The sequence below is a fragment of the Aquarana catesbeiana genome, linkage group LG05 (assembly GCF_042186555.1).
Source record: "Aquarana catesbeiana isolate 2022-GZ linkage group LG05, ASM4218655v1, whole genome shotgun sequence".
NCBI lineage: Eukaryota > Metazoa > Chordata > Amphibia > Anura > Ranidae > Aquarana > Aquarana catesbeiana.
In genome coordinates, this window is record NC_133328.1 from 178,343,601 (window position 1) to 178,415,689 (window position 72,089).

A 72,089-nucleotide genomic window follows, 5' to 3' on the forward strand; every position below is an offset into this window, starting at 1 on the left:
GTCTGCAGGATTCAAATTTTTTAGTTTAGCGGTCCATGCGGTCCAGAAGGTGGCGACCACTGTTCTAATCCATCTCCAGTCTATCCAAAAACTTTAAAAAAGTTTTCCTTTTAGTTATACTTTCAGCTCTGAAATGGAAATACAGTACATTATGAGAAATGTAAGGATCAAGGTGGACTGGTATTCATACTATTAAAGCCATAGGAATGTGTTCACTGTACTTTTCTAATTATTGGGGTTAATTTACTAAAACCGGAGAGTGCAAAATCTGGTGCAGCTCTGCATGGAAACCAATCAGCTTCTAGATATTTTTGTTAAAGCTTAATCAAACATGCTGAAGTTAGAAGCTGATTGGCTACTATGCATAACTGCACCAGACTTTGTGCTTTTTTAGTAAGTTTTAGTAAATCAGCCCCATTGCGTATTCTATACCAAGTATAAATTTATCACTAAGCACTAGACAAGAACAACTGTAAATGCATTCCACAGAATGCCAAATGCAAAAAGCAGTGTAGAATGTGAAATCTTAAAGAGTTAAAAATACACCCAAAAAAGTTATGTCTAGTTAGTCCTGTTTTTGTTGGGGATTCTATTAGTTACATTTCTGGTTCTGTTCCCACCCACCTTAGAATTTTGGGCATTTCAACTCCCTTGGTTTCTACCACTCCTCTAAACTCCTACTCCATAATTCAAATACATTAAAATCCAGCAGGGAGTGGAATGTGTGAACAATTAGGAACTTAATCACATATATTCATCATCTGAGTCCTGGAGTGATGGAAGATACCACTGGCTGGAATAAGTCTCCAGCATCTACCAAGATATGAAAGAAATGCTTTTGGAGGAATCGACCTTTTTAGGAAAAAGAGGTTGAAATAGGCAGAGATGGCAATGGGGATAGTTTAGAAAGACATAGTGAAGAAGAGAAAGAGACAAAAAAAAGAGAGGGATGAGAATGGGACAGGAAAGAAAAGCAAGAAATCATGAAAAAAAGGAGAGTGAAAAAGAGGTTGGGGAAAAAAAGAGAGATTGGCATGAGTGAGAAGGAGAAAGATAGAGGGGTTAATTTTTTCAACATATTTTAACAGGCAAACATTAAACCCTAATTCAAACAATGCATATAGATAAAGGTGACACACTTGAACAAATGACACATACATCTGTCATGGTGTATTCATTCTAATAAATTAACATAAATGCAGATGTATCACAGGGAAAATGTGCGTACACTCTACATTTACCATCACTCCAAATGCATGAAATGAAAATCTGGGGGGCAGTTATGTAAAACACCTAAAATAGATCACGTCAGCTAAAGAGGTCAATATCGGCTTCTAAGGCCAAGAAAGTAGTTTACTTTCTCACAGTACACCATTACATCTATTGATATTTTTCTAAATAAATGTTTGAAAGATATGTATTTTTCTTGTGATTTATTCAAGTATATCTTTGAATGAAAAACTGTTTGCCTATTCAAATATGTTAAAAGGTTCAATAAAAAACATATACTTGCTTTCTCATATGACTGTCATGTGTTTGGACAAGTCTTCTTTTAATTTGTCTTTAAACTACATAATAGAAGTCAGTAAAAGAGTGTGTAGGAATAGAAAGGGTTATACATTATTAAGCAAGGAGGTTACAGCATTTTATTTATCCTGGGTAGCTTTAAGCTTCACTTAAACAGTCCACCTCTCTAAACCTGTCCAACATATCAACTTCAAATCACCAGGAGAAAGATATTGGCCACTGTTGCTAATTATTTCCATTGGGACTGGGCTGAAGACTGTTGCTGAAAGGAAATAGTCAGAAGTATATTTTTGATGATAATTTAATATTTTCTACTATACAACAGTTGACTTTGACAAGCATTCATTCCTTTATTCGGTTTATCTAGTGTTAACGTCTATAATGAATAATTCTCTCGCACTATATAGCTCCTACCTTGAATAATCACATTTGAACACTACATATTTTATCACATTACGCAGTTGTAATATGCTCTTGGATACTTATCATTGCATAATAATGTAAAAGACATACCATCATAGGATGCTCAAGGAGCAGACAAACTGGGCAGCTGGCAAACTTTTGTTGTGATTATCTTTGTCCCAGTATTTGTAAAGCACCCTGACTTTTTGCATCAGTGAAAAAAACTTAGACAAACATATATGCACAAACTTTTGACAGACAGGCATACACTTTTGGAGGGTACATACTGAAGGCAGATTTAGTGGATGGAAAAAACAACACTGAAAACAGGTACTGCAAAAGGGAAGACAGATACCAAGGAAGGTACTGTAGACAGGACAAACACTGAGGACAGGTATTGTAGATAGGATGCCAGATGCTGGGAATGGGTTCTGTGAACAGAGGGAGAGACAAAGAAGACAGGTTCTGTAGAAAGAAAAACAGACATTGAAGGCAGGGTCTATGGACAGAAGGACAGACATTGAAGGCAGGTACTGTAACTGTTTTTTCTTTATCCACCGGGATCACGTATATTTATACGTAGTCAGCACCCAGCCGATATACTAATTCCCTCTATCTCTGTTTTTGTATTTGTGGTACTATAAAAACAAGGATAGATACCAAAGAAAGGTATTGTAGATAGCATAAATACTGAGGATAGGTACTGTAGACAGCACAAATACTGATGACAGGTACTGTAGAAAGAAGGATAGGTACCAAAGAAAGGTGCTGTAGATAGCACAACTACTGAGGACAGGTACTGTAGATAGAACAAATACTGAGGACTGATACTGTGGATAGGAGAGAAAATACTGAGAACAGGTTCTGTATACAAAAGGATAGACAGAAAAGAGAGGATTTGTGGGAAAAAAAACGACTGCAGACAGGGCCTGGGGACAGATGTATAGAAAATGACGACATGGTCTATTGACAAAAGGACAGACAATAATGACAAGATCTTTGGACACAAGAATAGACACTTATGACAGGTTCTGTGGAAAGAAAAACAGACACTAAAACAGGGTCTGTGGACTGAAGAACAGACACTGATGAAAAGTCTTTGGACAGAAGGATAGACACTGAAAATAGAAAACAGATTCTGTGGACAAAAGGATGAACACTGGGGACAGGTTCTTTGGACAGAAGGACAGACAGTGAGGACACGTTCTATGGACAAAAGAACAGACACGGGTTCTGTGGACAGAAGGACAGACATTAAAAACAGGTTCCGTGGAAAAAAAGGATGGACACCAAAAATGGGTTTTGGGGACTGACACTGAAGAGAAGTTTGAGAAACAGATGTACATACAGAGAAGACAGGTACTCTAGAGAGGAAGACATGTTGAAGAGGGGTGCTGGAGATAGAGTGTCAGATACAGTACTAAGGACATGTACTGAGGAAAGGTAATGTAGATAGGAGGACAATAATAAAGACAGTTACTGTAGATAGGACAGATACTGATATCAGGTGGTGTAGATAATAGGATAGTATTAAAGACAGGCACTGTATATAAGAGGACAGATACTGAAGACAAGTACTGTAGATAGGAGGACAGGTACTGAAAACAGGTAGTGTAGATAGGAGGACAGATACTTAAGACAGGTACTATGGATAGCAGGACAGACACTGAGGACAGGTACTGTAGATAGGACAGGTATTTTAGAGAGAACAGACACAGAAGACAGGTGCTGTAGATAGAAGGACATATTCTGAGAACAGGTGCTGTAGACAGGACAAATACTGAGGACAGGTACTGTAGACAGGATAGATACTGAGAACAGGTACTGTAGATAAGACAGATACTGAGGACAGGTACCATAGAAATGACTGATTATGAGGACAAGTACTGTAGTGAGGACAGATATTTTAGATAAGACAGATACATAGGACAGGTACTGCAGATAGGAGGACATGTATTTTAAATAGGATAGATACTGATGACAGGTACTGTAGATAGGGGGACAGATACTGAGAACAGGTACTGTAAATTGGAGGATAGATACTGAGGACAGGTAGTGTAAATTGTAGGACAGATACAGAGGATAGGTATTTTAAATAGGACAGGTACTGTAGATAGGAGGACATATGTAGAGGGCAGTTATTTTAGATAAGGGGACATATACTGAGGACAGGTACTGTAAATAGGAGGAAAGATGCTGAGGACAGGTATTGTAGATAGAAGGAAAGAACGGATACTGAGGATGGGAATTTTAGATAAGACATGTACTGAGGACAGGTATTTTGGATAGGAGCACTGTACTGTAGATAGAAGGACAGGTGCTAAAGACAGGTATTTGAGATAGAAGGGCATATACCGAGGATGGGCATTTTAGATAAGACATGTACTGTGGACAGGTCTTTTAAATAGGAGTACTATACTGTAGATAGGAGGAGAGATGCTGAGGACAGGTATTGTAGATAGGACAGATACTGAGGGTGGATATTAGACAGGACAGGTACTCTACATAGGAGGACAAGTACTGAGGACAGGCACTTTAGAAAGGACATATACTGAGGAGAGATATTTTAGATAAGACATGTACTGAGGACAGGTATTTTAGATAAGATATGTACTGAGGACAGGTATTTTAGATAAGACGTGTACTGAGGACAGGTATTTTAGATAAGACGTGTACTGAGGACAGGTATTTTAGATAAGACGTGTACTGAGGACAGGTATTTTAGATAAGACGTGTACTGAGGACAGGTATTTTAGATAAGAGATGTACTGAGGACAGGTATTTTAGATAAGACGTGTACTGAGTGAGGACAGGTATTTTAGATAAGACATGTACTGAGGACAGGTATTTTAGATAAGACATGTACTGAGGACAGGTATTTTAGATAAGACATGTACTGAGGACAGGTATTTTAGATAAGAGATGTACTGAGGACAGGTATTTTAGATAAGACGTGTACTGAGTGAGGACAGGTATTTTAGATAAGACATGTACTGAGGACAGGTATTTTAGATAGGATGTTTACTTAGGACAGGTATTTTAGATAGGACGTGTACTGAGGACAGGTATTTTAGATAAGACGTGTACTGAGGACAGGTATTTTAGATAGGACGTTTACTTAGGACAGGTATTTTAGATAGGACGTGTACTGAGGACAGGTATTTTAGATAGGACGTGTACTGAGGACAGGTATTTTAGATAGGATGTGTACTGAGGACTGGTATTTTAGATAGGATGTGTACTGAGGACAGGTATTTTAGATAGGACGTGTACTGAGGACAGGTATTTTAGATAAGAGATGTACTGAGGACAGGTATTTTAGATAAGACGTGTACTGAGTGAGGACAGGTATTTTAGATAAGACATGTACTGAGGACAGGTATTTTAGATAGGACGTGTACTGAGGACAGGTATTTTAGATAGGACGTGTACTGAGGACTGGTATTTTAGATAGGACGTGTACTGAGGACTGGTATTTTAGATAGGACGTGTACTGAGGACAGGTATTTTAGATAGGACGTGTACTGAGGACAGGTATTTTAGATAGGACGTGTACTGAGGACAGGTATTTTAGATAGGACGTGTACTGAGGACAGGTATTTTAGATAGGACGTGTACTGAGGACAGGTATTTTAGATAGGACGTGTACTGAGGATAGGTATTTTAGATAGGACGTGTACTGAGGATAGGTATTTTAGATAGGAGCACTGTATTGTAGACAGGAGGACAGATGCTGATAGAAGGACAGATACTGAGGATGGGTGTTATAGACAGAACAGGTACTCTACATAGAAGGACAGATACTGAGGACAGGCATTTTAGATATGACATGTACTAAGGACATGTTTTAGATAGGGGCACTGTACTATAGATAGGAGGACAGATACTGGGGACACACATTGTCGATAAGTTTAGGTAGTTGCCTTTTGTGAAATGGCAGGAAGACAGGAATGACAGAGAGAGACAGGTGAGCTGGTATTGTTGGTCGACACATACTGTACAGACACTAAAGACACCCGGACTGATAGATATACTGTATAATGCATGCAATTCAGACAGGGTAGCTGTAGGTACACATTTAAATAAGTGATGTGTATGTGTATATATAGTACTTTGATGATAGTAGTATACATATTTATATATTACATCTAATTCCCAGACAGGTAATCATATGTTAGAAAAAGGTATGTGAATTCATTAGATCTGTAGAGCTGATATTAAACAATGTCAGGTCTGGGATGATAATAATAAGGGGATAATTATATAGAATATAGAATATAGTCTTCTAGCACTGGTCTGACCATCGGAGAGGATTCGGTAATGAATGAATGGCCGTGCAGTACAGGGTATGGAGCGATGTGGTCTCTGAGCTGTCATTGAGGAGGAGGATGAAGATGATGAGAAGTGTCATCTCAGGCTGGCTGCCCACTGCAGGTAAATAGGACATAATGTGTGTTTACCGGAGAGAGGAAAGTGAAATAAACAGATAATAAAAGAGAGAGCCCAGCACAGTGAAGGGCGATCTGTGGACTCCGATTTGCTCGAAGTGAAATGAATTTCTTATGACCTGATGCCATCCAGTTGAACATGTGGTGATCCCTGGTTTGCGTCAGCTTGTGCAAACAGATGACAGTCAGGGCGACTATAAAAGCGACAGTTTGGGCATTAGGCGCACAGTACCTCCTGAGCACTGCCCTCTCCTGCCTGCCTCTAGGAAAGCACCTCCTGCCTGAAAGGTAAGCAGCATCTCCTCTGATCACTCCACATGTGCTTTCATCCTAACTTCTCACACCGATCCAGACAGACAGACTAATCTTGGGAAAGGTAAAGTGTGGACTGATCGCCCTACTCTGACTCTGGGCTCATCCTTTGCAGGAAAGTACTTTACAAAGCACAAATCTGATCGCGCTGACACTGACACAGGACAGGGATGACAGATCCGGACTGCACATGGTCCTTGCTTCCTCTTGGTGATGCTGAGGACAGACACTCTCAAGCTCATTAACACTTTTTATATCCTACTGTAATAGATTCTCAAGGATCTGATCGTGCTGAGACTGACAGGACGGGGATGACAGATCAGGACTGCTTTTGGTCCTTGCTTCCCCTTGGTAATGTTGAGATAAGACGTCTTGCAGCTCCTTGATTCTTTTTAACCTGCTATAATGAATTATCAGAGATCCGCTGGTTCAGAGTGACAAAGGACAGAGATGACAGATCAGGACTGCATTTGATATTTGCTTCCCCTTGATGATGCTGAGGACAGATAACTTGCAGCTCCTTAATACTTTCCAACATCTGCTATAACAGACTATCAGAGATCTGATCCTGTACACTGACACAGGACAGGGATGACAGATCAGGGGTGCCTCTGGTACTTGCTTCCCCTTGGTGATGATGCAGGGAGACACCTTGGAGCTCCTTAATACCTGCTAACATTTGCTATAACAGACTATCAGAGATCTACTAGTGCAGAGTGACACAGGACAGGGATGAAAAATTAGGAGTGCATTAGGTTCTTACTTCCCCTTAGTGACACTAAGGACAGACACCTTGTGGCTCCCTAATACTTTTTTAATATCTTCTCTATAATAAACTATTGGAGATCTGCTCATGCAAAGTGACATAGGACAGGGATGACAGATCAGGGCTGCATTTGATATTTGCTTCCCCTTGATGATGCTGAGGACAGACAACTTGCAGCTACTTAATACTTTCTAACATCTACTATAATAGTTTATGAGAGATCTGCTGGTTTAGGGAGACAAAGGACAGGGATGACAGATCAGTACTGGCTTTGGATCCTTGCTTCCTCTTTGTGATGCGGAGGACAGACATTTTGCAGCTCCTTAAAACATTCTAAAACCCTCTGAAAATCCTTTATGGTCATGCATTTTGGCTGTGTATGTTGTGTTTGCTTGTTAAAGTTTAAAAAAACTTTATTCTTGATTGAAAAAAAATAAAAATCTACTATCTGTTATAACAGACTGTCAGAGATCTGCACCTGCAGAGAGAAACAGGATAGGGATGGCAGATCAGGACTGCTTTTGGTTCTTGCTTTCCCTTGGTGATGCTGAGTAGACACACCTTGCAGCTCCCTATTACTCTAACATATGCTATAATAGGCCAGTGTTTCTCAATTCCAGTCCTCAAGGCACCCCAACAGGTAATGATTTCAGGATTTCCCTCAGATGAAATGGCTGTGGTAAATACTAAGGCAGTGAAACTGATCAAATCACATGTGCTAAATAATGGTAAGCCTGAAAACATGACCTGTTGGGGCGCCTTGATGACTGGAGTTGAGAAGCACTGTAATAGGCTATCAGAGATCTGCTCATGCAAAGACTGACACAGGACAGGAATGCCAGATCAGGGCTTCATTTGGTCATTGTTTCCCCTTAGTGATACTGAGGACAGACTCCTTTCAGCTCCTTAATAATTTCTAACATCTGCTTTAATAGACTCCTTCTATAAGCAAGAAACAAATCAGAAGTACTTTATAAGCAGATGATTCTCCATTCACACCCTGGCATTGTGAACTATTTAAATGAGCATTTAATGTGGTATATCATCCTGATTGTGGCTGACTTGCCTTTCTTACTTGGTACTGTATAAAGATGTGACTCGTACTTTGAAGTTAGTGATCTCTGCCACACATTACAGAATCTCTAAACTACCTAAAAGACAAAACAAATGGACACATCAAAAACAGAGAGACTGTACTAAAACCACTGTACCTTCTAATAGGAATTTTCATCCTCCTCTACAGCTGTAAAATGTTGCTGCATGTTAGCAAGCGGGTTGCATTGACAGCTCCATGTACAGCAAAAGAAGAAAAAAAATGACAGCACAGGGGCTGATTTAATAAAACAAGTGTAAAGGAAATGATAGTAAAAGTGGAGTTGTTGCCAAGAGTAAGCAATCACCTATCGTTTTATGTAAAATTTCAGCAAGAATTCTAACTCTTTCTATCCTCTTTTCTCCAGTTCAAATGAATTAGCCTCTGCTGGATTTCAATTACTGTCATTAAACACGTGTTTAGTTTACATAATACATAATAAATGTACATTTTAACATTTTTTTTAGTTTATATAATATATAATAAATATATATTTGTTTAGTGTACATAATAAATATAATTTTTTTTCCTGTTTATAATATACAGTTGTTTAGTTTACATTAAACATAATAAATATACATTTTTAGTTTTTCTTTTCAGTTGAAATAATAAATATACATTTATTTACATTATACATACTTTCTTATATACTGTATATATATATATATATATATACACACACACATATATATATATATATATACATATATATACAATTTTGCATATATATATATATATATATATATATATACTATTTTTTTAGTTGCATAAAACATAATACATATACATTTGTTTAGTTTACATGAAACATAATATGAATACATTTACTTTGTTCAAATTTTTTGACAATAATGCTAACTTTAGGTCATCAAATTATAGAGAAATATATATTCAGTTTAATGTCAAGTGACTACATTTTTTGTTAGCTGGGATGCACTATAGAACTACAAGCATGTTTTGACAGCAAAACATTGTTACCTGAATTAATTCAGCTGGAAGCTATTCTTATGCAGTCAGTAATATGATTTCAGAAAGCAGCTAATATTTTTCATGATATGATGGAAGGAGCTCAAAGTTAACATATTGAGGTCACTGGGAAGTATACCATGACAGTGGTCATCCACATTCTCAATTTCTTTGTACATATCACAAACTTGGTGCTTGCCATGTATCTTCCCTGTGGCAATGTAAAATTACGGTTTCAGATATTCAGGAGAATTGTATTTATTCACGTATTTATTTATTACAGGTATTTATAATGAGCTGACAGTTTACACGACTCTTTACATATTGTACATTCACATCAGTCCCTGCCTTTAAGTCACTTTCCATTTAAGGTCCATATCTCACATCATGCATACATACATATAGTAGAGCCAATTTAAACAGGAGCCAATTAACCTACTAGCCAGTCTAATCTCTAGAATTTGTTTCCATTTCCACCAGACTATTTCTTTACTTTTCAGTTATTATGTGAACTGATTTAAAGATGTTGGAAATGATGAATACTTTTTATCACTTGAGAATAAACACTTTTGGCACTTGTCATGAATATTGATGCAACAATCCTTTTATTAAATATGCATTAACCAACTAGATTATTTGTTTAGTTCATTTAATAATAATAATTTTCTATCTATATGACTAGCAATCTAACCATCCATCCATTTAGACAGTTATACATTCATTTACATTTATTCATCCATTTATCTATCTAACCGTTCAGTACATCTATTATTGTGTACAACATATTACTTTTTAAGCTGTGAAAAAGAAACATATACAAACAGACTTCTTAGCCATACTATTATTTGTAACTAATAAATACAAATATCTGTTGTCAGCTGTATATTACTGTAGATTTGTACTTCTGTGCCATAATGATATATAACCCCCTTACCATATTGTGTGTTAACGCTTTTGTTCCAGAATTGTATTGTCATAATTTACTTACCATTAGTTATCCTCTTAACACAATGTTTTTTGATCTAGTGTATGCTTACAGTGTTTTGTAGAGTGCAAATTTAATGTGACTTTTTGAGAGTTTTTCTGAACAGTGCAAATCTTTAAAGTTTGGGTTACTGATTCTCAAGAAACAAATACTGATGTGAAAGTTAAATCATGTAGATACGTTGGTAAATATATTATGTAATTATGTTGATAATTAAACCAAGTAACAAGGAATGTATTTCAACTCTCCTTTAGCAATGTACATTGGAATATGCATCTGTGTACTACTTGCTGCGCTGTCTGCAAGTTCCACGGGACAGCAAACAGTGGGCTCTATGAATGAAGACCCTGGGGCTCGTGAAATAGAACAGCAGAACATATTACAGCACCCACGACATATCCGTGCCTCCTCTTCAGCCCAGTTAAAGCCCTTCCAGCGCATTGACGGAACTAGTGACCAAAAAGCTGTTATTGGAGCAATGTTGGCTAAATATCTGCAGACCAGGAAAGGTAAGATGGGACTTTTTGTGTCATATTCCACAGATTTACCTAACTCACGCTATATTTTCATGTCAAAAGAGGTTTTTCTTCAGTGGCCCAAATGAGGATAAAATCACCAAATCAAGCACAAAGATGTAGCGCTATTTTTAGTCCTATTCAGTATAAGTCATCTTTAATTAAAAAGGTTAGCTATCTGGTTTCATAGCTAGAACCCTTCAGAAAAGGAGGAAATACAAATACATATCACATACCATGAAACCTAACCTTTTTGATCTACAACAGTTATGCATTGGTCTAAAGCAGTCTTTCTCAAACTTTTCAACTCAGAGGGACCATTTTAATAACTTTCTGGTTTTAGGGAACCCCTGCTAAAATTACTATATCTACTCATGATACATTAGTGTGATAGTGGGAAGAATGCTCCCTACACTTGTGAACATTGGGAAGAATTACCCCCTTACAGATAGCTAAAAAGCTCAGTGGTGTCAGTGGGCACTTATCTGAGAGGTATAAAATTGGCCATTGCTCAAGGAACCCCTAACAACCTCTGGAGGAATCCTAGTTGAGAAAGCCTGGTCTAAAGGCTCCAGTAGAAGCTTATTTCAGTAAGGGGTGTTTGTTTTTTTCTTTTGGTATGCCAGTCAGTAAAACTCTATTTTGCACCATGGCTATTTCCATGACTATATCCGAGATAATGCAGGATAACTGTATCATAAATAAGCCATACTAATACCAGCTAGAGAGCTACTTACAAATTACAGTTGGTTGGTGCACATGTGCAGTGTTCAAACACAGTCTTCTTGACAAAAGTTGTTAATTCAAAGACCAAACATAATTTTGGGTTATTTACACTTTTAACCTTAACTATTAAGGTACGTACAATAATACATACAAACATGTAGCACATAAGAAGGATGAACTATTTAAACATTAATATAGAGTAGCTCGGTGAAAACTCTGTCCATTATAACCAGTGGACAGAGCAACCAATTAGCCAGACTAAAGAAGCTCATTTATTTGGTCTATAGGGCTGTACAACAGACTAACAGACTACAACAGACTAAGCGATTGTTATTATAGCAGAATATATATACAAACTTACAGCAGAAAAACTCTTTCAGTGGCCCCATTCAATGTATTGATCCTTGTAGTTGTCTCCCATGTCATTTGTTCATTCTCGGAACGTGAAGGTCATTAGACGATTTTTGCATTGACAGCATTCTCTTAAAAAATACCGTACAACTACATTTTTCCATGGTAAAAAAGAGGCAAAATGTGTTATATGTTTATTTATATGGCAGTCACATAATTTAGGCATTTTTATGAGCATGTATTGAGGAGAAATGTGTGACTGTATGACACACAAGGAACCCATCAAAACTTACCTTCAGGCTATCCCTTCAGATAAAATGAATGTCAAAACATACAAGTAAATGTGGACAAAGCTCCATCACTTTCTGCAAATTTTTAACTGCTGTTTGGTTGTGTAGCTGGACTGCAGTGACGAAAAAAATATTTGCTACGGACTATCACATTAACAGCTTCCCTCAATACCATCTAACCCTATTTTCATGTTGTTTAATTTTTTAGTCTTTGTTTTTACGAGTTTTATTCACTGCGATTCAACTGACCCCTGCCCTAATGTAAGTTTACACCTTTACCCATGTACCTTAAAATTATATTTTAGTTCTAAATCAGTCCCCAACCTCATTTATGTCTTGGATACTGCACCAGTAAGATCCCCCTGCCATAGTTCTTGGCATTGTGTGCATTTCTGTGATGCCACCCACCATGTTTCAGCAACTCCTGTTGCATTCTTCATAAAATAAAAAATATAAAAAAAAATCCAGCAGGGAGCATGAGACCCCCCCCCCCCCTTCCCTTATAATGGCCACAAATGGTGGGCAGACTAGAGAAGTCAAGCGTTAAAATCTCACCAATAGAGTCCCTGAAAGATAAAATAAATAGATTTTACAAATGTTTACATTTTCAGCATTTTTAAAAACGGAAATATTTTTTTTGGATGAACTTATATTTTGAGTCATTGTCCTAGGACCTAGAGGTCATTTATGTACGGTAGATTTTTTAAGGATTCTGACATTAAAAGTATGAACCTGTAGATGCAGATATGCAGAAATCTAACACTTTCTCATTAAGAAGAGCCCCGTCTCCATCTTTCTAAACACATACAAGCACAGGTTTGCTTTGTGCATCTATCCTCTTGAATTCTATATAATCCTGAACTTTCTAGTATCGAAAATTTCCTTTGCCATTAAGTAGACAGAACTATTTTTGCACTTTGTCTTTTGTGAAGCAAAAAAAAAAAATCCAACCCATCTTGGAACATCCTCCCTTATTAACAATACAGCTAATTCATTTCTTGAATATTTGTTCAGGTGTATTAACTAGCTGTCTTTATTCAGGTTTACTGCTAGATCTAGACTTGTATACAGAATTTCTTAATTTCACCTAATCATTTCCATTTTAAGCCCACTAATCTTAGTGGCAGTGATAGAAGGAAGTCAACTGTGTTGTCCCTTTAACCTAGAGCTGGACGCAACTGTTCCTGGGAATTTACAAAGATATGCCAGATGACCAAAGTTTGTCAATTAGTCTTTTCTGTTTGGATGTGTCTTTACAGGCATATGCATCCATATATAATGCTGAAATACTTCAGTTTTTTCCTTTTTTTCACCTATCACCTTCTAATAAGCAGCAGCTCTACTTTAGGCTTTTCTTGAATGGCTAAATTTCTAACCTTATCACAAGCATTATGCCTGGAAACCGTGCAAATATTTCCATTACTTGCACTAGCAACCTTCTTCTGTTAGTCTATGTTGCAAACATCATCTAAAACCTTTTTTAGTTTTTTCTTCCCTGCCACAGACCAAAATAACCAATTCACTCACCAGTTTCTTGTTTACATTTTTCAATAACCCAAGAACTTTATCCCAAGGTATCACAATGGATACAGCACTAAACTGATTTTGAGACATTGGAGTTGATATACTAAGGGCAAATAGGCTGTTTACTTTACAAGGGAGTTTACCTACTGCCATGCTTATTTAGGCTTGAGAAAGGGGTAGAGCCCCAAAACGCGTCACCTAACAACATTTCCAGAAGCACTTCTCTTCCCAAGGCCACCCAGGAAACCAAGGACGTTGCATTCTTGGCAACTCTTAGCAGTTCCTGCAGTGCAGATGCAATTGCTGGCTGACACTTTCATTGCTGAGCCTAACCACTAGCCATGGATTGTTATGCTTAATGCTGCTTCTGAATCCCCTAATTGTCTCTTGTAAGTGTTTTAGGAAATATACTATTAAAATTGATTATTGCACAAGTTTTGTGCCCTCTGTTTTCTCTTTTTTTTCTCAACTGTTGGATCTTTCTGATCACCAGGATCTAAAGGACCAAATGCATTTCCCAATCCCTTCTCCAGCTTTGGATTTATCTGTGGACTTTTGCAAACTGATCATTCCCTTGATCTGCTTATATACTGCTATGCCCTGCTAATTTTGTATTTTTAACTATGTCAGGCTAAAGATAAAAAAGGGGTATAATAAAAAAAACAGTGACATTTCTTCCACTTTTCTAAATAGACCCTTTGTCGAGGTCTAGGACCAGGCTAGGGTGCCAGTGGTCGTAGCAGTAGAGAGGCTTACGAATAATCAGCTGGAAATATACAAGCAGATCACCCTAGCGGATGACACAGGCTCACCTGAGGCAAGGGGTCTAAGCACTAGCTAGTCTTCAACAGAGCTCTGGGTGGTTGAGATGCATTTCGCTGCATGCTAATGACAGGTCGTGGCCCTCTGGAATGACTAGCAGGGAAAGAGCAAACAGGAGTCAGGTGACGAAAAAAGATAGGGAAAAAGCAGAAGCTTAGTCAATGAACAAGCTGAAAGGTCAGTAACAAGTAGAAGCTAGACGGCATCAGATGGAAGTGTAGTCAATGAACAAACCAAGGGTCGATAACAAGTGATAGCGAAGTAAAGGACAGCAGCCAGCAGCAGGTATGCAAGGAGCAAGATATCAGCTGGAAAGAGCACAATAATCTGGCAAACAGAAAGTACAGAGACATGGCTTAAATCAGGTAGTTCATGTGAGGAGCAAAGAGTTCAAGGTTCACCAGAAACAAGATACAAGGCAAGACAGGGGATCCAAATGATCTGGTAGGGAGCTGCCCAGCATCTGGCACAGTAAGCAAAGCTACAGCCAGTCACCGCGGAGGTCCCAGGTTCAGATCTGAACCTGACACGCTTATTTGTATGTTATGTCCTATCTTTAGCAGTTGATATCCTTTCCTTCAATACTGCCTATCATTGCACTCCTATGCCACTTTTTACACTCCTAAAACTCATGCTTACGGTGGTAGTGATCTCAGAAAACTATTTAACAATGCGCATAAAGCTCCCAGGGCAAATGACATCCTAAAGCCAATTACCCCCCCCAACACACACACACACACACTCACTCACTCCGGCTAACTGATTGCTGCCTGTAAAAAATTTAAATGTAATTTCTACTTATTTAAAGCCATGGTCACATGATGCTCCAGGCCCTATTGTTCTCTCCATCTTTGGGTGTCCATGTCACTGCATGGGTGATGTGGACACTTCCTATTGGCAGTTTAGTGGTGGGGATCTCTCAGGATCCAGAAGAAAATTGATATCAGCACAAAGAGAGTGTTGGGGACTGGCCAGACTGAGCGTATCTACAGCATTGTCTTAGCAGTCTCCTGCACCTGGAAATGGCAACAATGAGGGACCCAGACAGCAGACTTAACTGAGTTTGCTTCTGAAGGTAAGAAAAAAAAACATGCTGTAGGTGTTAGAGGGGAGTGGGAGAGAGGAGAAGATGGCGGTTTATATTTTTCCCCAAAATGGACTTTATCTTAACCGAAAACTAAAAAGTCATATAAGCTTTAGTTAATGTCATTTCAAAACTTGTTTCAAACATTTTAAATAGCCAGTTTTTATTAAAAGAATAGCTACTGATCCTACTGTGAAGATCTGTATTCTTGCACTTCCTGTTATAGAGTGACCACCATCTCCTAATTGTGCTGCTGTGCTGTGATCCTGTCACATGCACACTGATGGAGAGTCAAAACAGCCTTGCCAAAACACATTGCACTACTAAAACTGGTCCTGAGCAATGATGAGCAACTGATGCTTGAGCAAGTGCATGTAGGCAGGAAGTGAAAGACTAAAGGACCAAAGGAAGCTGGAGGGGAGCAGTAGCACCAAGATGCAAAAAAAGCATAAACAAAATGTGGAAATAGTATTTACCATCTAAATGCCATCCAATTAAGGTTTTGATCAACTTATAAGTGGACCTTTGAGTGCAGAATATGGAAGCTACTACTGTTGACTTGTTTTACAGGAGCGGGTCCTAGGCCTCTCATCCTGGCCATAACCTAGACAGACATGGGGCCAGTCAATACGTTATGTCATAGTGAAACTAGGATCAGAAAGATAGGCATGAAGTGTTCACTTTTAAAAGCAAGTCAGTGATGCCAAATCCTAAATTTCATTTTAACACTAAATGTCACATAATGACATTGTTTCTAAATATGTCCCTTAGTGTACCCCTCCATTTGGTAACTTCTTTTTGAATTTTGGTATGCAGCCATAAAATGTGATGAACATACAAGGATGTACGAGTAGACTGATTATTCATTTATTGTGAATGTGCTTCGGTAAAGCATGTCATTAAAATAAGATGAGGTTTAGTAGAAGTTACAGCATTCATTGTTAATTCATGCTCAATTCCTTAGTGGTCAAAGTCATCAGAGGAGAAATGGTGAGGATGGAGATATTGTGCATACTGATACTGTGTTTTTGATTCAAAGATTGTTTCATTGTGAAAATGTGTTAATTATCAGAAATGAGTAGATGTGCTTTGCTTAAGGAGACAAGTGAAGAAATGCCATTCTCACTGCCTAACTAGTGTTTGTTTAAAGGTACTGCTTTTTACGAAAGTCAAATATTTTTCATAGGAAACTATGAGGGCTTTTAGCAAGAAATATTAATTACATTAATTTTTTCACCCCTACTCAACTAATTTTTTCATAGAAGGCAGCATCAGATTAATTCCCTTTTAAGTGCATCCTTGCAAAATGAAGACATATGTTCAGCAAATTTAAACATTCAGTAAAGTATATGTGATAAAGTGGATATAATAACTCACCATAGTGCGGTACAAACTTCTATAGAAGATTTTCCGTAATGTATGTTTTCCATTTATGCAGCAATCCGACTTCAAATGAAAGGACAATGTATTAAAGGTTGACTTTGTTTATTTAAATATATAATCTAAATATCAGCTTAACAGCATTTCAACAAATCTACATATTATTCAGACACAGTGCAAAACACATTCCAGCCAAAACTATTTTGTGTGTTTTGAAAAGAGGAGCAAAGGTTTAAAACCCCTGTCACACTTTAATTTATGTGTCAGGGAGATTAGCACCTATTTCCTGTCCACTTGTCACCAAACAAGAAAGTGAGGGAACATCCAAAATTAATTAGTTTGCCAGATGATTTTTAAGCTTATTCTAGCTGCAACTGGAGCCATTGTGGAAATCCTGCATATACATGCACATATTGTTTATTTATAAAACATTCATTGCACAAATGCCAGAAGCTTTCATGCAAGCTGAATGAAATGTCACCGTAATTTTTCTAAGAGAATTGCCAATTGCCTGTATTGCCAATGCCATCTAGTGGCCAAAATGGGGTATAGTTTTCTAAAATACCTCAATGAGAAAACTATACTGATTTTTGGCCACTGGGTGGAGCTGATGATACAGGAATTAATGTCAGAAAATTAAAGTAATAGTTCATTCAGCTTGCACAAATGCTTCTGATATTCGTGCAGCTAATGTTTTATAATCCCCCAAAAAGTTTTAATATTGATGCCTTCCATATTCCCAGAGTAACCTGCAATTCATATGGACTTCATTAACCTTTCATGACTAGAAGGGATTTAAAGCGGTATTAAACCCAAAACCAAAAAAGTACTATATTGCAGCTTACCAATCATTAGATGTGGCTGCATTGGTTTTCTCTTTTAGGTTTTTTTCCTCATTTTCACCTGGTGATATGGCCAGCAATACACCACCTGTATTAGAGTGCCCCCACTTTAGATGAAGGGGAACCTATGAACAGCAGTATTGTCAGTCAGGGAAGGGGCGTTTAGATGTGCTAGCAGATTTAGATACACTAGCAAATTGAAGCTGAACTCCAGGTAACACATTATGAGCAGGTATCCTTTTGGGATAATTGTTTTACATAAATAATTAAAAGATGATCATTCTAAGCCCCCCTGACAGTGGTAAATGGTTTGTCTCATCCCCCTAACTGCTATATCTGTAGGACAGCGTATTCTTTTAAAAAGCAATTGACTTACTGGCCTTAAAAAGAAAACAAATGCAGTCATCACATCTAATAATTGGTAAGCTGCAATATAATAAATGTTTACTTTTGAGTTTATTATCACCTAGATGCCCAGACCAAATTTATCAGTATTAGTTGGTTTACTTGATAATAGCGCTAAGATACATTTGACTACATAAATATTTTTTACACTACTGTTTCTCTTAAAAGATTGAAATCCTGTTTCTACTTTTTATTACTATTTTAATTTACTGAATTGCACAGTTGCACCTGCAGCATGCCTGCCTCAGCAAGGCACATAGACAATTGAAGCCGGAAGGTTTGTTTGTAAACAAACATATGTAATCACGATGATTGGCTGTCATGATGATCAGTGTGGTTTCCAATCATTGGTGTAGACCAGCAGCTGTTTGTGATAGCACAGCCTTCTAACTAGACATGTGCGATTAGTTTCGTACGAATTTCCGTAAATTCGTACATTCAGGAGGATCCAAAATACAAATTGCTATGCTTCCAAGTTTTGTACGAAATTTCATTTACGAATTTCGGATACAAATTCCTAATGAACATTCGTAATTGTTATGAAAAGTTAACGAACCTAAAAGTTAAAAACCCAGGAAGTCAGCACAGCACAGGGTTGGTGGGAGCCCCTCATAATGATAAATTCATCATAATGAACATTCGGAATTGTTACGAAAAGTTAACGAACCATACGAAATTTCGGACATGAATTATGAAATACGAATTAATTCTAATACGAAACGGAACAGAACGAAACAAAAAGAATTTATTGACGTTGCACATGTCTACTTCTAACTAGGAGTACACACACCTACACATTTCTTGTTCTAAACCAGAAGGAAGGTTAATGTTCTCTTTGCACAGAGAAAAGTGCTGAGGAATGTTCAACAGATTGTGGGTATCTAAGTATTGATCTATATAGAAAAGTGATCAGTACTCAGCTTTTGAGTTAACCATTGGAAAAACCCAGATGTTGTGTCTAGTTGCCTTCCTCTATTCACTACAAATATTAATATATGTTCTTTAACAGCGATTAACCAACCTTTAATGCAGTTGAGCAATCTCCAGCCTGTAGTGTGTGGAATGTAGATTAAACAATAGACCCAACCTGTTGCTGTTGCCTTGTATTCATGTGTCTTCTGGCATTTACTAACTTTGGTACACAAACAGTACTTTTTTCTAGTGTTTAGGAAACCTAGTTCAATCAAATGATTGTGTTCTATTCACCTGCAAGGATTGAAAATCCTGCATTGCTACAAGGAGCGTAAGGCTGGGTTCACACTGCCGCACAGAGCGGCTCACAGCAGGGGTCCGGTGCGTCCCTGTTCACCGTTTCAGGTCAATTTCGGTCCAATTTTTTTGCTGAATTCGGACCTGAAACAGACCAGAAGACTCGCACCGGAGTCGCTCCGGAGATGTGTGAACTGGCTTCATAGAGAGCCAGTCACAATCTCCTAACATCCAATTTGCAATAATCTGAACCCAGCCTTAAGCTGGGTACACACTACAGTTTTTTAGGAGTGCACGAAAAAAAGAATGTCAGCTCCGGTTGGAGCTGCTGTACTAACCATGCGAGGTTAGTTCAGCAATCTCCCCCCTGAGCTGTTGTATTCTGACAGGGGGGGCCTCCAGAACACTCCGATCAGCACTGCCATTGGCTGAGAGCGCTGATCGGGAGTCGGTCGGCTGCTGGTTTTCCAGCATGCACCTCCGACAGAAGCCGGACAAACAACCACTTTCTGATGATGTTGCAAGACGAAACGTAAGTCGAGGCGTACTTCCAGTCACGTCTGGGTCCCTGGCTTCTGGTTCTGATACTCGGCAAGTGTAACGCATGCTGGTCCTTGAGTGTGAGTTGGGCGGCAGTGGTTCTCTTCTACTTTGAATGTGGGCTATCCCGAGTGCCAGGGAGGCACATACAAATATAAGCAGGCATTTTTATACTTTTTACTAAGTTTTAATAAACGGTATCACGCTATTGGTCTCCTTTCTTCTCTCATTTCAATGCGATTTTATGGTGGACAGGAGGTGTTATTCTTGATCCATTTCAGAGGGAAAATACACAGGATCCATGACCCAACTACTAAGCGCAAATTGACCCACTTTTTAGTTAAAGGGGATCATGGTTTTCTGGTCAGTAGCATTTCCTACTGCACACTTCGGGTTGTTTATGGATGTACTGACGCTGATGGTCTCCCACCTCTTGTCTTATTGAAGATTTAATACTTAAAGACTATAAGAACTGTTTTAGGGGAGATGCAGCTGATGCGGACGTGAGACATAGGAGCGGGGGGAGGGGCCTGTCGGCAGCACAGGTGTGAGGGAGAGGAGGCAGGCTGGACGCCCGAGAAACTGAGGAGCCGCGCGGCATGAATCTGATGCCGCCTCAGAGTTAGAGGCCTGAACGACGCGCTGGTCCCCCCCTGGAGTTCCCGGCCTCAACGGTGTGGAAGCCCCCCTCCCCGCCCGGCTTAAAGCGGTGACGCGAGCCCGCTGTTCACTCAGCAGCCTGGGAGGACGTAAAGAAGGAGAGGAACCCCCGCTGCTCACTGACACACCGACATCTGGTCAGCGGCACGGAGCGACAATCCAGAGCCCTCAGGACCATCTACTATACCCCCCTCCACGCCGGAGTTCGGCGCCTTCCCACAAGTGACCCCCTCTAAAGCAGCATCAGATTGCAGCAGGAGTGCAGAGCACAGGAAAACAGGAGAGCAACGTCTCAGGACTGCAGGTGATCTGGTGAGCTCATTATAGAACAATAAGAAGACGCTTCTAAAAAGGTATGAATCAGCTATTATTATTATCACCTGTTATTCTTTTTCGGTTTGCATGAGAAGATTGCTTAAAGAAGGTGCAAAGACTGTAAGTATTTCAACATTAAGAGAGTATACAGGAGGGGAAGGAAGGAGGGGACGGGGGAAGGTTGGATGAAAAAAATTAAAGGAGACTGGAAACCCAAGAAAGAGTCTGCTTGACCCCCTCTCTGGAATATAGTCTGAAGGCCCTAAAAGTATGGTCTGTAGCGTGAGCTCCAGAAATATTGATCCTCTGAGGTGGTACTAAGGAAAACAGGACTTCAACTAATTATTATACATTTAAGTAAGAAAGGGGAAGAAAAAGAAAAAGGGAAGGAAGAAAGGGGAAAAAAAAAAGAGAAAAAATACCTGGAAGTTTATAGACCTCCTTGAGTCACTTTAGAGAGCAACAGGAACCAGGGGTCCTATAAGTGGTAGGAAACAAGGGACTGATATGAGCATGAGAAGTCGCACCCAAAAATCTGCTGAACCCAAGACCCCAAGGGAGAGCTTAAATTCAAGTTCAATTCAAAAATATTTAAAGGAGACAAACGTAAAAAGCCCCAGCACAGATACAAAACAAGGGGGGACGAAGGAAAAAAAAAAAGACCAACTGAAGCAAAAGGGGGTACAGGGGGAGAGGCCAAGAGAAGATCTGGAGTGTGAAGGTGCCGCAAGTACCAGTAGGATGGAGGGGCAAAAAAATACGGACCCACTTCCCACCAAGATAGAAATGAAGGAGATGTTTTTAAATCTTGAAACCGCTATTAAGATCGAGATATCTAACGTGAGGACAGACCTGGGCCATCTGTTACAAAGAGTAGAGGAGGTGGAAGTGCTAACGGGTAAACATGCTAAAGAGATCCGGGAGCTTGAATCGCAGCTGAGTATAGCGAAAAGCGACTATCGCATGCTGGCATATAAGTTGGAAGAATTGGAGAACCAAAGCCGCTGCCAGAATTTGCGCATCAGGTCGCTTCCCGAACAACAAAACGAGGACCTGTTGGCTAAGATGAAAAAAATTTTCAACCCTATATTGGGCCTAGATGAGGAAACAACTCTAAGGATCGATAGGGTGCATAGGATTAGAAAACCTCCCAACTTAAGGGCAGATATTCCCCGAGATGTGATTGTAAAATTCCACTCATTTGAAGTAAAAGAGAAGATATGGAACAACTTGCGGGGCGCCCCCGCGGTGCGATTTGAAGATAAAAATCTTCAGATCTTCACAGATCTTTCGGCGGGTACCCTGGCACGGAGAAGGCAACTGAGACCGCTGCTTGAGCAACTTAGAGAAGCCGACATCAAATACAGTTGGGGGTTCCCAACATCCCTGTTGGTGATGAAGGAAGGCAGATCCTTGAGGATGAGGTTCCCAGAAGAGACAAAAGACTTCTGTGATAAGTTGGGTATACCCACACCGGACATGGCATTAGAGTAGAACCTTTCAAGGGGACAACGAAGGACTATGTTCATCAAATGGGATGAGGGACTAGGGAGGGGAGGCAGCTGGGTTTTTTTTTTTCCCTCTTCCCTCTTCCTGTCTCATAAGAAGGAAGAGTCCCTAGTGGATGGTTATGTGTCGACAATTAAAAGGGTACGGTGGGGTGGAGGGAGGTAAAATGTAAAGGGGTTCTTCACACCCTGGGTTCTGGGGGCTGGGGGGTGTGCCACAGGGCGGGGAGGTTTGCCTCTGGTACTCTCGTCCCTAATGCCTCAGTTTTTGGGAGGTAAGCGGGACATCTGTAGCTGCCTTCGGAGTCTCACCCCCATAAAATTAATTTAAGGTCGCAGTCGGGAATTATGTCCCCGACTGGCGGGCTTAAGGCCGTAGTATGGCCTGGGGGGTGGGTGGGGAGAGGGAAGGGGGGGATTAGGGGGGTAGTTAAACCTGCAGGGGAATTAACAGCTGTCGACTGGCTGACTGATGAACATGGCTAACTGTTAGCAGAAATATAATGCTAGATTTAAAGTTCATATCCTATAATGTGAAGAGCCTGAACTCGCCGAGTAAAAGGCACAAAATCTTGAAAGAACTACAAGACTACCAAGCAGACATAATATTTCTCCAGGAGACCCACTTGACCCAAGATTCAAATGTCAGGCTTTACTCCCCAAGTTTGCCCCTCTGGTATTATAGCGATACTCCTATTAGGAGAGCCAAGGGAGTAGCAATTGGTTTTTCCAAAATGTCTAAATTTTCCTTGGTTGACAGGGTAATGGACCCAGAAGGGCGTTTTCTTTTCCTTAAGGGCAATTTGGGGAATAAAATGTTAACGGTAGCAAATGTATACTGTCCAAATAGAAATCCAACTGTCTTTTTAGAGCAAGTTCTGGTGAAACTGATGGAGTTTAGAGAAGGGGAGGTGGTGTTGGCGGGAGACTTTAATTTTTGCCTAGAACCCACAGTAGATAGTACGTCCCGGGCACAGGGGACAAGGAAGGTTCAGTTAAGAAGGATCTGGAAAAGGCTGCACCAATATCATCTCATGGATGTATGGCGGTTACAGCATCCAAAGGTAAGAGATTACACCTTCTCCCCTGTGCACGGGACGTACACAAGACTGGATTACATTATGATTGATCACGGTTTATTAGACCAGGTAGCAGAGTCTAGAATTGAGATTACATCGATATCTGATCACTCCCCGGTCACGATGAAGATCAGAGTTCCAGAAGGGCAAAGGCAACCATTCTCTTGGAAATTAAATGAAAATCTTCTTGAAATTCCGCATGTTTGCGATAAACTTCAGGAGGAAATCGATTTTTTCTTCAAGGTTAATGACACAGGAGACATTCTCCCATCAACTTTGTGGGAAACGCATAAAGCATATGTTAGGGGACTCCTGATCTCCATCGGGGCAAGGGAGAAAAAAAAGAGAAAAGAAAAAAGGGCATAATTATTGGAGGAAATTGCAGCGTTAGAACTGATCCATAAGGAATCTAGGGGACTGGCACAGGATAGCTATCACCTTCTAGTGGGTAAAAGGGAAGAGTTAAAAGACAGTATGGAACAAGACGCCAGGAGGGTATTCACTAAAATAACAAGAGAGAGATATTATAGTGGCAATAAATCTAGTAAACACCTAGCAAGGATTTTGAGAAAGAAAAGAGACCGGAATTTTATTGAGAAAATACAAAATAAAAAAGGAGAAACAGTGGCGCCCACTAAAGAGATAGCTGAAGAGTTTAGGAAGTTCTTTGAAGCCCTGTATACCGTGGGACAAAGGGGAGGGGGCGACTCTCTAAACAGTGTAAAGACAGAGGAATTTTTGAAGGGAGCTGAGCTGAAAGGGCTTTCAGAGGAGGAAAAAACAGCCCTAGATGGCCCTATAACTGAAGAGGAAATATACCTTGCACTGAACAACTTACCACCGGGGAAAAGCCCTGGGCCCGATGGTTTTACTAATATTTACCTGAAAAAATTTAAACATATTCTGGTTCCTAGACTCTGCTATTATTGGAACACATTAGGACCTGATTGCCTAATGGGTGATGAGGCCCTATCGGCTACCATATCATTAATAGCGAAAGAAGGAAAGAATAATATGCTCTGTTCAAGTTATAGGCCTATTGCCTTGTTAAATGCTGACGTAAAACTATACGCTAAGGTATTGGCTAATAGACTTCGGGACAAGATGAGTTTCTTGGTAGACCCGGACCAAGTCGGTTTTGTTCCAGGTCGACAAGGTAGGGACAACGGAGTACGAGCCACGCTTTTATTGGAATCTATCAAAGCAGAGGGACTCCCAGCTCTATTCCTGTCAATGGACGCTGAAAAAGCGTTTGACAGGGTAGACTGGGGGTTCATGATTAAAACTATGGAAGCAATGGGGATTGGTCCCAGGTATATAGCATGGGTGAAAATCTTGTATAACCATCCTACAGCCTCTGTCAGGGTAAACGGGGTGCTCTCCAGTCCATTTAAGATGGAGAACGGTACGAGGCAGGGGTGCCCCCTATCCCCGTTATTGTTTGTTTTGTCCCTAGAACCGCTGCTGGCAACTATACGAAAGAACATAGATTGCAGAGAGGTGATGGTAGGACAGGACGAACATAAACTAGCGGCATTTGCCGACGATATAATTTTTTTTATAACGAACCCTAGGATTACGATCCCTAATTTGCTGGGAGTATTGAAGGGATATGGCGAGGTCTCTGGCTTCAAAATGAATCCGAGTAAATCGGAGGTGCTCAATATTAATGTCGGTAAAAAGGAGGCAGAGAGCTTGTCAGGTTCTTTTTCATTCCCATGGAAGAGAGAAATTAATTACTTAGGTATTAAATTGGCAAACTCATTGAAAAAATTGTATCGTATTAATTACATTCCCATGCTGGATGAAATCAGACAGGAAACAAGCAGGTTGTCGTTGCTACCCCTCTCGTGGTTTGGTCGCATAAATGCAATTAAAATGCAGTTAATTCCAAAAATAACATATAGATTTCAAATGTTACCAATTGCCCTCCCGCGTTATTTTTTTAGGGCACTACGAGGGTTGTTGTCGAGGTTAGTCTGGCGTGGCAAAAAGCCACGAATAGCCCACTCAATTTTGATAAGGGGGAAAAAAAAAGGGGGCCTGGCTTTTCCAGACCTGAATAGATATTACACTGCAGTAGTATTGTCACGGGTAGTTGAATGGGTTAAGGGGGTTTCAGGCAGGAGGTGGGTAAATATTGAACACGGTTTAAGTGGCACTAATTTGGGCCATATAATTTGGAACCCGCCAAAATTTAGGACACTGAATATTAATACAGCTTCACTCACACGTATCACGCTTAAAGCATGGGATCAGGTACACAAATGTAATAACTGGAGTTACAATTCACCTATGATTTATATCAAAGATAATAATTTTTTTGAACCAGGGATGCGGGAGGTGGGAGGGAATTGGATTAAGAAAAACGGTGCACAATTAAAGGATATTATTAAAGAGGGGAAGTTGCGCCCCTATGGGGAATTGAAAGCAGAGACGGACCTAATGGTAGTCAATGCTTGGAGGTACATGCAGTTGTCGCTCTTTATTGAGAAATTACCAAAACCAATTAGAGGAGAAGACGAATACAGGCCATTGGAGCTGTTATGTGGGAGTGCCAGAGCCGGTAATGTTATCTCTCGCCTCTATAAAATTCTCTCTGCGGGGGGAGAACTGGATGTGCCTCCATATATCAAAAAATGGGAAGGGGAGTTGAGGTCCCATTGTAGTTTACACACAGCGGAAAAGATTTTGAAAATGGTACACGGAACCTCGGCCGACGTAATGCGGTCGGAGACCAATTTTAAATGTTTAGCACGATGGTATGCCACGCCAGACCGACTTAGTAAACTATACCCAGATGCTCTGGACAGATGTTGGAGGGGATGCTCAAACTTGGGAACAATGGCACACATATGGTGGGAATGTCCGGTTATTAAAGGATACTGGAAAAAAATGTTGTTATTAATTAAGAAAATAACTAAAGAACTGGTAGTAGAAGATCCGTGGATTTGTTTATTCCACGAACAAACCAATCAAGCAATATCAATCATCATTAGTCCCAATACTATTAGATGTAGCAAAAAAACAGATAACAAGAACATGGTTGCAACCGGAGCCCCCAAGCTTAAAGGAGTGGCTATTTCGTATTAATGATATATATAATATTGAATACAAGGATTATTTAGGAGAGGAATCAGAGGGAGGTACAGACGCTAGAGATAAATGGGCAGGGTGGAGAAACTTCAAGAGATCATGGACTTATTTGGGGGAGATCACCACTTAAATCTTTGAGTTCAGGAGTCGGAAATGTATGGGATGAGATATGGAACATGGTCAGCTCAGTTATGTTCACCTGCAGGTGGGGGGGGGGGGGCAATTAAAATGTTGGGAGATCTCTTTTGTATTTAATTTACTTTTTTGGATAATGTTTTTGTAAATTATGGGGTGACAATAATTTGTGAATTATTTTTTGTATGGAAAAAATTGATAAATAAAGATTTAAAAAAAAAAAAAAAAGAACTGTTTTAAAGAAAATGTTTTACCACTTTGGATTATGTTTTTGAGTTAGCACTTTATGAATCATGTCACTATAATATCTTTTTTTTATATCACTGCTATTTATGTCATTTCATGTTGTCAATTATTTGCAAAGCTAAAGGCTAGTGAAATAGCGCCTCCTCCCACACACTTTTTTTTATCACTCGTAGTATAGCCCATCTCAACTCCTATTCTTCTGTGTAAATTTACAATGGTAATGATCCCACCTTTCTGAGATGGGAATGAGGGACACCTAAAAGTGTGTAGGCATAGGACACACACCCTGCCACGCCCCCCTTAAAGGAGAATTGTACAAAAAAATTGATTGGTTAAACCCACAAGTGCTTTTTTACCATTACTATTCCTTTATATTGGCTTTTGGAATTTACAAATGCAGCAATTTAGAACTTGGATGAAAGGTTTAGCACTGGGAAAACACTTTTTGATAAATACATAGTGAATTTTATATAAAATATAAAGATTAGACCAAAATGAGGGACAAATGAGGAGGGAAGAGAGACAGAGGGACTTTGTTTTCCAAATGAAGGACAGTCCCTCAAAATTAGGGACAGTTGTGAGGTATGGTTATGTACTGTATATACTTGACCTCTCAGTTCTCTGCATTTCATGGGCAAAACAACTAAAGCAAAAGCAGCAAATGAATTCAGTGGCCTCATTTATTAAATTTACCCCTGTGGCACATCTTAGGACCCAAAAGGAACAAGCTATTCAATGTGAGATATCACTGCTAATTAATTATGACAGATATTAAGTTGACACAGATCAGTGTCCTTGTGGCCCACCCCTGACAACTTATGGATTATATGTACACAGGCTTTTCTTCAAGTCTTATTAAGAAAGACAGGGACAAAAAAATCTAGGAGCTGGTAATGAAAAAACAGTTGAGACACAATCTTTAAGTTAAATACATGGTATATTAAAGTACGTAACAGATAATTACTCACAATGAGTATTGTTTAGACACTTAAACATAGTATCTACAATAGCCCTATAAGATGGTCAGCTAAAGAATACAAGGATTCAATCTTATGAATAACATTAGTGCATCTAAGTAGCTGGATTTAGAGGTTTGATTGGTTTCGTTTTAGGTTTTGATGTAGATTTTTTTGCTAGCATATTTTTATTCTGCAGCAAACAAATGTGTTTACTTGTACAGTAATGAAAAGCTCTCACCATGAAATTTAAGGAATTTATAGTGTTTTCCATATTTTATCTTCAGGTGTAAAGCATAATTTCTTTTAAATAATTCCTTTTTTTCCAGGTATATATGAAATATTGCATATCTCATATCTAAGTTTTTGAAGCCAGAAGGTGGCAAGTGCTTTATTGTCTCTAATAGCTGATTTACTTCTTGATTACAGACCTAATAGCAGCAACTCATTATACGTGCAGCTGGATGAGTGATAATGCCTTAAGAGCAGCCATAAAGTGCAGAGCTAGTACTGGGCTCTCCTAGCAGACAGCCCAGCATCACCTGCACACACTTCCAGATTTAAAAAAAAAAAAAAAGTACGGTATTTGCTTTGTAAGTGTTTCTGCATAGCATACTAGCTCATTTTCAAATACTTACCTTAGATTGAAGCCCCCGCAGTGGTCCCAGCACACCACTGTGTCTGGCGACATGTCTCCCAGTGTTATTTCCGGGTATTGCGGGCTCCAGCGCTATGATTGTCTGGAGCCGCGATGACATCACTCCCGTGCATGTGCGCGGGAGCTGCTGGTAACGGAACAGCAGCTAAAGAAACTGCACGAGCGAGACGTTTCTTCAGTGCACATGTGCCGATGACGTCGGCACAATGCTGATACAGTGAATATCTCCTAAATTATGCAAGTTTAGGAGATATTAACGGTACCTACACGTAAGCCTTATTATAGGCTTATCTGTAGGTAAAAGTGGTGTGTAAGCGTTTACAACCACTTTAAAAGGAAAAACCTAAGAACATTCAACCAGAAGAGCTAAAGAACATTTGAACAATAGAGACAATAGCCCAACACTATACGCTAAGAACATTTGACCAGAAGAAAAGATAACACGATGGATACTTCTGCACTGTGTACAAAGTGTATGGAGATTCCTGCACTCTGACAGTGCCACTGACAGTGTAATGAATCACCTGAATCACCTGTAAATGAAAAACCTCCTGCAAAGGGTTAACTGCTATACAGAATTGATACAATGTTGCTGAAGCAGAACTCCATTTACTGAACTCAAACCTTTTCAAAGATGAGCCGCAGATCACCTGTGATAAAGTGAGGAGTTTTGCCTCCATTGTGTGTAGCAGTTCACCTCCTGCATTAGCTGATTCATTATACTGTTGGTGGTGAGAACCGGAATGTCCATACACTTTGAACATGGTGCTAAGTTCTCCCTAATATTATTTCCCCTTCTGTTCGAAAGCTCCTAGCCCATAGTATTACGCTATTTTCTCTATTGGTTACAAATTCTTTAACTCTTCGAATTGAATGTTCTTAAGGATTTTTTTTCTCTGAGGATCAATTGTTAGGAAATTATACATTTGCCCCGTGAAAGGCAACAAATAGAAACTGCCCTTCAACATAAATTACAAATATTATGGGTATTATTTGTGACTTTTTTGCGCACATTTTTAACCACTTCAATACCAGGCACTTTTGCCCCTTCCTGCCCAGGACAATTTTGAGCTTTCAGTGCTGTCACACTTTGAATGACAATTGCGCGGTCATACAACACTGTACCCAAACTAAATTTTTATCATTCTGTTCCCACAAATAGAGCTTTCTTTTGGTGGTATTTGATCACCTCTGCGGTTTTTATTTTTTGCTAAGCAAACTAAAAAAGACCGACATTTTTGAAAAAAAATGTTTTTCTTTGTTTCTGTTTTCTCCTTCACTGATGGGCACTGATGAGTCAGCACTGATGAGTCGGCACCGATGGGCACTGATGAGTTGGCACTAAGGTGGCACTGATGGGCAATGATGAGGAGGCACTGATATGTAGAATTGATGGATACTGATAGGCGGCACTGATATGCAGCACTGATGGGCACCGATAAGTGGCACTGATATGCAGCACTGATGGGCACTGACAGGCGGCACTGATGGGCACCGGCAGGCGGCACTAATGGACACTGACAGGCGGCACTGATGGGCACTGACCGGCGGCACTGATTGGCACTGACCGGCGGCACTGATTGGCACTGATGGGCGGCACTGATTGACACTGACAGGTGGCATTGATGGACACTAATAGATGGCACTGATGGACAGCACTGATTGGGCAGGTACTGACAGGTGTTAATGATGGACACTGATTGGCACTATGGTGGGCACTGATTTGCACTGTGGTGGGCACTGGCAGGGGGTTATGATGGGGCACTGACTGGGCACCGATTGGCAGCTTATTGGTACATTTGATGGGGGCTGTGCTGATAATCAGTGTGCTGATTATCAGCACAGACCCCCCTCTAACAGGGAGAGCCGCCGATCAATGGCCAGGCTGAGCGGCGAAGAGGATGTTGGGGGCGTGCGCGGGACTTTCGAGGGGTCAGGTAAGTAAAATTGGGGGGCCGGGGGGGCGGTATTGTCAGATGTTTTTTCACCTTAATGCATAGAATGCATTAAGGTGAAAAAACCTTTACCTTTACAACCCCTTTAAATGGATTTTATGCTGTGAAGCATCTGACTACCGATTGCATCTGTTTAAAAAAAAAAAAAGAAAAACAAGTTAAAAAGTCAAAATAAGACAATATTTTGCTGCAGATTTCAGCTTGGATCCAGATTTTTCTCCCACAGTACTTTTTTTCTGCCAGTAGATGTCCTCTGTCTGATGGTCAGCATCTTTCAAACAACTTCTTCAGAGCCCAAATTATCTTGGATCCGCCCCTAGCATGTGACTGGGCAGTGGAGAAGCAGCACAGTGATGAATTAATCTCTTTGCCACTCTGCTTCTTGTAAACTCATGAACCAATTGTGTCCTTCTGCTCTTGCTTGCTCTCACACTTCAGCCCTGATAAAAAGAAATTGCAAGAACCTCATACAAGGTCAAATGCAGATATTTACACTTTATCACATCACTGCTTCACTGCTTGTACTTAAAAAATACATTTAATGATGTATTAATGACTACGGAGCTGTAGTCATTTATGTAATTTATATATGCCTGGAATTCAGATTTAATGTTTGAAAAAAAAAATACTTGTTATTATTTTTTACGTCTATTATTTTTTTATGTCAAGTAGCATTCATCCCCTAAGTAAGCTTGTAGTTGTAATGGTAATGACTAAGAGCTAACATTTGCGCAAAACGCGTCTACCTTTTTGTTCCCTGCTCCATCTGTCAACCACTTGTCATATGAAGCTTCAATAAAAGGATTTTTGAAAGTGCAGCCATCCGGAATAATTTTCTTATATAAGCTTCTAGTTGTCATGTGGTTAAACTGCTCCAGAGCCTCCAAAAATTTGGAGCTAACCGAAATGCATGTGCAAAGCTTTTTGTTGTAAAACTACAACAGTTTTACTGCTGCAGTAAATGAAAACAACAGGGTAATTGTGGTGTTGCTTATTACATTGATCGCAGCAGTGGATTACATATGGGACCAAAGTCATAAACTGTATAAAAGGCTGATGTATTTTCTTAATCCATTTAATTTCTTATTCCATTTTCCTAATCCAATTAACTGGTATAGTTTGTTACTTTGAATTTAAAATACCTAACTAAATATTGTCCAAGGTGTATAAGTAATTGGCAAATGTAATACAATAGAGGTAATGCCCACAGTGAAAATGTAAAATATAAACATAGCCATTTAGTGAATTTGAGAGGTTTACACAACAGATGCTGAATTTATTTCGTCCAGAATCTACAGCAGTTGATAATGCTGGATTAACAGCAGGCACATGCAACAAAACCATATTTTATTTATGTATGTCAAATTCATTTAAAATACAGGGAGTCCCATGTTTGACATTGCCTAAAATAGTAGAGAGGCAAGGAGGTATACAGCTGCCAGAAAAGCAACTATTTTATCTTTGGATGTCAGTACACTACAGGCTTGACTGCCATTTTGCTTTTGCTCAATATTATATTTCAAGATCTCTTTAACAGTATAGGATATAATATTCATGCAAAATGTATTAATAGTGTAGAACAAATCTCATAAAGGCAAGGCATATGGGTGGGCAAGTCACCAGGAAGACCAACTTTACTTGAGGTTTACCAATGCAAACACAGTTTGCTAGCTTGTTTATTTCCACTGTAAATTGTCTCTGATGTTCAAAATCCTTTAAAGCCTTTCAGGACACCACTTATGTCAGCAGGACCACTTAAGAAACCACAACATGGTTTTGCAGTGCTGACTGGACACTTGCATTTTCACCACTACAGTAGCAAATTGAGACCTTCAGAGAAGGGTATTCCATAGTCTACCTGCCACTTTTACTTACAGACACCCAATATACAGCAGTATGTCTGTGTAAGGTTACTTCTTCCTGTAGAATGTAATGTCCTGTAGAATCTAATGTAGGCTTCCCTTTCTTTGCATGGTTGTGTTACATAGTATCACTGACAACAACAAGACTAGTGGTACAACAGGCCTGTGGTTGACAGATGCAGGCAGTACTGTCAAAAACTGATTAAACTGGCGTTATTATGTGACACATTTCCATAATATTAGTGGTAATCATTAGCAATAGCATTACAGTATTTTTGCAAAATTATGTTCAAAACTAAAAAAAGAGCCCCTACCCTACAATATCATACTTACAATGCTGGATTAGCAGCCAAAGTTTTTGAAGGGTTATCCTGCCAGGAAAGGCTGAGTCGCTGTTTCTCATGCACCAGATATGTGGATTGGTATCCATGGAGCATATGGGCTCTTGTCTTCTTTAACCGGGTTATATGCCATTCACTGAAAACAGAGGGGACCTGAAAAAGTGTTCCACCAGTAAAATAAAATTTGTATAGTATGGGAGGGTCTTCTTTTGAGATTTCTCAGGGCTTTTCCAGAAGGCCCAATGAAGTCACCTTCACCTAGGTGCCATTGGAAGAAGCTTGTTTGATTTAGAATTTTTTTTTACATCTTTTCGTGCACTTTTACTTGGTGGATGGGGATATTTTATCAGTAAAGGCTGAGTTCCTATTCCCTTATATGTGTTTTGGGCTTTGGTTTGTGTGTATGATGCATTTGCTATTTGATTGCTTGGTATGCAATGTATTAATGAACAATACTTTTCATAAGAGCTTCTCTTGTACTCACTGTTTTATTTGCTTTTTGTCTGCTGTGTTCATATATCATGAAACTCTCCTTGCTCAGGCAGAATCTGAATGTTTCTTTATTATTATTCTTTACAGGCACATGTTAGGATGTTAGACATAGGGGACATGTCCTAAACCACCACAGGTTCACTTGTAAACAAAGCCCATGTTGTATAAAAAGAGCATCTACTTACCTTTCTATCAACATTTCCAGGCTCCCTGTGCGGCATGCTATAGTTCCATTCACTGGAGGGGGGTAGGTAGAGCAGATAATCAACAAACTAAGAAGTGTTGAATACTTGCTGCAGGTAGGGAGCAATGAAGAGTCTGATGAGTGCCTCCAGAAAGGTAAGTATACATGTTCTTCTTTTACAGTGTGGGCTTTGTTTACAAGTGACCCTGTGGTGACATGGTCATTTTAACTCACAGAATCATGCTGCATGGGAGTTTAGGTATGATAGACCAGTGGCGGCTGGTGGTATATTTTTTGTGGGGGACGGCAAACAATGCACCCACAGCTACTTCCCTTCAGTCGGCCGGTCACCACCCATCTAGGTCGCGGGCAGTGCTCCCTCCTGCGTCTCCTCCCTCCTCCTCCTAGGCCGCCAATAGGATCGCTTCTCCTCTCAGCCAATTGGGTGATGGGTCTCAGGACTCGCCTCCTGATTGGCCGGGAGGATAATCAGGAAGACAATGGCAAATATTAATTAGCTTTTTTCACACAAAAAAAGGCTCGGTGGGACCCTTTTTGGAAAACTATTAGAGCTTCTGGATCCAATCACGTGCTTCAAAAAAAAAACCCATTGGAATCCATGCACCCTTGTGCCTTGTATGGACGGGCCGCCACTGCTAAACACCAAGGAGTGAGGGCCTAATGTTCGAATTTTTCACTATTAAAGCTGGCCACATACGTTACAGTCTAATTGTACAATATACTACATTAAAAAATTAAATACATGGAAATGTAAATGTGAGTAATTAGATAAGTTATGAAAAGTTCCATTATATCTAAGCAGATTGATTACATCGACACTAAGCAATATCCTTCTTCTTAAAAAATTCTCCATACATATCCACTAGTTAATGGCCTTGTGATATATTACAAGGATTGTAATGTTTCAACTTGATTGAAGTAATTACCATTATTTAAAAATCATTTATTGTGTTCTTGTTTCTCCTATCAAAGTAGAACATCCTTGTAAAATGCATAATATAAAGTATAAATACAATAGTAAACCTAAGTGAACCTGTCAGAATACTCGTTTGAAGTACAGCAAGCAATAGAAGCTTTATTTTTTAAACAGCAATTTATATTTTGTGATCTAGGGGTGTCATATAGCAAAAGTGGACCTGTCTCCTATCACTTTCTGTTTCTTCATTGTTTAGCAGGACAAATAGAAGGATGCCAGCTGCCCAAAGTCAGTATTAGAAGGTGACTCCATCTGAATCTAAAATCAAATAAATAGCCAGCACTCCTTCAAGACTTTGTATTAAAAACAGAAGTTTTTAGTTGTACAAGTTCTAGCCGATCCTACTACAAACAAAAAAGGATTGGCTAGCTAGACATGAAATGGAAAAGGGAAAGATCCTGAAAGTCGCACATCTCTGCAAAACCCTTTAAGAAGGTGTATGATGGCCTCAGTCCGGGCTCCAAACTGGCCACGTGACATTAACTTTACTCATGAATATAGTTATAATCTTTGAGGTATAGTAATATCTATTGTAAGGTTTTTAGATTTTTTTCTTAATTGCTTAAAGGTTTTCCAGCTCTAAAGATGATGAATTAAAGTGTATCTCTAGGGAAAACCTTCTAGTGTGAATTCCCCTCACTTTGGGACATTTCCTCTAATTTCCTGTTGCATCTCTTGAACAGAAAGTAAATACAAATTTTTCCAGTGGTACTCAGAAAGCAAACACATACCCTAATAGGGGGTTTAACCCTTCCCTACTCTATCCATATGTACACTTTAATCAGTGTTTCATAGATTCATGGAAACATATGCTAATAAACAATACTTGGTTTATAACTAGAAGCATATGCTTTGCAATGCGTAAAATTCCTGGTATACGTGTAAGTTTATGCAGTAAAGCAATTAAAAGTGCAATTAGTGTCAATTAGATTGTATTTTTTTAAATATAGGTCTGTAAAATGAGCAGTTTCTCTTCACCTTATTGAATAAACATGTCAAATTACAACATACTAATTATACCAAACACGTTGTGGTTTATGTGTAAAAAAATGTGAATTTCTCGCAAAGGCCCCCCAAATGAATGCTGTATTGTTGTAATATGATTATCTCCTATAATCATGAGGTCCATCTAGTACCAATGACGCTTCATTTTTTTTTTTTTTTTGATTGAGGTATTTCAGAAAAAGACTTCATTATGGCCACTAGTTTGAGCTGATAATCACAGGAGATCATCATATTACAAACAATATGGCAATTGTTCTTGCCTGTGCATATGCTTAAAGCGATTTTAAAGCCTTGTTTTTTCTAAAATAAACATGTCATACTAACTGCTCTTTGTGGTGGTTTTGGACAGAGCAGCCCAGATCCTCCTCTTCTCGGGTCCCCTGCCAACCCTCCTGACTCCTCCTTCTAGCTGGGTGCCCCCAGAGCAAGCAGCTGGCTCTGGGAGCACCCAAGGAGGGGCACTCCCGAGCCGTGGCTCTGTGTATTCAGTCACACTCGAAGCCAAGGCTCTGCCCTGCCACCTCTGTCTCCTGATTGGCTCACTGGCTGTGATTGCCATGGAGGGGGGGGGGGGTCTGCAAAGGTTTTTTACCTTCATGCATAGAATGCATGAAGGTGAAAAGCCTTGTGCCTTTACAACCACTTTAAAACATCCACACAGCAATTTTTTTTATACACAGATCCCTTAATTTGCCACTTTAAATATACAGCTTACCAAAACCACTTTCATCCATGGATGATTGATGATAGGGTGAATCACCTGTTCTCTTCTGCTTCTATGCTATTCCTTGTTACTTTGTCGGTGGCTCATTGCATTCTTAACAATGTACAATATAGGAGCAATCCAAGACAGAAAGTGAGGACCAGTCCTAATCGCTGCAGAAGGTGAGTGGAGCTAGGAATGGAGGTGCAGATATCTCCAACATATGTATATAGTATATAGTATACTAAAAAAAAAAGACAAATTGACCTTTTAAATGCAACCAACAGCAGAGGCTTTACCAGACTTATGTTGTTTGCAAGAGATACAAATAGTGTTTGATTAGTAGTAACTTGATTGATTGATTGATTGTTATTTTGCTTTGTAGCAGGTTCTTCTACTGGACGGTATGCTGTTCTGCCAAACAGACCCGTCATTGATCCCACCCACCGGATAAATGACAGAGATTACATGGGCTGGATGGATTTTGGCCGCCGTAGTGCTGAAGAATATGAATACTCTTCTTAAAACACCCTTACCTTTAAAGCAGACTCCATTTTCTGTACATACAAAATAAATTAATTTGTTGTCTTTACAAATTAGTGTTTTAAACATATATTTATTATGTACTTGTTGTAAATTTGTTTGTAAAGCTAAACAATGAAATACACATATGCAGAATTTTCCAGAAAACATTATCTTCCTAATTTTGTCTTTTTTCAAGTGTTTCTTTCAGCTTCTTACCATGATACCAATATGCCATATTAAAAAATATTTCGTTTAAAATCTCTTGTCAATCCAAGTTGCTGGGTATTACACAATAAACTGTAGATGAAAATCTGGCCATGTTCTACTAAATAATAATATAACAGTCTTCATTTGCACATCTAATGGACTTTGTTTTATACACCTAAGGCTGGCTATACACAAGTCTTTTTTTTTTTTTTTTTCGTTCAACCAGCGGGTTGAACAAAAGAAAATGACTTAACTCCCCCATCCATGTCAAGTGTTCGGATGAGGGAATTGAGTCTTTTTTTTTTCTATCATAATATCGCTATTGTATTCTGACAGCAGGGAGATTTCCCCACCATCAGAATACACTCATCAGCACCGGCAGCTATAGCTGATCAAGAGGGAATTTTTCAACAGGTTGGATAGATCGACTTGTGTACAGCCAGCCTGCCATACATGGATCAAAATGTGGCCGGTCCCTGCTGAAGCTGAATTTTGATCCATATATGGATGGCTTAACATTGGCAGGATTACTGTATGTGTAGACGATACCTCTACCCAGGGACAAAAAAGTCCATCAAAGCTACTAATAGGGGAGTGTAGGAAGAGCCACTGGTCTGCAGTCACAATGCAATACTTGCATCATTATACCTTATGAACATGTCTGTTAATGAAGCCCAAATAACGTTCTAGAAATAGTTATTCAGTCAGATAGACAACCTTATTTTTACATTTTTCCTACAATTTCCTGTTACGGCAGAATGTATGACTGTGCAGTTAGACCCAGTGCTTTCAAAAATCAGAGCTCAGTAACAGACTTGGTCAGACATGCCCCCTCTTTTGCTTTGCAATGCGGGAATAAGTGTGCCGAGGGTGTGCTGGTTACTCAGCTATGCCAACATAAAGCACTGCAGTGTGAGGGCAGCTTTTTCATCAAGGCAAAATGGATATTTTAAGGTATTCACTAAAGTCATAATCTAGCATTAGATGGTTTAATGTGTACATATCAAATTCAAGTAGCTAATCGGTGACCTGTGCAGAAATCTTTAGTAGTTACTATCTATCTTATACGTATTGATGTACAAGGCTCAGTAACTCACTGCAAGCAATGCAATATTAGTATAATAAAGTAAATAATATTATAGACAATTTCTTGTTCATTTTTATAGGATACTGTACTTTGTACATTGCCATTTTGCCTATATATTCAAAGAACGCTGGAATGCGCACTGAAATGTATTAATGGGCTAGTACACCAAAAAGGATATTTTATCATAGTAATCAGTATCAGACTCTGGCTTCTTAAATGTTGCTGATATTTTAGGAATGCAATCTCCCTTCCATAATTCTTCACTCTTCCTGAACAACTAGGAATTTCTGGCTATTTTAGGGTACTGAAAAATGTCAACAGGGATTAGGGGCCTCTTCAGAAATGCAGACCCAAGAAATAAAACACACAAGAAACAAAATTCTAAATTTATTCTACAACACAGAGGAACAACTGACTAATCATCTTTAGTTGTCATTTAATCAACACGATACTGCCATACGTATACATAAGGCCTTGTATTGAGTTGGATATACTGGAATTATGGTTGAGGCTACAACGATCATCCTGGTACCATTTTTTTCTGCCGGTGATTCTGTTTTAACGTGGATGTAAACCCAATGTAATCCTTTCTAAACTACTGCTATAGGGGTTATCTATAAGGATATAAACGCCTCCTGCATGTATCTTTACCTGTCAAATGTCTCCCCTCTGTCTGTTATGAGAGCTGAAAAACTGCAGATTCTGTGGGTGGGTCTGTTGTCTGGAGCTCGGTGGGTGGAGTCGTGATGTCAGTAGACTCCCCGCCCACCTCTACACCCCCCTTGTCAATATGCATTTTCTCCTGTGTATTTCTAACTTAACTTCTGCTATGATCTCTAACATCCAGTGAAAAGACAGGAAAGTAACCACATGACTTCAGCATGCCAAATCATACTGAGGTGTGGAACAGCCAATCCTTGCAGAGCTGCTGAAGAAAGGAGTGAGGGTGGGAATTAAAAAATCATGCCTGTGTCTTAGGCTGTCACTCACAGCAAGGGGGAGTATTTGACAAAGTTTTTGTCAGTTTGTCAAGATTTTTCTCACTGAACAATAAAAGAGGATTGCTCAGAGATGGATTAACTCTGTGTGGCAAGACTGGGCTCAAATGATAGGAAATCTTATACTCTACAGTATGATATAAAAAAAATGTTTTTTCGAGTTTACATCCACTTTAAGTAAAAGTAATCCAAGTGGTTATACAGCCGCTGGAACACTTTTACAGGTGGGCAGAAGGGGGATGTTGTTCATCCCTTGTGATAGCAATAAAGTTGATTAAAAAAAAAGTAAATTAAGGAAAAGTGCAAAAATATATAAATAAATAAAATAAATAATAATAAAAAAAAATTAAAGTGACCCCGACCCCCTGTGCTCACGTGCAATGGCAAACGCATATGTAAATGCAAATCGCACCACATATGGAAGGTATCACCAAGAAGATCAAAGCAATGGCAAACGCATATGTAAATGCAAATCGCACCACATATGGAAGGTATCACCAAGAAGATCAAAGCATGAGCAATCATTTCTTGGGCCAGACCTCCTGTGTAACTCTCAACTAGTAAAGGCTTTAACGCGTTGCCTAGAGATCATTTATGTTAATGTATTTTATTGCCGTTCCACAGTGTGTCAATTTGAAACAAGAAATGTTTGGTATCTATTTACTTGGCATTACATATTCTAATTGGGCATTATATCGTGTTTGTGTTCACTAAAATTTATTACAGTGTATTTTTTTCCAAAAATTTGCATTTAAAAAACTGTTGCCAAAATATCATGTGACAAAAAAAACACCTACCATTTCATCATTCTCCAGGGTCTCTGCTTAAAAAAAAAAAAAATATATATATATATATATATATATATATATATATATATATATATATATATATAATGTTTGGGGGTTCTAAGTAATTTTCTAGCAAAAAAAAAAAAGAAAGAAAATTGCAGATTTTTAAATGTATGGAATTATTGGCCTGGGAGTCAAGTGGTTAAATACACTCCCACCCCACTGAGTGTAGTTGTCATGGTTAAATGCTTACCTTTTCCACTCTCAAGTTAACAGACTTTGCATCAAAACCATTCTGGCTAGGTCCTCCACCTGGTGCGTAATGTCACCACTGCCCCATTTATGACCGAGTTCTGCTGTGAGTAATGAATAGGGCCATGACAAATGTGCACACTAGGCAGATTAATCAGCCACGATGCTTTGGATACAAAGGCTGTGTGGTGCCAGGCAAGGAAGCACAGTAAAGAACTCAGGGATCTGGGGGCTAAAAAGGTTATTCTTTAACTGCATGCTGTAAGCAAAATATTACCTAACTTCTTAAATAACCTAGTACCCTTCCAAAGTATTTATGGTAGAATAAGCTAGATATTTTCTTTCTTGTGTGCTTCAGTCTCTGGGTCTACACTCTGTGGCTATTGTGAATAGGTCCCTTCACTAAGTAAAGTTGGCTTTAGCCTTCAAGCTATTTTTTAATATATTGCTTTGTAGGTGATATACTTTAAGAGCGAAATTTAATTATTTTTATTTTTTTAATTTCCTGAAAGAAATAAAGGTTATATACAAGGCTATACATTTTTATACAAATGAAATGGAAAGAGAACCTAAAGTGGAGGAAGGGAAGTGAAGGTGAAATTTGAGTATAGTAGAACCAAGATGTGAAAAATATCTAAATATTAAACCCTCACAACAAAAAAAATGAAAAACACATATCATTATAGTGTATAATGTCTGAGCAAGCCGACACCCCATTAGTGTGGCCAAAGAAAGGGTAAACCCAAATGTCATAAAGAAAATGACCACAGGAAAATGATGGGATTTGCACCAAAAGTCTGTGTCTCTGATAAAAGGTAAATATAGTATGTAGGGGATATTGATTAATTATGTCCTGAAATTCAAGTCTCCCTTTACTAAACAAAATTACTGCAAACTTGTTATTAAAAATAACCATGATCACTTTACTGGATGATTGGCGCTATAATCAATTTTCATCAGTCTGTCTTCAAAAAACCTCCCATAGAGTCGATTTCAACTCTCTAACCATTATCTAATACTAATTACCACGATTTGGGATGTGTTACAAATACAGCAAAAAGTTTCCCACCAACAACATTGGTTTCTACAGCCATTACAAGTAAGTAAAAGGCAGCAGTTGGATGAACAACAGTGTCAAAAATGCATTCTATTACTTTATACTGTATTTTTTTTTTCATTATAATTCCTCGAAAAGAATATTTAATGCGTGACCCTTATGGGCACATATCGTTTAAGCTGTACAGTCCCAATACTTTGTATACAATATTAAATATAAATTTCTTTGTCTTGTTGTATTGCATTTATAAGAAAAAATAAATAAAAAATGGTGTTTTGTCTCCCATTTGTTTGGGAGTATTGGGTCAATTTTTAAAGAGTTGTACGTTTTTAAAGCCGAACTTTGGGCAAAGCCCCTCACCCTTCTCTAATGTCTAGGTTTCTTTTAAAAGAAATATTCTAAATGCCAGATGTTCTCACTACATCTTTGGTTATATGACACGCCAGGTCCAGAGTCCTCTATTTTCCTTCTTGCAGTGAAGTATGGTCTTTACAGTAGAACATGGTCTTACCTGCGTGACATGGAAACTTTCTATTGGATATTCAGTGGTGGGTCCTCTGAAGACTAAAGCGGCTGATAGCACCAGGAAGAAACAATGGATCTACTGCAGCTCTGCATTAATTGGGCTTGACTCCATGAAGTGGCACCGGGGAGGAACATGGGCTTATGTGTGTATATATAGGTAAAGTTGATCCAGGGAATATCCGATTGCCTCGCAGGAGATCAGGAAATATTTTTTTTCCCTGCTGGAGCAAATTTAAGTAAAGGAACTTACCAAGGTATGTAGTTAAGAGTGCTAGATCGGGGATTGGGGTATGGTATAAAAATATAAAATGGGCTTGGCTTACTGGGAATCATGTAAACTGTAATAGCAAACTCTTTCAACACTGTTAATTTGACCTGTAGACAATATTCAGCAGCCAGTAATACAGCAAGTCTTAAGTATATTAGCTGTAATGTATCAATATTTGGTCTGCAAAAAAAAAATGCATCAATATAATTACATTTAGAAATGCTGTTCTGCAGTTACTGATGGCTTTGGCTACAATATTCTTTTCAAAAGAACAGTTTTCTGTTGGCTGAATATGATATGGAAACCATATGCACCTCTAATAGGACATTCAACAGGCATAACAACTGTGCTTTCATCAGAATTGTATGTGTCCATCACAATGCAGCTTTAATTCAACCAGTATGATTTATCCAGTGTCATTTCCTTGAAAACCATCTCTGCCCACATGTGCCTTTGTATCCATTGGTGAGATTCCTATACAATGATAAAAGCTTGAAGATTGTGTCAATAAAGTTGACAGACAGTGCGTGAATCTCCACGGAAATAAACTGACATGCATTTAAATGACATTAAACTCTGTGCATAAATGACTAAGGGAATAAAGCACAGAATGGCACAAAGAAATGATCGAATTGTAAGATTTATGCTACAGCAGTTTATTTTCCACTGAGAATGATATTGTTTCTCGGTGGATTAGGCTGAACCAATTAAATAATGTATAGCCATTTTCTTCTGCATATGGTGCATGCATAATAAAGCTGCATAAAGGACAAGCATGGCTTGTTAAAAATGAAGAAGTAACCAGCAGTTGTAGTTTACAGTTAATGCTGAACTCAAGGTGAAACTGAAATAAGAAATTTGCTTCTGCAACCCCAGCTACAGCAAGTGGGAACATGTAAAATATCAAAAATGTCCTCGTTGGTATCTGTTCTTTTCAGCGGCAACTGGTGCTCAAAATTTTTGGGGGGGTGCAAACAAACTGAAAAATATTGAACCTCCCCCCATCAATTGCAGCCCCACTATGCCCATCAAATGCAGCCACTGTGCCCATCAAATGCAGCCATTGTGCTCATCAAATGCAGCCACTTGTGCCTATCATATGCAGCCACTTGTGCCCATCATATGCAGCCACTGTGCCCCATCATATGCAGCCACTGTGCCCCATCATATGCAGCCACTGTGCCCCATCATATGCAGCCACTTGTGCCCATCATATGCAGTCACTTGTGCCCCATCATATGCAGCCACTTGTGCCCCATCATATGCAGCCACTTGTGCCCATCATATGCAGCCACTTGTGTCCATCATATGCAGCCACGTGTGCCAATCAAATGCAGCCACTTGTGCCCATCAAATGCAGCCACTTGTGCCCAGTATATGCAGCCACCTGTGCCAATCAAATAAAGCCACTTGTGCCCATCTTATGCAGCCATTTGTGCCCGTCATATGCAGCCACTTGTGCCAATCAAATACAGCCACTTGTGCCCATCATATGCAGCCACTTGTGCCCAATATATGCAGCCACTTGTGCCAATCAAATGCAGCCACTTGTGCCCAGTATATGCAGTCACTTGTGTCCAGATATGCAGCCACTTGTGCCCATCATATGCAGCCATTTGTACTCTTCAAATGCAGCCACTTGTGCCCATCAAATACAGCCACTTGTGCCCATCAAACGCAGCCAGCTTTGCCCATCAAATGCAGCCAGGCTCAGCTGTCACATCACTAACCCCCCGCACGGCCGGTCCGGCGGCACTTACCGCTTGTGTGGCGTGGCTCTGCTCCTCTACTGGAGTGACGCGGCTCTCCTCCTCTGCGGGAGGCGGCGGCTCTCCTTGGCAGGAAGCGACGGCTGCAGCTCCTGTGTCCGCTCGGCTCGTCTTCATGCTTCCTCCGCCGTGTCCCCTCTTCTGCCAAAGCGTTAGACATCCAATAGGATCGCCTAATGCTTTGGCCAATCAGGAGACAGGTCTTACTGACCTGCCTGCTGATTGGCAAGGAGGAACGTTGGTATGAACATAGCGAAAATTAATTCGCTATGCCACACAACAGGGTGGGATCGGGACGTAGTGCTCTGTGCCCCGAGCCCACCCTATTTTGAAGCCTATTAGAGCCTTTGGCTCTAATCATGTGCTTCAAAATACACACTCTGCCTATCCCTGCCATAGTATTTCATGTGTCCGGTGTCCTGAAAGGGGCCAGGCACATAAATAGGGAGGATGGCGGTGGTGTCGGGGGGCGGCACCCGTGCGCCCACAATGCATGGGCCGCCACTGGTTCTCTTCCTAAAAATTCTCCCTTGGTAAATATGCCACAAGTGCCTTCCTGTTCTTATAAATCCAGCCACAGGATGGAGGTATGATGCCACTACATCACACACTAGAAAATAATACATTTTAAAAAGATTACCTAAAGTGGTTATAAAGCTTGTTTTTCTTTTTTTTTAAATAAATAACAAACATGCCTAAACGTACCTGCTGTGTGCAATGATTTTGCCTCGATCCTCTTCTTCTGGGGTCCCCTGCTGGCACTCCAAGTCCCTCCTCTGCATCGGGTGCCTCTGAAAAGCCACTTTCCCTGGGGGCACCCGTGCGTGCTCACTCCTGAGTCCCACTGCTGCGTCCATTGACACAGACATCAGGACTCCCCCTTGCGATCCCGTGTCACTAAATTTGATTTACATCTCCTGCTGTCATCAATCTGTCCAATGAGGAGAAAGAAAGCTGCGCCCATGAACATAGCTGGATTGGATAGGCTCAGATATGGAAAAAGGGGGGTCTGGGGGGCAGCTGCAGCACAGAAGGTTTTTCACCTTAATGCATAGATTGCATTAAGGTGAAAAACCTTAAGGTTTTAGAACCCTTTTAAGTGTGGCTACAACCACATTTTTTAGTGTCAGTAACAAAACAAAAACATTCAGTACATCTCTGCAGCACATGCAATTTCCCACATTATTTATCACATTAAAATCTCTGCAAGTACAGAAAAATAACGGGTAATCTCCCAGAAATGTATGTTTCTAATTTTCTGCAACACAGTAAATTTGCTGCATGGAAATCCCAATCTGTGGTCTTCAGATTTAAATGGTGTAGTTTCAGTGTGTACCAGCAGGTGTCTTCAAGTGACCTTAGTGTCCAAGTTTACAATGAGTTCAACCCTTATTTCAGCTGTTTGCCGCCATAGCAACCATTATCAATCATGCACTTTTTGGTCTCTGATCTGTGGTCAGGAAGGGCTTGGAAGGACCAATTATGGGGGTTTTCCAGTGTGCCAGCCCTCTCCCTATAAAAATCAGGGTTTCCAACAAGTCTTCTTTTACATCGTGTGCTGCAACAGATATAGAGTAGTTAGGGAAAGCTCACAGAAGTGAAAGTTAGGTGTTCATGCTAGTGTTCAGAGTGATGTTCAGAGCTGGTGTTCATTGCAAAAAAAAATCTCTATGTTTACATGTAGTCATAGACAGTCCCAGGACAAGGTTATTTAGTATCCAGGGATAAGACTGCCAAACTGTGCCCCCCCCCCCCCAAGATATATGAGCATTATGCCTCATCAACCCCCCCCCCCTCAAAAAAAAAAAAATCAAGCACTACTCTGCATGCTGACGTCCTAACCATATTTTCCCTTTTCCAAGTCCAAATTATCCCTAAATGAAAATTTCCCCACCTCCCAAATTCTCTACTGCTCAAAATTTCTATCCCAGCACAAATCCCCCCCCCCCCTCCCAAAATATCCCCGTGAGCAGAAATCCTCCTGCTCAGCACAAATCCCCCCCAAACACTACCCCCACAGCATAAATCTCCCTAATCATCTCTACTAGCACAAAATCTGCCCTGCAACATGAATTCCCCCCAAATTTCCCCTCTTAGTACAGATCCCGCTCTCCGAATTTTCCCTACTAGAACAAATTCTCCCCCCCCCAAATCCCTCTTCCTAACACAAATACCCCTCCAAAAAAAATCCCCTTCCCTGCTCCCAGCACAAGTTCTCCAAACCTTCCAATCACCCCCCTGCACAAATCCTCCCCCTCCTAGCACATATTCTCTCTCCCTAAACCTTCCACCTAGCACTTATCCTTTTATCCTTCTCCCCTCCTAGCATACTCTTATCCCCAATTTCTTAATTTGTCCCCCCTCCCGTGTCCCCAGTACAAATCCCCCCCTTCCTCAAACACACAGACCTCAGATGCAGCATTGCAGTTGTTGTGTTCTGTCCTTCCTCCCAGGTTCCTCCTCATCTTGGCACACCAGAGCTAAGGTAAACTGACAGTTCTGATGCAGGAGCCATCAGCGGGTGAAGGAGCTGGAGGGAAGAGAGAGCACTTTCTCCCGGTTCTCTTCTGTCCTGGGTTGTGACTTGCTGCACTGAGCTGACAAGAGTAGTCACCTCTCCTGTTAGGTGGTAGCAGCAGGATCCCTCCATGTGGTTCCCCCTCCACCTCACATGACACCAGCGCACAGGGAAGCTGCCCCCCCCCCCTTTGTCCCGGCCCTGGTCACAGACACACAAATAATGGGTTGTCTATCAGATCAGGGAGAAATTGTAAGCTTTAAAGTATGGTCTGTAACATGTTGCCAAAAAGCATCTGCCTGTGCCTCTCTGGTCCCCCTCTGTAAAAATGGGTGGAGGACCCTCGTCCCCTGATGATGTCTGCTATGATGAAATGCATTATACAGGGCCAACGGATGTGACCTCACCACTCACACTTTTACCAGAGGTTACAATAAATGGATCATACTCATCGATTGGATGCATGCAATGTGTTACTTTTACTGCCTATGTGAGTGTGCATTTTAAATTTTAATAAATTAGATGGTTTTAATGTCATTATCCTATGTGAGTCCTTTCCTTTTCTATACTACTATCTAGGGGAGTTATGCGAATACCTTTCAGGATGGGTGTGTGTTGGGATATATGAGACTGTGAATATTTATCCCTTTCAGCACATTTTTACCATTTATAACATGATGGTCATATACAACAAATCTGGTAAGAGTTTTTTATACTCACCTGTGGGGAGCACTGGTTGGTAGATGACTTTCCATTTCAAGTCGCCATACTGAAGGAATTGGATTCTCTGATGCTATTTCTTCAACTGTCTTTTGCTTCATAGTAGGGAATTTTTATTGGATTATGGTTTGATTTATTATATTCACCTTCACTACTATGTTTGTATGAGCCTATTACTGCATATATTTGTTTTTGCAGGTGTACAGCATATATATATATATATATATATATATATATATATATATACATATATATATATATATACACAGTGGGGACAGAAAGTATTCAGACCCCCTTACATTTTTCACTCTTTGTTGTATTGCAGCCATTTGCTAAAATCATTTAAGTTCATTTTTTTTCCTCATTAATGTACACACAGCACGCCATGTTGACAGAAAAACACAGAATTGTTGACATTTTTGCAGATTTATTAAAAAAGAAAAACTGAAATATCACATGGTCCTAAATATTCAGACCCTTTGCTCAGTATTTATTAGAAGCACCCTTTCGATCTAATACAGCCATGAGTCTTTTTGGGAAAGATGCAACAAGTTTTTCACACCTGGATTTGAGGATCCTCTGCCATTCCTCCTTGCAGATCCTCTCCAGTTCTGTTAGGTTGGATGGTGAACGTCGGTGGACAGCCATTTTTAGGTCTCTCCAGAGATGCTCATTTGGGTTTAAGTCAGGGCTCTGGCTGGGCCATTCAAGAACAGTCACGGAGTTGTTGTGAAGCCACTCCTTCGTTATTTTAGCTGTGTGCTTAGGGTCATTGTCTTGTTGGAAGGTAAACCTTCGGCCCAGTCTGAGGTCCTGAGCACTCTGGAGAAGGTTTTCATCCAGGATATCCCTGTACTTGGCCGCATTCATCTTTCCCTCAATTGCAACCAGTCGTCCTGTCCCTGCAGCTGAAAAACACCCCCACAGCATGATGCTGCCACCACCATGCTTCACTGTTGAGACTGTATTGGACCGGTGATGAGCAGTGCCTGATTTTCTCCACACATACAGCTTAGAATTAAGGCCAAAAAGTTCTATCTTGGTCTCATCAGATCAAAGAATCTTATTTCTCACCATCTTGGAGTCCTTCAGGTGTTTTTTAGCAAACTCCATGCAGGCTTTCATGTGTCTTGCACTGAGGAGAGGCTTCTGTCGGGCCACTCTGCCATAAAGCCCCGACTGGTGGAGGGCTGCAGTGATGGTTGACTTTCTACAACTTTCTCCCATCTCCCAACTGCATCTCTGGAGCTCAGCCACAGTGATCTTTGGGTTCTTCTTTACCTCTCTCACCAAGGCTCTTCTCCCCGGATAGCTCAGTTTGGCCGGACGGCCAGCTCTAGGAAGGGTTCTGGTCATCCCAAAGTCTTCCATTTAAGGATTATGGAGGCCACTGTGCTCTTAGGAACCTTAAGTGCAACAGAAATTTTTTTGTAACCTTGGCTAGATCTGTGCCTTGCCACAATTCTGTCTCTGAGCTCTTCAGGCAGTTCCTTTGACCTCATGATTCTCATTTGCTCTGACATGCACTGTGAGCTGTAAGGTCTTATATAGACAGGTGTGTGGCTTTCCTAATCAAGTCCAATCAGTATAATCAAACATAGCTGGACTCAAATGAAGGTGTAGAACCATCTCAAGGGTGATCAGAAAAAATGGACAGCACCTGAGTTAAATATATGAGTGTCACAGCAAAGGGTCTGAATACTTAGGACCATGTATATATATATATATATATATATATATATATATATATATATATATATATATATTCTTTATATAGTTTGAAATTTATAGTGCTGCACTTTTTCTTTTACTGTAGATCTTCTTTTCACACCTGTCACAATTTAAAAAGAGCACGGCCATGTGAATGAATGAACTACAACTACCATCTTCCAGCACGGTAGATGGCTTGTAGTTCTCAATGAACTGCAAAGGCATTGGTGAGTGCTCTGGTAGTTCATTAATCTTCCTACTCTCCAGTAACTGTCTGCCCATATAGGAGGTACAGACAGACAGCTGAGATCCTGCAAGATTCTGGCATTGCACCTGCAATCTGCTATATTTATTTCTCTGGAGCATGCAGAGCATTGCACCTGCAAGCAGCAGATCATGGGTGCAATGCTCTGCAGACTCCAGAAAAAAAACAATACAAAAAAAATGCCTATCTGTCCTTGAGTGCAATTTAATTTATACTGAGAGCATATTTATAACAATATTTATTTTTTAAAAAAGAAATGATGCTATTATCTTGATTTCCGCTGTTACAAATGGTTGTTGGGGCACTATTGAAATTGGAGCTTGAGTACAAATAAAACTGTTGGGGGTTCTGTTGAAAATAGGGTTTACTACAAGTGATTCATTCTGTAGATACTGTGCATAAAGTAGAGAATATACACACAAAACTAGTAGGGATCGAGAATGTCCTGCATCTGCAAATGAAAAAAATGTTCCTAAACCACATAATTCACTTTTTGAAGTTAATAGCGGACCCCTTGAACTATTGACTGTCCTGTCTGGACCACAGCAAGCATGATATGCTGTAATTTGTATTTCACTATAAATCCTGCCTGGTCTCTACTTGTGAAAATGCTGCCTAGAAAAGATGCTTCCATAGCGAAATAGTTAATCTGGTTGAAAAAAGACACAAGTCCATCCAGTTCAACCAACACAAAAAACACACACACAAACAGAAAACCTCCAAATACACTATCCTATACCCAAAGTTGATCCAGTGGAAGGCAAAAAACCCCTCAATAAAGCATGATCCAATTTGCTCCAGCGGGGGGGGGGATGTCTTCCAGATCCCCCAAGAGGCAATCAGATATTCCTTGAATCAACTTTAACTATAAAATATTAGTACAGGGGGTCCCCTAGTTACAAACATCCGACTTACAAACGACTCCTACTTACAAACGGAAGGAGACAACAGGAAGTGAGAGGAAATCTACCCCTAGGAAGGGAAATTCACTCCTGTAAGAGCTATTATGGGGAAAAGGTACCTCTGCTGATGCTTTATCACCAAGGCTTGTTTCTACAACAGCCCAAAATTTTCAAAATCCAATTGTCATTGGGACAGAAAGTGAGGTGAAATCTTCTGAACAAGGGCACACACAGCAAAACAAATGTTACAGGGGTGTTAACCCTTCCCTATGTTATCCAAAAAGCTTAAAAATAGATTTTTTGGCTGGAGCTACACTTAAAAAATGTACCCGTTCCGACTTACAAACAGATTCAACTTAAGAACAAACCTATAGTCCCTAACTTGTTTGTAACCCGGGGACCCCCTGTATCAAGTTAAATTATGTGTATCTAGGAAAGAACACAAGCATTTTTTAAAGCAATCTACTGAGATGGCCAGAACCAGCTCTTGAGGAGTCTATTCCATATTTTCACAGCTCTTACTGTGAAGAAGCCCTTCCATATTTGGAGATTAAATCTCTTTTCCTCCAAATGTAAAGAGTGTCCCCTTGTCCTCTGTGATGACCTTAAGGTGAATAACTCTACACTGAGTTCATTATATGGACCACTTATGTATTTATACATGGTGATCATATCCTCCCTCAATCTCATCTTCTCACGCGAGAATAAATTCAGTTCAGCAAATCTTTCCTCATAGTGAGCTCCTCCATGCCTCTTATCAGTTTGGTTGCCCTTCTCTGCACGTTCTCCTGTTTCCCAATATACTTTTTATGAACTGGTTCTCAAAACTGAACTGCATATTCCAGATGAGGTCTTATTAATGCTTTTTACAGGGGCAAAATGATATCTCTCTCTCTTTGGAGTTCATACCTCTTTTAAAAGAAAGGATTTTGCTTGCTTTGGAAACTACTGCTTGGCATTGCATGCTATTATTAAGCTTATGATCTACCAGAACACTAAGATCTTTCTCCACCACTGATTCCTCAGTTGTGCTCCCCTAGTATGTATGATGCATGCATATTTTTTAGCCCCCAAGTGCATACCTTTACATTTTTCAACATTATACCTCATTTGCCACCTAGTTGCCCAATTAAACAGTTCATTGAGGTTGGCTTGTAAGTTGGAGACATCCTGTAAGGATATTTCACTGCATAGCTTGGTGTCATTTGCAAAGACTGAAATGGTACTTTTAATCCCAGACCATATATAATTTATAAATATATTAAAAAGCAAGTGGGTAAACCACTAATACCCTTACACCATTCAGAGTAAGAATCATTAACCACTACTCTCTGAATTAGCCAGTTTTCTATCCATTTACAAACTGATTTTTCCAAGCCTGTAGACTTTACCTTACACATTAGCCGTGTGTGGGGAACTGTGTCAAACACGTTTGAAAATACAAGTATGCCACATCCACAGCCACCCCTCTGTCCAAGGTTTTGCTCAATAAATCAGATTTGTCTGACTACTTCTGTCTTATATGAATCAATTTTGCTTAAAATGCTTTTCAAGCAAAAACTCATCTATGTGGTCTTTTATTAAACTCTCCAGTATCTTCCCAACTATAGAAGTTAAACTAACAGGTCTATAGTTACTTCTGAAAGACTTTCATCCCTTTTTAAATATAGGAACAACATTGGCCTTACGCCAATCCAGTGGTACTATGCCAGTCAGTAAAGAGTCTCTAAAAACAATGGCTTTAAAATGAGAGAGCTCAATTATTTTAGGATCCGTAGGTGTATGCCATCTGGTACAGGTGCTTTTTTCACCTTTATTCTGTCTAAATAGAGTGCAAAGTAATGTTAATTTGTTTATATTATTATGGCTTTTGTGGGTCTTGTTAAAAATGGGACATGCTTCTACTGATTAAATGCTTTGTCTGTGGGTACTACATGCTTTTGGGTGATTTTTTTTTCAATCTTTTTATTAAGTTTTTACAAATAGGCAATACAAACATACATTGGTGGTATATCTACACCAAAACAAAAAAAAAACAAAAAAAAACACAAAAAAAAACCCATCTTATAATAACATTTTGCAGACTATCATAACCATAGCATCAAACAAACAAAAGGATGGCCAGGGGGTACAACATGAAGACATCTCCTACGCATACCCCAATTTTTTTTTTTTTTTAGATTAAGGTTCCATTTGCCCCCTAATTTCCAGGCAATTCCCTAAATGTTCTTCAGGGGGCCCATATCTGACAACATTTTTCATATGTGTCCAATTCGTGTGACAGGAGGTTCTCCATCTTCTCAATTAGGTCCATTTCTGCTATCCATTCATTAACTGAAGGTGCTTGTGTAGTTCGCCAATATCGCGGAATAACCAGTCTGGCTGCTATTAACCAATGTCTCAGCAAACCTTGTTTGATATTTTTATATGAACCTGGTAAAATGGATAGCAGAGTAATTTGAGGTGTGTTGGGGATTAACTCCCCTGTAACTGTAGTATACAGGTGCACAATCATATCCCATAATTGGCGAATTTGGGGACATTCCCACCATATGTGTAGCAGCGATCCCTTGGCAGCATGACATCTCCAGCATTTATCTGATGTGCCTGGATATACTTGTTGCATGGTTGTTGGACATCGATACCAGCGGGAGACAAGCTTATAGCTTGTCTCTTGGGCTTTAATTGTCGATGACAGACAATGTGTGTAAGTAAATGATTTCTCCCACTCTTCTGTTCCAATTTGAGTATTAAGTTCACGTGCCCATTTATTTGTGAATTCTGGGGGCTCAGGGTGGTTTTTTAGGATAAGAATCTTATATATTGCTGATAAAACATGTTTTGGTCTGTTACTTTGCAATAGGATGGACTTGAACATATTTAGGTCTCTATTGAGGGATTGGTTTGGAGAAATAGAAGATAGAAATGACAATAATTGTTGATATTCCATCCATTGCATAAATGAAGGCTGATGTGTTGATATTAGGTTCAATATGGGTGGTAATTTACCCTGGAAAAGAATCTGGCTCACTCTTCGGTGAGATTCCTTATTCCATATGAGAAAATTATTCCGGTCTACTGCAGGTGGGAATTGTGGATTGTCAAATAAAGGTGTCATTGGTCCTATCTGTGAAGAAAGCCCTAACCGCAAGATCATTTTGGACCACAGGCTCAATAGGTGAGATGTAAGAGGGGGTGGAGAAAGAGTTGTATCTCGGTGGTTGCCTTGAAAGGGTAAATCTAACCAAGGAAGAGCCTGAAGGTCAAACTGATTCAGCCCCTGTTCTATTGATACCCATTGTTTGGTATCCGCGTGATGAAACCAGCTTACTAATCTGGTCAGGACTGCCGCCACATAGTAAAAATAGAGATTCGTTGCACCCGCTCCTCCTTTCATTTTAGGTAATGTTAGCATTTTCCAATTTAATCTAGACCTCTTGTTACCCCAAATAAACTTAATGAAAGCGGATTGTAGATTTTTGGGTGATTTCTTTATTTCTTTACTTCACTATAATCTTGACTTCTTTATGGAATATGTCTGGTGTGAGTTCTGTTCAAAATGGGCCCTGGTACAAGCAAATCAATTGGTTGCATGTGGGCACTATCATAGTTTATATTCTTTTTGTCCAGTGAAATAATTACATGTTTTTCCTTAAAAGCTGTGTGGTATGTGCTGTTCAAAATGTGACCTTGTGAAGGTACATATAGAGGTGTGAAGGTGTGTACAGAGTTGGAACAATAGTTTCTTGGATGTTTTTCCTTAAATAAATCTATATGTTGATTTTTGGATTGAAATCTGTCTGGTGTTTCTCCTGACAAAAAGTAGGCTTAGTAAAAGTGCTTAACCACTTGCGGATCGCCCGTCATCAATTGACGGCGGCATAATGGCACTCCTGTGCTGTACGTGGGTACCACCGGAGGCTCACACACGCGCCAAGTGACGTAGGAGTATAGAGGTGTGAAGGTGTGTATAGAGTTGGAACAATAGTTTCTTGGATGTTTTTACCTAAATAAATCTACTATATGTTGATTTTTGGATTGAAATCTGTCTGGTGTCTCTCCTGATAAAAAGTAGGCTTAGCAAAAGTGCTTAACCACTTGGCGACCACCCGCCATCGATTGACGGCGGCATAATGGCACTCCAGTGTTGTACGCAGGCACGCACGCGCCACCAGAGGCTCACACGCACGCGCCACAAGAGGCTCACACGCACGCTGAGTGACGTAGGAGCCAATGCGTGTGGCCGGCAGCTGTGATGGCCACCAGCTACCCGCTATTGCTTCTGAGAAGGACAGAACGGAGATCTGTCAATGTAAACAGACAGATCTCCGTTCTGTCAGGGGTGAGGAGACTGATTTGTTGTTCCTACTGCTTAAGAACAACAATCGGTCTCCTCCCCCAGTCAGTCCCATTCCCCCACAGTTAGAAACACTCCCTAGGACACACATTTAACCCTTTGATCGCCCCCTAGTGTTAACCCCTTCCCTGTCAGTGACATTTACACAGTATTCAGTGGCTATTTTTAGCTCTGATTGCTGTATAAATGTCAGTGGCCCCAAAATAGTGTCAAAAGTGTCTAATTTGTCTGCCGCGATTTGTCTCCCGATAAAAATTGCAGATCTCCGCCATTACTAGTAAAAAAAGAAAATTTATAATAAAAATGCCATAAATATATCCCCTATTTAGTAGACGCTATAATTTTTGTGCAAACCAATCAATATACTCTTATTGCGATTTTTTTTACCAAAAATATGTAGAAGAATACATATCGGCCTAAACTGAGGAGGAAATTTTTTTTTATATATGTTTTGGGGATATTTATTGTAGCAAAAAGTTAAAAATATTGCTTTTTTTTTCAAGATTGACAGTATTTTATTGTTTATAGCGCAAAAAATAAAAACCGCAGAGGTGATCAAATACCACCAAAAGAAAGCTCTATTTGTGGGAAAAAAAGGACATCAATTTTGTTTGGGTACAGTGTCATACGGCCGCGTAATTGTCAGTTAAAGTGACGCAGTGCCGTATCGCAAAAAATGGCCTGGTCAGGAAATAGCTAAATCCTTCCGGGGCTGAAGTGGTTAAAGTCTGTGCATGGAGTCCCTATAATATGTAACACTATAGTTTTGATTTATTGTTTAAAACCTCCCTTTCTCTCTTTCTAAACTATGCTTATTAAAGCTGATTTTAACATTGATTTTGTAATTTTAAAAACCTGTCTGGTGTCTCTCCTGATAAAAAAATAGGCTTAGTAAAAATGCTTAAAGGCTGTGCATGATATGTAACACTATAGTTTTGATTTATTGCTTACAACCTCTCTTTTTAAACATTGTTTAGTAATGCTGATTTTAACATTGATTATGTAATTAAAAACCTGTTTGCTTTCTACCTTTGAAATTATAGCCTTGTAAACAAGCTTACATTCTTTGGGGTCAGTGTATGAAATATTTTTGGTTGTTGTCGCTTAATGCACCCATTTAGTTATTTTATCTCTATAATTTTTAATATATTTTTTATTTAAAAATTAAAATAGACCCTTTAGCTTTTGACCACATCAGTCATTTGTTGGTGACACTCTGTTCCAGGGCTGCCAGCAGGGAGGTGTTGTTGTCCCATTACCGCACTGTATTTTGCACTCAAAACACAACACACTTTTATATCAAGTCATTAAAATGCAGCTTCTCAATCACAATTTTTCTCTGTTGTGGTGCAGGCTCTCTCTGACTTGACATGTGCAGCAGGACAGGCTAGTACCGAACCTGCATGCAGAGCACCTCTGCCCAGTGGTACAACTAGGGTTGCCACCTGTAGAGGTTTCTCTGGGTCAGTCCGGTTTTTGAATGATGTGTTCGGGATTCTATCTGCCTCAGACCCTGACACATCATTCAAACTGGGAATGACATGTCTGCACGACCATCTGATGCATGTCTCTCCTCCCCGCCGTCCCTGCAGCCAGTCTCACTCACACAGCAGAAAGAAAGTTCCCACCTTCTCCTCCTTCTGATTCTCAGTTCTGTATATACAAACAGGAGGAGGGGGGAGGAGGGGGGGAGCGGGAACTCACGCTTATTTCAGGTCTGTACAAAGTTTTCTATGCTTTGTAGATGGACAGGGAGGAGGGGGAGAGAGTGGCTGGGAAGGAAGCAACTAAAAGGATGTACACTTGGTGGAGTGATTGGGGGATCAGGAGGATATGTGCTGGGGGGGCACTTTGGTATGAGAAAGGACATATTCCAGAAGTGAGGGACGAATTTGAAATCTGACAGCCCCCAACCCCCCTTCCAATATTAGCCCTCTCCCTCCCAGAGTGCCCCCCAGCACATATCCATCCCCCCCTTACAGCACTAGCCCTCTCCCTCCCAGAGTGCCCCCCAGTAAATATCCAACCCCCCTTCCAGCACTAGCCCTCTCCCTCCCAGAGTGCCCCCCAGCACATATCAAACCCCCCTCCTTCCAGCACTAGCTCTCTCCCTCCCAGAGTGCTCCCCCAGCATATATTCAACCCCCCTTCCAGCACTAGCCATCTCCCTCCCAGAGTGCCCCCCAGCACATATCCACCACCCTTCCAGCACTAGCCCTCTCCCTCCTAAAATGCCCTAGCACATAACCAAAATCCCACAGAGGGGATGATCATGGCATGGCATCTGGGACTCCGGGATCCCCGAGAGATGGAGGACATTTGCCCTGGATGCCCACGCTAGCTCCCGCTTGGCAAGTTAGTGAAGCCAAACGCCAGAACTTGTTCCAGCACTGGGCTCCAGGACTCAGCCCGGATTTATGGGACGCTGGGATTTTGTTCAAATCTCAGGAAAGGCCCATTAAAACTGGGACAGTTGGGAGATTTGGATTTGTATTAGAAGGGGGGAAAGGATTTGTGTTTGTGGGGCAGGATTTGGGTTTTGTATTGGCAGGGGGGATTTAGGTGGGAACATATGTGATGGAACTAGGGAGAGGACTTGTGTAGGAGGGGCTTGGAGGAAAGAGGATTTGCGCTGGAGAGGACGAGGGGAGAGGAATTGTTCCAGGATGGGAAGCATCTTGTGTTGGAAGGGGATTTGGGGGAGAGAATTTGTACTGGGAGGGGGATTTTGGGGTGGGGTATTTGTGCTGGGATGAGGAGCTGTGCTGGGATAGGAATTTGTGGGGTGGTAGGAAAATTGGGCTGGGAAGGGATATAATTGTTTAGGGAGAGGTTTGTGCTAGAAGTGGGATTTCTTTTTTTGGGGGGTGTTCTTGCGCTCTTCTTACCCCTACACTGTGTGTTACACACCCCTGACTGCTGTACTCTTTTTGTTTTGTACTCATGACTACTACTATGCATTCCACACTCCTGTCCCCTGCATTTTGCACAGTAAATATTCCTGGCCCCTGTATTTTATGCATAACACTCACAGTTTGCCGCAACCACGTGTCCCAGGTCTTTTACAATCTTATAGCATATACTAAAAAAAAAAGAAAAAAAAAAGGTATCTTGCGTTGCTAAAGTGTTCTGGTTTAGCTTGAAGAAAAGGTGGCAACCCTAGGTACAACTAGAACACCCAATTACCGGTAATTAATCTATGTTTTCACTTGAAAGCATTTTATATGCAGCTTTGACATCCCTGCTCATGGCCTTTGCTTGACCTGTGCAGGGATGGCATTAATGAAGAAAAAATAACCCAAACATTTTTTCCTCATAACTATTGAAAAAAATAGACAGAAGCTAAATTTAAAAATATTCTTCCAAATAAATAAAAAAAACATAAAAAAATATTTTTGTTAAGAGACCAAAGGACTCTCACTCCTTATATAAGAAACAAAATGTGAACAATAAAATGCGGCATTCAAGGGCTGCTTTGTCAGGAACAAATGGCACAACCAATTCCAACTTGTGTGAGGGTGGCCAGCCTATGCCCTTTGGTTTTGCCCCTGCAACTATGCCTACAGTGCAGTGGAAGCAAGCCATCAGAACAAAGAAATGTAATGGCAGCTATGGCAAATGGGGGGGGGGTAAAATAGGGGGTTGTCTTTCAGCCAACCTATGTTGCAAAGAATTGCATGGTGATGTTCCACACTTTGCCTGTTTAAGCCACAAGTTTGAAACCAAGGCTACCATCTTTTGTCATTATGTCTTCCCCCTCACCTATGCCTACAGGGCAGTGGACACAGCCACCATCTAGAAATATAGTAAAGAGAGTCTTTGTCATGCTGCATCAGAATTGGACATTCAGTGAACCCTCTTGGATGGTGTGCATTAATTTTCCCAGGATCAGGATGGAATGAAATGTCCTCCTTGAAACTTCCCTAAAATATACTGCTTCACTTCTCTGTCAGCACCCCAACACTCCTCCTTGTATCTCTCCCATGACTCTGCTGCTGTAGCTGGATAGAGCTGGGTGGTGCACTCGTTTTTTTTAATTTTTTTTTATTTAGGGCACTATGCACCCAGGTACGAATGCTCAGAAAGGAGATTCCTTGCGTCTTGTGCCAATGGAAAGTTCTAATGGAAGATGCATGGTTCAGTTGATGCTTCCAGTAGAGTTCTCCCTCTTGCTCAGACCACACACATAGCCAAGTCTTCTCCCTTTCATCCTCAAAAGCTATCTGTTATTCTCATTTGCTGTTACATCCATGTAATTTAATTAAGCTAATGGCGATTAAAAACCTCCATTAGAATTTACTTAAAGGAAGCTGAAATATAGATTTTTCCATAATGTGCAGCAAAATTATTAACAAATATGGGTCAGGGAATAAATAATGTGTATGAATAGTATCTTAATTTATTTCAGTGACACTTATAAGTCATTTTAAGCATCTTATCGCTATCTTTGAAAAATACTCTAGATCTGTAATAGCAATCTAATGCCTACAGCCCACTCCATTACTCTCAATACTTTTCTTTATCCCACAATTATGTTGTATAATGTTTCTTAATTTTACTATCTAGGACTTCAGATTTCATATGATGTGGTGTAATGCATTTTCTTGAAATTAAATCCCACCTTTTTAGAGGCCACCAAAAATTCAGGTATAGTAAAAATGACCCTTGTCAGCTAATTTCCTAAAAATGACCCAAATGTTCAAATTGTTATATATCAGCATCATTCAACAGTTAAGTTCCTTTAATATACTTAGCTAAATTACAATCTATATTCTGCAATATTTCCTGAAAAATAAATCATTCACATAAATAAGTAACTCTTAAAGCAGAATCAGAGAAATTCCCTCTGCTGCCTCTGGTAAGGGCAGCAACCTAGTGGTGATGGATAAGGAACATTATAGTCAAATGTGCCTAAAGATTTTGAAAAATAATGTTTTGTATAAATGCATCCCAGAAACAATAGCTGCTAAGTTCAATAAATGATTCTTCAAGTTAAAACTAAATGCATATTCAGAGTGATGGAATACGTTGGTTTTTCGGGTCCAGTCGTCGGCTTTTTGCAACAAATGTACGCGTCTCTGACTGTGCACATTGTCACTCCCCACTTTATTTCCGACATGATCCCCCTGACAAAGGGAAAGAGGCAGGGATGCCCCCTTTCCCCCTTATTTTTTAATATAGCCATTGAGCCGTTGTCCAGAATGCTCATTGAAAAGTCATTGAAAAAAAACGGCATGGGATTTCCCCACAGTCCATTACCAGGCCCTTTGGGTCTGTTATGAATATTAAGAGGAACCCCGAACCAAAATTGAAAAGAAAAATTGCATGGGGGTCCCCCCAAATTCCATACGAGGCCCTTCAGGTCTGGTATGGATTTTAAGAGGAACCCTGCACCAAAATATTTTAAAAAATGGTGTGGGGGTCCCCCCCAAAATCCATACCAGACTCTTATCCGAACATGCAACCTGGCAGGCCGCAGGAAAACAAGTGGGGACGAGAGAGTGCCCCCCCTCCTGAACCGTACCAGGCCACATGCCCTCAACATGGGGAGGGTGCTTTGGGGTAGCCCCCCAAAGCACCTTAACCCCATGTTAATGGGGACAAGGGCCTCATCTCCACAACTCTTGCCTGGTGGTTGTGGTGGTCTGCGAGTGGGGGACTTATCGGAATCTGGAAGCCCCCTTTAACAAGGTGACCCCCAGATCCCGGCCTCCCCCTGTGTGAAATGGTAACGGGGTGCAAATGTACCCCTACCATTTAAAAAAAAAAGTGTGAAAATGTTAAAAATGACAAGACACGGCTTGGGACAATTCCTTTATTAAAAAAAAAAAAAAATTTAAATATCCCACGTAGTCCATTCTTCTTCTTCTCTTGCTCTGCCGACGGACCAAAAAAAAAAAGCAGTACCGACCTGCCTCCATGGGGGGCACCCGCCATATGAAGCATCCTCCTAGGTGATAGTTCTTTTATAACTGACGTTCCCGGTTGACCCCGCCCCCCTCTCATGCACGGGGACATCCCTATGGCTTCCCCATAGCGTTAGAGGGGGGCGGGGCCACCTGCTTTTGTCCCTGGGTGACCCCGTCCCCTCTGACGCATGGGGACATCCCTTTGGCTTCTCCGTAGCGTCAGAGGGAGGTGGGGCCACCCACTGATGTAACCGGGTGGGGCTCCCCCAAAGCACCTTCCCCATGTTGAGGGCATGTGGTCTGGTACGGTTCAGGAGGGGGGGGCGCTCTCTCATCCCCCCTCTTTTCCTGTGGCCTGCCAGGTTGCATGCTCGGATAAGGGTCTGGTATGGATTTTTGGGGGGACCCCCACGCCATTTTTTTTTTTATTTTGGCAAGGGGTTCCCCTTAAAATCCATACCAGACCTGAAGGGTCTGGTATGGATTTTGAGGGGGACCCCCACGCCATTTTTTTTTAAATTGTGTTGCGGTGTTCCCCTTAATATCCATACCAGACCTGAAGGGCCTCGTATGAAATTTGGGGGGACCCCCACGCAATTTTTTTTGTAAATTTTGGTTCAGGGTTCCCCTTAATATTCGTACCAGACCCGAAGGGCCTGGTAATGGACTGTGGGGGAATCCCATGCCGTCAATGACTTTTATGTGTATTGCCGAGACCCAACAATTCATTATAGCCGTGAATAGTTTTAAATGACCTTTTTCCTTTAGAAATGTCATTTTGTGCAGGGACTGTTCTAAACACGGGAAACATGCGCTACTTTACAGGCATACTACAGACACCCCCCAGGTACGAAATTTAAAGCAATATTTCACTGTTATTGTTTTACTTTAAGCATTATTAAAATCACTGCTCCCGAAAAAACAGCCATTTTTAAAACTTTTGTTTGCATTGATACATGTCCCCTGGGGCAGGACCCAGGTCCCCAAACACTTTTTTATGACAATAACGTGTATATAAGCCTTTAAAATTAGCACTTTTGATTTCTTCCATAGACTTTTAAAGGGTGATCCCCGGCTTTTGCGGCCTTTCAACTGAGCTCTGGCTTTCGTATAAACCTCAATAAAAGCAAAGTTCTACCACTACACCCATGGCTATCTACTAAATGGAACCACCTATCCCCACTAGCCTTGGCAACCCAACATATCACATACTTGAGCATTTACATAGGATAAAAACCTTGCTTGTTATATATACTTAACTACCCACCTTTAATATCCAAAATTGTGAAGGAGCTGGAAGCTTGGGCGAGCCTCCCCCTCTCGCTCTTTGGGAGATGTCACCTCCTTAAAATGGTGTTGTTTGCACGCCTACTATACCCAATGCAGACTATACCTCTTTTATTGAAACACTCAGATGTGCAAAAAATCCACAAGGCGTTATCTGCCTTTATATGGTCCTGCAAGAAACCACGCATTGCATTACAAAAATGTCTCCCGAAGTTTAAGGGTGGAGCAGGCTTGCCCAATATACGTTTCTACAACCTCCCATGCCTACTTAGACAGGGACTAGACCAGCTGTCTGGAAAGTCCAGGTACTCTAATATAGCACTCTAGGGTGCCTTAGCCTCTCCGCATGCTCTTTCTGCCATCCTCCACTCAAATCTTAATGCCCTACCTTCACACCTTAAATCTAGTGTACTCATCAAAGATACAGTGATTGCCTGGAGAGAGGTACAGAAATGACTTATGCCGCGTACACACGGTCGGACTTTTCGTCTACAAAAGTCCAACGGACGCTGACGGACTAAAGCTGGCTGGTAATCCGATCGTGTGTGGGCTTCTCCGGACTTTCAACGGACTTTTTTAGCCTAAAATCCGACGGACTTTAGATTTGAAGCATGCTTCAAATCTTTACGTCGTAAGTACGACGGACCCCGAAGTCCGCTCGTCTGTATGCTAGTCCGACGGACAAAAACCCATGCTAGGGCAGCTATTGGCTACCGGCTATGAACTTCCTTATTTTAGTCCGGTGTACGTCATCACGTACGAATCCGTCGGACTTTTGTGTGGTCGTGTGTAGGCAAGTCCGTTCGTTAGAAAGTCTGCTGCAAGTCCGCTGAAAGTCCGCCGGAAGTCTGTCGGACAGGCTGTCGGACTTTTGTAGACGAAAAGTCCGACCGTGTGTACGCGGCATTAGGCTACCATCAAGTATCTCATGCCATCTACCAATCCACGACAACCCTATGTTTCTCCCGTCCACTTTACACAAGGCCTTTGCACAATGGCATACCAAGGGTCTTACTAAGATAACCTCCATGTACCTTGGCAAGCCTGGTGAGTTCAAATCCTTCCAAACCCTATCACGGGAATTCTCCTTGCCATCATCACACATCTTCTTCTACCATCAATTAACCAACTATCTACGGTCTTGTTGTGGACCTCAGACTGATCCCCTTCAAAAGTCCTTTATTGATACAGTACTCCAGAGCAGTGTTTCTCAACTCCAGTCCTCAAGGCGCACTAACAGGTCATGTTTTCAGGATTTCCACTATTTTGCACAGGTGATTTGATCAGTTTTCACTGCCTTAGTAATTACCACAGCTGTTTCATCTGAGGCCCTCGTGACATCATTACAATCAGATATTCAGGATACACAAGATTTACTGAGGTTGCTTGATAATGTGGTGGTGTTGCCAGAAACAAATCTAGAAGCTATGGACATCAAGGCTCTTTATAGCATCATCCCACACAATTTGGGATTGCAGGTTGTGGGGAGTTTCCTAAAAGAAAGAAGCCAAGCAAGCTTGGCCATTTAGTATGTTATTTTGGCCGTACTAGAGCATATTCTTACTAGGAATGTGTGAACGTTTTATGGGTCCACTACCTCCAGGTACAATGGGTGGTGATGGGCACTTGTTGTACACCATCTTACTTACACCAACCTGTACCTGGGGGGGGGATGATGGTGTTCTCAGAGGATATGTATGCTAAATTTTTGCCAAATAGTTTGCTCTGGTACTGTTATTTAGATGACATACAGTAATCATGTTATGGAGGAAACACAATCCGAATTTATGTCAGCTCTTGACAGAAATACCTCTAACTTCAAATTCACCATGCATAGCAATTTCCATTGCATTGCCTTCCGTGATATTGAAATAATAAAAAAAAATCTAGGACAGTGGCACATTTGACACTACTCAGTACCACAAACCCATGGCAGAAAATACAATATTAGATGCAAATAGTGTGCATGAATACAGAGCATCCCATATAGCCAGTATTTGCTGCAATAATTTAGCTGTTCGTTTGATATTCATTTTCAACGGGAAGCAAGGGCATAGAGGTCTAGACTATTGCAAAAGGGCTATTCAAAGACCACACTAAAAAAGACATACAACACAGCAAATAACCATATGATATGATCTACTGTACTTAGAAAGAACAATAAGTATCTGATGCTGTAAGGCTAATGCCCAGAATTGGCTTTGGGAATATATTGCCCAAATATTGGCATTTACTAACTAATGATTCCATCTTAAAAAAGTACATTAGGGATTATGCTGAAATTACTTGTAGAAGGACACAATCCATGCATGATCGCGTGACCAGAAAACATGTTAAGGTTACCAGTACAAGATTTTTCTATATTGTTTTTTCCAATGAATGTGGGTCATGTGAGTAGTGTGGGTGGATCTATGATAGTGTCCATGCACTACATCTTCTATTTTCCAAAGAGTGCAATATACTGTGTAGGGAAAGGTATAGGATCGCATCTTAATTGCAAAAAAGGGGAGAAATCATTCCTCTCCTTATATTAGCTTTCCATGGTAACCCACCACAGGTAAGTTAAACAACACTTATATTGCAGGGATCAACACCATCCACATCCACCTTGGGCCAGTTCTCTCTCTTTTCCTCACAACAAAGTATGTATTTGGAAGGTATCATAAGAAAACCACCATAGTGTAAAACCTTTAATATTTATTAAAATGTTAAAAACCTCTCTTATAAATGCACACTCACATTTGGCAGTGACATACCTCTCACAAAGGAAAAAATGCTTAGCTATACTATAAGCTTAAGCCATAATGGTCCTTCACACACAATCTCTAAGCTCAGCTTACCCAGCCCTTCTTACGGGTGTACTACTACTTCACTTCCAGGTGTACTGTGTGGGATGACGTCATTCCCTGCTCTGTACCCACATGTTTCATCATCCTGGCATTTTCAAGAGGCATAAGAGAGGTTTTTAACATTTTAATAAATATTAAAGGTTTACACTAAGGCAGCTTTACTTGTTTTCCTATGATACCTGGTGGGTGGTCATGGAAAGTCAGTGAGTTTTTTGGTGTGATGGTGGAGGATCAATGAAGTGCGCAAGAGTTTTCTTACTTATTACTTTACTTTTTCCTGCACAGTTACATGGTTGGTAAAGTTGAATAAAGACAACAGTCCATCCAGTTTAACCTGTGTAGGTGTGTGTGTGTAGAAAAAACAATTCTCATATCCCCTATATTGTTTTCACTGAGATGCATGTCCAAGGGTCTTTTAAAACTATCCATACTTCCTGCCGACACCACCAATTGTGGAAGAGAGTTTCACATCCTTATCACCCTGTCAGTGAAAAACCCCCTACGCAGCTTAGGGTTAAATCGCTTCTCTTCCAGTCTCATCATGTGGCCCTGTGTCCTCTTACACTCCCGGGGACTGAAAAGTTTCATACTTACATCGGTATCACTGTTGAGATATTTGTATATCGTAGCAAATCTCCTCTCAAGCGTCTCTTCTCCAGGGAGTACAAATTTAGCACTTGTAGTTCTTCCTCATAGTTGAGGTCCTCCAGTTCCCATATTCATTTAGCTGCCCTTCTCTGGACTCTCTCCAGCACATCCTTTCTGAGGATTGGTGACCAGAACTGGTTGGAATACTCCAGATGCGGCCGAACCAGAGTTTTATAAAGTGGAAGAATAATAATTTTATCTCTGGAGTAAATTCCTTTTTTAATGCATGGTAATATTCTGGGTGGCTTTGGTAGCCGCTGCTTAACACTGCATGCTATTTCTCAGTCTGTCTTCTACTAGGACCCCTAGATCCTTCTCCATCCTGGAAGCCCCTGGGGGTTCTCCCCCTAAAGAGTAACTTGCATTTATATTTTTACCCCCCAAGTGCATTACCTTACATTTACCAATGTTGAACTTCATTTGCCATGCAGTAGCCCTTTCCAATAATTCATTTAGGTCCTCTTATAAAGTTTCTATATCCTGCGGTGTTGTTATTGTTATACTGTATTTTTGTTTGGTCAGCAAACACTGAGATCTAATAAATTAAATAGAATTGAGCCTTGGGGTACCCCACTAACCACTCTATCCCATTCTGAGTATACATTATTTATCACAACCCTTTGGATACGCCCCCATAGCCAGTTTTCTATTCAGGTACCTACCCTTTGGTCCATGCCTACAGACCTCAGCTTGTAGATTAAGCATTTGTGGGGGACTGTATCAAATGCTTTTGCAAAATCCAGATACACCACATCCACTGGCCTACCTTTGTCCAGATAGCAGCTCACTTCCTCATAGAAGGTTGTTAGGTTGGTTTGGCAAGAGCGCCCTTTCGTAAACCCATGCTGATTACTGCTAATGATCATCAGCAAATTCTTGGATATGGTCCCTTATAAACCCATCCAATAGTTTACAAACTATCAACGTTAGACTGACAGGCCTATAATAGTTCCCTGGAATGGATCTCTGCCCTTTTTTAAATATTGGTACAATGTGAGCTTTTCGACAATTAGCTGGTAGCAATCCTGTCAGTATGCTGTCCAAAAAGATTAGGTATAGCGGTCTGGCTATAATCTGACTGAGTTCTTTAAGGACTCTTGGGTCTAAGCCACCTGGTCCTGGTGATTTATTTATGTTAAGCTTCTCTAAACCTTTCCAGACTCTGGCTACTGTTAGCCACAAGAGTAGATCCTGTGGCGTGTTGCTAACAATACTGTCGTGGCTGATATACCCCTTCTTTTCCTGTGTAAAAACTGAGGAGAAGAAAGCATTTAGCACAACTGCCTTCTCTTTGTCATTTGTAACCAGCTTTCCTTGTCCATCCTTTATGGGGCCTATGTGTTCTGTCGCCCCCTTTTTACTGTTAATATATTTAACCCTTTCATGACTAAGCCTATTTTTGACATTTGATGCTTACAAGTTAAAATCCGTATTTTTGCTAGAAAATTACTTAGAGCCCCAAACATTATATATATATATATATATATATATATATATATATATATATATATATATTGTGGCAGAGCAAGGCTCTGTCACTATGAAAATGGGGTTAAAGTGGACACAGAGTCTGCATATTGTCTGAGTGCAGAGCTACAGAGTGTAGGTTTGAGGTGGAGAGAACTGCTCTGGCAGTTTTCTCCAGGTTTTGCTAGTTCCTTATGGGGCTCTGTAGTTTGGAGATCCTTCAGAGTCTTGGGTGGGACGGGATCTCCAACCCTGTGTCCGGGTCTTGTGGACAGCCAGCAGGGTGTGTGCCCAGGTGCACACAGCCCATATAACGAGGGACTGGTGAGAGCAGAAAGGGTGGAGGAAGGTGAAGTTGGAGCAGTGGCTGCTAGTAACTGTCTCTGTGTGAGAACAGATGCTGTGTGCGTTGAAGGGCTTCAAAGCTATGTGCGTCCAAGGAGCCAGATGCTGTGTGCGTTGAAGGGCTTCAAAGCTGTGTGCGTCCAGGGAGCCAGAAGCTGTGTGCATTGAAGGGCTGTAAAGCTGTGTGCGTCAAAGGAGCCAGAAGCTGTGTGCATTGAAGCTCTTGAAACTGTGTGTGACCAAGGAGCCTAAGACTGTGTGCATCCAAGCAGCTTGTTTGAGGGGCCTGTTCCCTATAGCAGCAATACTGCTGAAGAGTAGCCAGGTGGGCTAGCCTTTTCATTTGGATTTTCTATTGTATTTACTTGCTGAAGCTTGGATCCCTGTGTGGGATTCCTGGATGGACTTTTGTTTTGTTTTTTTTCCTTTAATAAACATGGGCTACCAGGCCCTTAACTATAAATGCCTCTCTGATGTGGACTCACTGCACTAAAACGCATCTATCCACTTGAGCTGAACAATCCCCAATGTCACAAGTGGTGCTCGAATGCGGGCATGTAGACGGTGGAATCTAGGTCCTTGCTCCATGGTGAGTCGCATCAGGAACTACTGCTAGCTGTGTGTGGCAGCCAGGCGAACAGCATTGCACAGAAGTTTGATGGACTGTGTTGCATGCAGGTTGTGTACCTGTGAAAGGAGAATCGCATATTTTTTCTCTCCGTGTTGCATGCAGGTTGTGTACCTGTGAAAGGAGAATCACATATTTTTTTTCTCTCTGCTGTGAAGTGTGTTGCAAGTTGCTGTGTGTAAGACAGCAAGCATGGGGCGTTCAAAACAGAAAAAGGAAGCAATCCTTGCTGAAGCAAGGGAAAGGGTTCTATGGCTAGAGGGTATTTCACCACATGCCCCAGCCACGCCAGAGAATTTTTCCAAGTGTGAAATTTCTGTGACCTGGGGTAAATTAATCATGTCATCCCCAGTTGAAAAGGAAGTGAAAGAAGTTTCCCCTGGCAACAGGAAGCCAGGTGGACAACAGCGTGTGAAAAAGAGGAATATGGTCATCTGTGGAAGCAATGTCCAGGCCAACAGGGATGTCGGGGATCCAAGGAGTCTGTCTGCTGATGGTCATGACCAGTGGTATCCCTTGGCAACAGAGAGCCAGTCATCAAGGAGATTCCAAGAAAGTAAAGTTCAGCTACCAGTACCGTGCTTGGAATGTGGTCAAGTGGGGCATGGAATTTTTACTTGCCCAAGGTTCTGGAACAACGCTGAAGAGTCTGGAAAGGCTGCAGTGTCGTCCTGTGGCCACACAGAGGAAGTAGCTGGTATGGATGCAGCTGAGAGACGGCGCACTCAAGTGAAGGGTATGATGCCAGCCACTGAAAGTGGTAAGACTGTTTCAGTTTGTGGGACTGAACCTAGTGACATGGGAGTGTGTCCAGCGGGAAGATCCGCAGTGCAAATGGACATAGACTTGCTGCAGTGTGCTAACCGGAGTAGTGGAGAGGCACATGGTGAAGACCAGCTGACAGCAAGGTTAAAGACTCAAATGAACATGGGGACTATGCATGTGCCTGCTATAATCCAGCAGAGTGCTGGAGAGGTTAAACTAGGGGTGACCAAAACTGTTCTTGTGCCATGTTCCCTAGTGACAGGTGCTGCAGAGTTGCCCAGGGAAACTTCAGAGGAGCTCGCAGTGACGGAGCAGAGAGTTTCCCAGGTCAGCTATGGAGCTGCTCAAGGAGGAAAGAGTCCCCCTTTAAAGATAGAGGGTGATGTGAGGAGAGGCTCACAGGCTGTGGTTGGTAATAGACAATCCACAAAAGTAGCAGTTATGTCTATACGTAATGAAAATTCAGATGGTTATGCTGACAAATGTGTTACTGTTGGCAAATGTGATGGTATTGGTGATAATGACATTGAAAAATGTGTTCCCTTTAATGTCATGTCTGAAAATGTTGCAAATGTGTTCACTGACAATGATCGGAGTAGGATATCTCCCGTGACAACCAGAAGCGCAGGCTTGTCCATGGAAGTCTCATGGGGTCTCCATGTGTTGGAGCCAGAGGTGTTCCAGGATGGCTGTGGTGCTACTCTGGTGAAGCAAAGGAAGACTGAGTCACACAGTGAGAGTGTGCGGGCGCAGCCCCACAACCCTAAGTGTAACCCAGTTGTCAAGGGGTTAATTCAGCCTGCAAAAGCTGAAAGTGCAGAGCTGTGTGTGTCAGTAGCGCCCCCAGAGCAGGTAGGGCAAAAGCATGTATTACAGCCTACCTTGTCAGATGATGTGTCAACCCAAGGGGATATGTATAGAAATGACACAGGTGATGTTTTGGCTAGTGAATCCCAGGTTCCTGTGGGGCCTTCTAGAGTAGGTGATGGAACCACAATAGACTGGGATAATTGGTATGAGAATGCAATCGCAATATTAAATAATGTGGTGGACATAACACCTGCTATGCCCAATGGAGGGATCGCAGATCGGCTGGTGCTCAAGGACACGTTTGTCCCTGCGAAGGTTAATGCCCTCCAGTCTGAAGGAACTGTTCAGGGTGCTGGCAAAGCAGATGTGTTGTCCACAGCCCCACAGCTCAAGTGTGAAGGTGACAATGTGACTTATAATGACCTGCAGTGGCTCACTGACACTGGTACAGAAGGGAAAAGTGTGAGACATGTGTCTGACAGCGCTCCAGGGGAGCAACAGGCTGTGATGAGGGGTACCTCCAAGGAGTTGGAGGTCTCTTCAAATGTCTCAACCTCACAAGCTGCAGTGGATGAGCCCCTCCATGTCTTGGACAGGGAAAAAGTCCCTAGAAAGGTCTGGTATTTAGACATGGGATGTTTGGAGATGACAGAGACCTTACTTGAAATGCTGGAGTTAGTAAAAACGCACTCATTGTACACTTGGGTGTCTCCACCGCAGTCGGACCAGGTGGTGCTGCGTAGTACCAATGGGTGGAGCCAGGTGGTACAGACTGTGCTGGGAAGTCTTTCTGTAGTCTCTCTACAATGGTATTGGTGGGGCCAATGCTTATTAACAGTGTGGCAAATAGTCTTGAGGTTCTCTGAGAGGGTGCTCCCAGTTACTGAGTGGTATGGAAGGCGCCCAGGAGAACTGTTGGAGACATCAAAGGTCTCTCCGGCTGGTGTAGTGACTATAAACATCTCTGCTGGTGTGGTCCGAGGTGCGGCTGAGCAGTGGTCAATAGAGGGCGTGGATACTGTTTCACCCGCTAAACCTCATGAGAAGGTAGGGCCCAAAATAGACGCAGCACTAGCAGAGATGCTTTCTATCACTCAGAAAGAGGTACAACTTAAAGTACCCGGAGACACTGTAAAGGAAAGTGCTAATGTTGGTTGCTGCAACAATGTAATGTGTACATCAGAAAGGAGTAGTTTGTGCTTGGATCAGTGTCATTTGTTAGATCAGTTACCCATGGAGTGTTGGACAACAGGTGAGGTGAAGCTGTGCTATGGACCCGTGGGGTGTAATCACTTGCCTGTGTTTTGTCCCTCCTCAGGTCTGGTCCTAACAACAAGTACTGAGATAGATGGCACTGATTGTGTTCGACAGGATGTCATTGAAATGTATGATCTGCTAATGTTTGGTGCTGTTAAAAGTGACGTGGTTGCCGTGGGTAACCAGAGAGAGGTTTTTGAACCTGAAAGACCTGTGGTGAAAGATAAAACTGACGTCTGTAAGCTGAAAGGTAGGATCAGGGAAGGCAGAGTTCCCCCAAGAGAGGAGAGTATGCTCAGGAACCCCAAGAGAAGAGAGGGAAGGCAGAGTATACGGAATTATAGGACCCTGTTAAGATCCAAGGTGGGACGTACCTGGAAGCACACCCGAAAAAAGGGTTGGGCCTACGTGGCTGATGGCCAGCACAGAAGTGTCCCAACTGCTATGGTGGGTGCAGGTGTTTCTCCCTCCGGATCGAAACAAGAGGGGGGGGTATGTGGCAGAGCAAGGCTCTGTCACTATGAAAATGGGGTTAAAGTGGACACAGAGTCTGCATATTGTCTGAGTGCAGAGCTACAGAGTGTAGGTTTGAGGTGGAGAGAACTGCTCTGGCAGTTTTCTCCAGGTTTTGCTAGTTCCTTATGGGGCTCTGTAGTTTGGAGATCCTTCAGAGTCTTGGGTGGGACGGGATCTCCAACCCTGTGTCCGGGTCTTGTGGACAGCCAGCAGGGTGTGTGCCCAGGTGCACACAGCCCATATAACGAGGGACTGGTGAGAGCAGAAAGGGTGGAGGAAGGTGAAGTTGGAGCAGTGGCTGCTAGTAACTGTCTCTGTGTGAGAACAGATGCTGTGTGCGTTGAAGGGCTTCAAAGCTATGTGCGTCCAAGGAGCCAGATGCTGTGTGCGTTGAAGGGCTTCAAAGCTGTGTGCGTCCAGGGAGCCAGAAGCTGTGTGCATTGAAGGGCTGTAAAGCTGTGTGCGTCAAAGGAGCCAGAAGCTGTGTGCATTGAAGCTCTTGAAACTGTGTGTGACCAAGGAGCCTAAGACTGTGTGCATCCAAGCAGCTTGTTTGAGGGGCCTGTTCCCTATAGCAGCAATACTGCTGAAGAGTAGCCAGGTGGGCTAGCCTTTTCATTTGGATTTTCTATTGTATTTACTTGCTGAAGCTTGGATCCCTGTGTGGGATTCCTGGATGGACTTTTGTTTTGTTTTTTTTCCTTTAATAAACATGGGCTACCAGGCCCTTAACTATAAATGCCTCTCTGATGTGGACTCACTGCACTAAAACGCATCTATCCACTTGAGCTGAACAATCCCCAATGTCACAATATATATATATATATATATATATATATATATATATATATATATATTTTTTTTTTTAGCAGAGAATCTAGAAAATAAAATGCCGATTGTTGCAATATTTTATATCACACGGTATTTGTGCAGCGGTGTTTTAATCGCAACTTTTTGGGAAAAGGGACACTTTCATGAATTTAAAAAAAAAAACAAACAGTAAAGTTAGCACAATTTTTTTATATAATGTGAAAGATGATGTTACACCGAGTAAATAGATACCAAATATGTCATGCTTTATAATTGCATGCACTCATGGAATGGCGACAAACTATGGTACCTAAAAATCTCCATAGGCGACGCTTTAAATTTTTTTTACGGTTACCAGGTTAGAGTTACAGAGGAGGTCTAGTGCTAGAATTATTGCTCTTGCTCTTACGATCGCGGTGATACCTCACATGTGTGATTTGAACACTGTTTACATATGCGGGCGCGACTTCC

The 72,089-nt window shown here is 40.9% G+C and overlaps 1 protein-coding gene across 3 annotated transcripts; it reads left to right on the forward strand.

Annotated features, from left to right (window-relative positions):
* The first annotated feature begins 6,515 nt into the window (after positions 1 to 6,515).
* CCK (cholecystokinin) lies at positions 6,516 to 41,234 on the forward strand. Of its 3 annotated transcripts, none has more exons than XM_073630386.1 (3): positions 6,516 to 6,665; positions 10,754 to 11,008; positions 36,768 to 41,234. In XM_073630386.1, exons 2-3 carry the CDS (start codon positions 10,756 to 10,758, stop codon positions 36,902 to 36,904), a joined length of 390 nt encoding a protein of 129 aa, XP_073486487.1. In that variant the 5' UTR covers positions 6,516 to 6,665; positions 10,754 to 10,755; the 3' UTR covers positions 36,905 to 41,234. The 3 variants fall into 3 exon arrangements, with proteins under 3 accessions (XP_073486487.1, XP_073486485.1, XP_073486486.1); XM_073630384.1 differs by having other exon boundaries at positions 6,519 to 6,665; positions 36,765 to 41,234; XM_073630385.1 differs by having other exon boundaries at positions 6,623 to 6,753; positions 36,765 to 41,234.
* The last annotated feature ends 30,855 nt before the right edge of the window (positions 41,235 to 72,089 follow it).

Excerpts from the sequence above, each read along its gene's own strand:
- CCK (XM_073630384.1), top strand. The coding sequence starts at position 10,756 with ATGTACATTGGAATATGCATCTGTGTACTACTTGCTGCGCTGTCTGCA. Across the intron at positions 11,009-36,764 it reads ATATCTGCAGACCAGGAAAG|CAGGTTCTTCTACTGGACGG; the intron begins GTAAGATGGGAC and ends TTTGCTTTGTAG.